The 65,129-nt window shown below is 50.3% G+C and overlaps 1 protein-coding gene across 2 annotated transcripts; it reads right to left on the bottom strand.

Annotated features, from left to right (window-relative positions):
- Positions 1-11,300: 11,300 nt before the first annotated feature.
- On the bottom strand, positions 11,301-57,331 carry PAXIP1 (PAX interacting protein 1). 2 transcript variants are annotated; one of them, XM_079149260.1, is made up of 21 exons: positions 57,155-57,330; positions 54,178-54,312; positions 50,046-50,089; positions 47,839-47,902; positions 40,813-40,926; positions 36,253-36,891; positions 30,562-31,264; positions 29,810-29,904; positions 26,499-26,594; positions 25,429-25,566; positions 24,557-24,678; positions 23,966-24,150; positions 23,057-23,100; positions 21,270-21,340; positions 20,232-20,334; positions 18,535-18,703; positions 14,700-14,800; positions 13,243-13,377; positions 13,093-13,168; positions 12,954-13,013; positions 11,301-11,765 (listed from the first exon to the last, which is right to left on the bottom strand). In XM_079149260.1, exons 1-21 carry the CDS (start codon positions 57,233-57,235, stop codon positions 11,749-11,751), a joined length of 3,192 nt encoding a protein of 1,063 aa, XP_079005386.1. In that variant the 5' UTR covers positions 57,236-57,330; the 3' UTR covers positions 11,301-11,748. The 2 variants fall into 2 exon arrangements, with proteins under 2 accessions (XP_079005386.1, XP_079005385.1); XM_079149259.1 differs by lacking the exon at positions 11,301-11,765 and adding an exon at positions 11,772-12,555 and having other exon boundaries at positions 12,934-13,013; positions 57,155-57,331.
- Positions 57,332-65,129: the final 7,798 nt, after the last annotated feature.

The following is a 65,129-nucleotide window of genomic DNA, read 5'->3' as shown; positions in this document are numbered from 1 at the left end:
CCCTGGCCTTTGGAAGCAGGGACATGTCACTGTGGCTTCCCTCAGCACAAGACACACAGTAGGTCCCTGCACCAGGTAAATCAGCAGGGAAGCGGGCACAAATCCCAGGGAGTTGGAATGTCACACATTCTATTTCCGAGGACACTGGAGACCCCTCCTTTGAACTTGTCGGCTGGTTCAGATCATTTTTGGAGGAAAAACAGGACAAACTCCAACAGTCATGGAAACAGTCTCCAACCAGCAGGACGAGACAGAGAAGGTCGGGCAACAGACTCGGTTCTGAGCACTGCGGGTTCCTGGGGTGCTCTTCCTTCCTGGGCTGTGCCAATCCCTCCAGGAAAGCCTGTCTTAGTGACCCCTGCCCACCAGGGGGCATCGAGTCAGGGGAGGGAGGCCAACAAGTGCTATAAGGGAGGCACGCTGGGCAGGGGTGCGGGGCTCCACCAGCCCTATGCCTGGTCCCTGCCATGTGTCCAAGTGACCCTGGGTCATGCTTCTCTCAGGAAAGCAAGGTAATGCCACCTGCCTGGATGGTTGCAGGTGAACCTGGTGTGAAGGCTCAAGGAAAGTAATGCCTGGGAACCTCGGAAGGTCCCAGGCTGTGTGGGGAAGAGTGGAGACAGGAGACTCCAGAGACACCGCCTCGGAACCAGGAAACCGGCCAGCTCCCTCCTCCTTCCCTGGCCACTTGTGCCCTCCTCGCAAAGGACCTGACACCGGGAAGCCCTCAGCTCCCACCCAGACCAGCTCCTCCACATTCAGCTTCCTGTCTCCCAGATTCCCCAGGTGGGGGTGACAGTCACCAGAACAGCATGTTCCCAAGTTGCCAACCTGCTTTCCTCCCGCTTTCCCTGGGTTGCAGACGCAACCCCTCTTCATGCAGAGCAGCAGAAAACACTCCCAGACCAGGGAAGGGTGCTGCTGGTGACCTGGGAATCCCAGGGCTGGGCCACACAGCTGCCAGTACGACTGTAGGTCAGGGAGTCACACGCGACTCTGCCTGATCTGCATTCTGGTTTACCAAAAGCCGCTCTTCATCAGACACCTGAGCCCACACACCTGCCTTGGTTGATGGTGATGAACACCTAATACGTAAGCTCAGCACTGTTTCTCACGGCCTCAGGGCTATGCTCTGTAAAGCTGTGTTTGGGATGCCCGGCTGGTTGGGGTATTTGCCAGCACTGTTCATTTGGAGCAGGTAGAAGGCAGAAGTTTCCATGACTGATAGATGCAGATGGCTGTGAACTGACTATCTATGCCAAAGTCCTACATAGTCGGCAGCCCCACATCCAGTCAGCAGGTGTGTAGAGGCCAGCCCGTGGCCAGGCAGGGCAGGACTTGCTTTGGTGCTGCGTGCAGTTCAATGCCTCTCCCGAAGCCCATGTGCCTGCCTCTGCTTGGACCTTGGTCTGGTCTGGCTTGGGACCTGGAAACCTGGGCACAGGTGAGGCTCAGTGACTTCTGGGGCCCTGGACATGGGAGGAGAAAATCAGTCTGACCTTTACCGTCTTGAGTCACAGGTGGCCAAGAGGCAGGAACCCCCAGGTGGGTCTCCAGTGGGGCTCTGCTGAAGTGTGCTGCTGCCAGCCGCCCACTTCCCTGGAGCTGGTCAGGAGGGCGGTGCCTGGGGAGCTGTCCAGCGTAGGTGCAGGAAAGCCCTTCCAGCCTGCTATTTGAGAGTCACCAGCAGGTGGCAGCAAAGGCTGTGCTCTGGCCCAGGGGCTCAAGCAGCCCACTCAGCACTGTGAGCAGGGCAGGCTGGGTGGCAGAGCAAGGAGGGCAGCAGCCTGCAGGAGCCCACAGGAGCCCTCCCGAGGGACAGCAGAAAGCCATGAGGAGCCCCCAGGAGAACACACGGTAGGAGCCAGGAGAGATAGGGTAGGGGGATCAGGCCAGAGGGCGCTGGGACAGGCTTTGGAGGACAGGCCTGCCCTCCAGGGAGCCCTAAGCAGCGCCTCTGCGGGAGGTGGGTGCAGTGCTGGGGACTGGGGTGCCTTCCTGAGGCCTGTGCTCCCCACCTTCCCACCTCGCTCTGCAGAACCAGCAGGGCAGCAACTTGCTGTTTTGTCACCGTTAACTTCCCAGGCGCTTGAGCATTCCATAACGACCCTGGTGCACAGAGGATCATGTCCCACACACCCAGGTGAAAGGCGAGTCCGCTCACAGCTGTGGCGATGGTCCAGGGTGCCTACCTGGCACCAGAGGTGAAACCATGGCAGGGAACCCAGGAGACAGAGCACAAGGCCTCATGGGGCCCAGGGACCTGCAGGACACCATGAGCCAAAGGGCCTGATGGGCAGCAGCTGGGTCAATGAGGCCACTGTCTTGTTGTGGCCACAGCAGAGCCACACCTGGGGCTGGCATCACAGAATCTGCTCCTAGTCCTGCAGGTGGGAGTCCAAGGTCAAGGCATGGCTGCTCCTGAGCCCACTCTTGTTGACGGCAGTTGCTGTCTTCCCTGTGCCCACATGGTCATTCCTGTGGGCCTCTGTGTCCTGACCTCCTCCTGAAAGGATGCCAGTCAGGCTGGCTCTGGGCCCTCCACGCGACCACCTTTACCTTAGTTACTTCAAGATGCCCTGAAAAGCCACAAGGTGGGGTGCTGGGGGGTGGTTAACGGATCCGGGACACAGTCTCTCCTTCGCAGACCCCAGGATTTGCTCGAGCACAGCTGGCTGACCTCTAGCTGCCCACAACCTGTGCAGTGGTGACCTAGCAGGCAGGCAGAGCCAGAGTCCAGGGACAAGGGGCCTGGGACAGCACGGGCACCGCTGAGAGCTGGAGACTGCTGAGTGGCTGGCCAGGTGGGCGCAGAGCCCCGGGGCCTGACCTGAGTCTGGGGGTGTCGACGTGCATTGAACCCCTCCCCAGGCTCCTTAGGACCAGGAAGAAGATTCAGGGATCAGGCTGTGCCCATGTCCTCCGGACCTTACCATAGGCCTGTTAGGGGCCCAGAAAACAGCCACAGAGGGTGAAGACTGTCCAGAGGACACGAGCAGCGAACTTACCGGTAAAACCAACGCTCTTCTCGGAGCCTCGCTCATCAGTGCACTCCATTCCACTTCTAGGCCCAAGGTCCCAGGGCGCCTGGGCATTTCCAGAGGCAGGCCAGTCTTGGGTGGCAGGGACTCCTGGCACCACACAGCCTCCAAGCACTAACTGCCCAGGCAGGTGCATCTACCAGGGCTGCCCACCTCCAGCTGGAGCAGGCCCCCCAGTCTTCCACCGTGCCTGGTAGTAACGCGTTTGCTGCTGGGTGAGGTCGAGGGTTTGGGGGCAGTGGCTGCACTGAGGGGAGCCCAGGGCAGTGGCTGCCACGAGTCTGCCAGTGGACAGGGTCCATGGAGGCCTGGGCCACAGCTAGAGGAGAGGGAAGCCACGGGGCAGCTGTCTCTTCACCTCCACCCTTTTCACCGGGGAGGGAGCGCTTGCCAGCCGACCAACGGCCTCCGCTGGACCCTTCCCGTGTCCTCGTGGTACAACGAGTCCTGCCATTGCTGTATGTAGCCAACGGCCAGGAACATCAAGTGCCTTGATTCAGGAATTTCGTCTGCAAGGTACTTCCTGTGCCAGCAAGTACAGCTGGGAGGCAGGCCAGCAGGGCCTGGGGACAGATGGGCAGAGGACAGGGCTGGCATGGAGGCCCTGATATAAGGGAAGGCTGTTGGGGCAGACTGGAGGACCTGCAGGGAGGCTGGGAAGGCATCACCCCTCACTTTCTGCTCAGTCCCTTTCCACAGGTCAAAGCTCGGGGAGGCCCTGCTCACCTGCCACAGATACGATGGCTCTGGCACTTGTCTGCAGCCCTCCCTGTGACTGTGCTGTGATGTCCTCTCTGTAGAACCTACCTTAAGCTGTCACTGGGGGCACACAGCAGGGCACGTGAGGCCTGGGCTCGGCCCAGGAGCCCACAGTGCCCGTGCTTGCTGTGACGGTGGGCTCTGGGTCCTTACTGTTACTACTTGCCTCCTGGGCGAGTGGCGAGGAGGCTGGAGCAGGGACGAGCTCCTGTGCGACGACAGGCAACTCATCCAAACTCAGTGTCTTACCTGGAATCCGTGCTTCGGAGACTCCACCCCCACTGGAGCACCTGTGTGCTAACTAGTCTCTAGATGGCACCTGCACCACTGTGTGTCTAGTATCACGCCCCATGCTGAGCAGGGCTGACCTGTGCTGCCTGAGCACCTTGCCCCATGCCCAAACCCCTCTGCCTGCAGAGGCCCAGCAGGCTCAGGGGCCGGACCCTGCAGAGCTGTGACTGCAGCATGACCGCATTTCAAACTTCATCTGATTTTAACTCATTCGAATGTAAACAGCTGCACGGCCACTGCCTAGCACAGGGCGGGCAGCAGAACTTGAAGCCCGGGAGCACCACCTCTGAGAGGGCCGCCCGCCGGCTGCAGGTCGCTCTGTGCTCCTCTCCAGTGCTCTTCTCCAGGACAGGCAACCCGTGCCTCTCGTCAGGGATCCTACCTGGGGCTTTTCCACCTGCGGGGAGACTCCAGGACACAACCACCTGGGATGCGCACGCACACCACCACCGTCTCCCAACCCCACCTCCGTTATTCCAAGAACGCCGCCCTTGTCTCTGAAGCAAGTGCGCTGGTTTTTACAGGCTGTCAAAGGAAAAGTCGTACAACTGAGAGTCACTGGGGTTCAGCTAGGAACGGTGCCATCCTGTAACCGGTTCTTAAGCTCAGAACTCTTGTGTCAAACTCAGATAACTCCATTTCTTACTACATACAGGCAGACTGTCAAGTTCAGATGCTTTTCTGTGCACAGAGGTGACAGAGGAATGAACACACCATGGCTCTAGACAGTGGTCCAGGGATGTGAGCATCTCTGCACTGGAGCACCCGGAGTCCCAGACGGTGACAGCCGATGACGATGAGGACGGCGATCACCCACGAGCTCTCTGAGGAAGCAGCGAGGACAGGAGCAAGCCGAAATAGAACTGAAGTACTCCACACGCCAACACAGTTCAGGCTGGCACTGCAGAGCACTGGCCTGGCATGTGGGGGCCCAGGTTCCACCCCAGAACAAAGTTCACCGATGACAGGGAAACTGCAAGAGAAGAGCATTCAGACCACCGGGACTATTGGGAAATGCAGGGCAGGGAGGACTGAGTGCTGCCACCTCAATGTGCGGGGCCTGTAGAACGGCTCACGTGTACGGTCAGAGCAGTGTGGCGGGCCCTTCCAAACCAGGGAGGGAACCGCCACAAGACCCGCTACCCACTCCCTGCGTCGACCTAAAATCGGCACGCTACGCACCACAGCCACCTCCGTGCTCACAGAGGCACGATTCACAATAGCCGAGTCACGGAGCGACCTAGGTGCCCGTCAATACATGGACGATTAAGGAATTGTGGTGTAGGTACACAATGGAGTTCGACTCAGCCGTGAAAAGGAATGAAATCATGGCATTTGCTGGTCAAGGGATGTAAATGGAGAACATCGTGCTAAATAAAATAAATCGAACTCAGAAACTCAAAGGGCAAATGTCTTCTCTTATATGTGGAAGCTAGAGTAAAAAAAATAAAAGGGGAGAGAAGGAGAGGGTAACAAAGATAGAGGGAAGCCCAGTGATGCGGAAGGAGACTGAGAGGCAGAGTGGAGAGGAGGCGATGCAGAGTGAATTCTCAGGAAACCATGTTCTGTGCATATATAACCCACAGGGAACTCACCTTTATGCACAGGTAGAGAGCACCCATCAAATATCAATAAATAGATGAGTGAAAGGAAGCCTGGCAGAGTGGGGGGGGGGGGAGGACAGGAGGGAACACTGACACTGGGCTCCTTGCAGTATGAGTGGGTTAGTATGAACCAACTACTACGTACATAAAGCACTAACAAAAAGTATTATCACTCCTCTTTCCTCCATCCTAGTCCTGAAACAGGCTCTTAGTATAAACAGGGCAGAGAGAGAGGGGAGGATGGTGTGAATTTGAAAACATAAAATAAAGCAAACCTGCAAAATCCCTAACTTTATTATTCTCAATATATAGATTGGGCCAGTATCAGTAATTCTGAAGTTGGTTTTCTGACATGGAAACAAAATCTGTAAATCATAACTGTTAAATTTTCATTTCTTCTTTTCAACCAAAACATACCCCACTATTTTTCCTTGGAGAAAACACTTGCATTTTGAACAAACTGGTCGGCTCTGTGCTGCTGACCCCGTGTGTCCAGCCCTGCACCCAGCTTGCAGGCCCTGTGGCCATCTTAGGGCATCAGGAACAAGGCATTGCCAAGCCCAGCGCCTCAGAAGCCAGGCCGGGCTGACCCTGGGAACGCATGGCTCCGGCTGCAGGAGTGGAGAGCCGAGTCTCCAGGACCTGGAAGGGGACAGGAACGCCCACTCGAGTGCTCGCCTCTGCCTGCAGCTCTGAAGGGCCACCCCCTCTGCACTCTGCGACCCAGGGCACATCTGTCTAGCGCACTGCCAGACGGCGGCCCAATGCCCCCCCGCCGCCCAGGCCTGCTCCCCAAACAGCCAGCCAGGGCTGTTTCCACATCCTCAATTGAAACTGCTGGTGAAAACAAAAAGGATCGGCCTTAGAGCTTGAGAACGGAGGTCTGGAGTACCGGTTTACAGAATGGGAGCAGGGCTGAGCAAAGAACAGCTGCAGTTCCTGTAAGGGGCCAGAGGCCAGGGGCCGTCACCGCGTCCTGAAGGCACGCTGCTGCCTGGAAGGGTCGGAACTTCCCGGAGCCCACAAGGACATCTCCCTCTGAGACCCTTCAAGTTTCACTGACCACAGCTCATCTGTCCTGGGTGGCGTCCCCTGCTAGGTGGCAGTGGTGTGAAGCGGCCACCTCCTCCACCCGTGACCTGGGGCTGGGAGGTGTGAGGCGGTCACCTCCTCCACCTGTGACTGGGGCCAGGACTCCCCTCACTGGAGGACAGTTATGGAGCTGGCGGCCAGGGCAGTGACAGTTCTCTGGGAATAAGGCTTCTGGGGACCTCCCAACTGTCCTGCCCCGCACGTGTCCATGGGGCTCCCGGGGCATGGCTACTGCTGTTCCAGGGATGCTGTGGTGCAGCTCACGGGCCGCAGGACTGCAGACGCTTTCCTTGAGCAGGAGCCTTCGGGGGGTCGGCGCAAGCCCCGCAAGGCTTGCTTGCTGGTGCTCATCATACCCGCCTCCGTGTGGCCTTCTCTGCGGTCAGTGCCAGGCTCCCGGTCAGCCTGGAGCGGAGTGCTGTGGGCCCGAGGCAGGCAGCGCCAGCATGCTGCCACCCCAGGCCTGTGGCCCTTTGGATTCGCCTGGGGAAGCGCTGTCCCTTCTCTGAGCAGACCTGAGCTCCGCCCTCCTCCAGTGATGCTGCGCAACGCACCTGCTCTCAGGGGCCTGGTGCGTGCCCAGCCCTTGGCCGGGTGCCGGCCTCGTTAGCTCAGAGTTCACCCACCTCTACTCACACTGGATTTCAGCACTCTGCGCTTTCTGGAGGCAGGCAGCCATGATACCTGTCCGCCATTTGCTGAGGATGCGAGCCTTTCCCTGGGCCGGCAGCTCTGTCCCACCCCTCTAGCCCGTCCACTGGTGTCTCCCATCATCTGCTTAAAGGTACCCAGGGCCGATGCGACAGCTCCTGCAGGATGGACTTAGCATAAGCACCTGTCACCACCAAGTTCTCCACTGCAGTTACCAAGCTGTGTTGCCATCAGCACCGCGGCTCTGGCTCCCCCAAGGGCACAACAAGGGTTCTTCCCCAGTCACAAGGTGACTAACGTGAGGCTCACCTCCCTGCCTTCCCCCCTCCCCCGTCTGCTTCCAAATGAGTCTCTCCCCAGACTCGCAACGGCTCATTGTGCCATGACTGTAGCTCGACACACTGAGCAGACGTGTACCGGTGCCACACTCTGCTTTCTCCTGCTGCTGGAACAAACTGCCAGATTGGGGCCTGGATTCAAACAGCGTAGACCCATCACCTGACAGCTCTGCGCTCAGGAGCCGGGCGGGGGTCTCTGCGGACGGGAACCAGGGTGACCACTGGCTGCATCCTTTCTGGAGGCCCCAGGGGAGAACACTCTTTCTGCTCAGGCAGCAGGCAGAAGCTGGTCACTTGCATTTGAAGGGAGAAGACTGCACTTCCTGGCTGGCTGGACCCAGGGCTGACCCCACTCCTGGAGGTGGGGCACCTTCCCGGGCAGCGTCCTCTCACACCTCTCCACCTCACTTCTCTACCCTCCCTGTTCACTTTTAAGGACTCCTATGATTGGCCTGGGTGCCCCCCGAATAATCCAGGCCAAAGTCCCCATCTTGGGGTCCTTAACCCTAATCCCACCTGCAGAGGTAACAGCAGCCACAGGTTCTGTGGAGGGGCACAGACACCTCAGGGGCTTTATTCTGCCTACCTACCACAGATAGAGAGGTGAGGAGGGTCTGATTCTGCTTCCGGGGCTTCATCAACGCAGGGAAGGAACAGACTGAAAACAAACGAGCACACTGTATCAGAGAGGGCACAGGACAGGCGGAACGGGAATGTTTCAAAGCTCAGGGAAGGTCTCACAAGGGCTAGCGCACAGGCATGCCTGCCAGGGAGGAGCGGAGGTCTCCGCAGAGGACCAGCAGGTGAGGTCGGGCGGTCGTGATGTGTCTGGTGAGCTTCGGCAGCAGCAAGTGATTCCAAGTGAGTGGCGGGAAAATTTGGGTTCTCTTCTTTTTATCAGGCCTGTGACAAGCAGAATCTTGTCAGGAAAACTGCTCTGTAACAGTACAGAGGCAACTCGGCAGGGAGACCATCAACCTGGCTAAAACCAAGGAGGACAGGAGCCCAGTCGGAGACGGTGGGAAGGCAGCCCCAGGTCGCTCTGCAGCTGGGACGAGCAGAAGAGCAGAAGGAGGAAGCAGCAAGGATGGTCCTACCTACAGCACGGAGACGGACCTGCCATGGGAAGAGACAGAGGTGTGGGGGGTGGGGCAGGAAGAGCAGGGTCAGGCTGAGGCTCAGGTTCGGTGGGAGCACACTTCCTACAAACTCAGATCTTGGTCCACACTTCTCTTTGACATTGCAAAAGACGTGAGAGCTTCCTGGGAACTGGGCAGCACCCGAGCTCAGAGCAGAGGATCAACCGTCTTTCCCCAACCTCCGTCCTCTTCTGATGGGACAGCGAGAGGAAATCCAGACTTCTGCAAGCTACTGCAACTCAAATGCTTCTCGGGTTGCCAACACCTGCAGGATCAAGACAGGTGTGTCCGACGTTTCCTGATGAGCCTGTGGTCTCCCAGAGCGGGGATGCTGGTCCTTCCGCACGATACCAGCACCCACGGGGCGGGCGCACCTTTTGCGACCTAGCATGCCACAGGGGAAGTCAACCCTTGCACACAAAGCAGCATCCTGGGAAGGCTCTGGGTGGAGCGTCTCCTTCAGCAGCCCTCCGTACCCCTCTACCCTGAATTGCAACTAACAGGTAAGTCAGAGTAACAGCCCAGTTAGATATCCGCTCCAACACGACCAGCTACGTCTGTTCACTGGACACGAGACACCTGCCTGGTGCAAGTGAGAAATTTTAAATTTTATTTAATACTGATATTAATTTAAAACGGACATTAATTCCATTGTTGAAAAACTTGGTTGTATAATTCTACCTTTCCAACTGTAAATGGTATGAAATCTAAATATACATCAAGTATTTCCAGTGAGAATTAAACAATTAAGATGTATTCTAAGCATAAAATACAACCTGGATTTTAAAGTCTTGGAATTCAAAGTGTAAAAATATCTCAATAGTTTTAAAAAAATACCGATTACTTATAGTTTAAAGAATATTTTGGGGGGCTGGGGAGATAGCTCAGTTGGTAGAGTGCTTGCCTTGCAAGCACAAGGCCCTGGGTTCGATCCCCAGCACCCCCCCCCCCAAAAAAAAGAATATTTTGGATATGCTGGTTAATCATTTTAAAATCATAAACTACTGTGGCTACCAAAATTTAATTTCATATGTGGCTCACATTATCTATTAGATGATATTGAGCCAAGTGTAATAGCAAGGTGAAACGAAAGGCTTCCTTATACTTTTTCTAACCTAATCCATCTTCCTAGCAAGTGTGTACTGGAAAGCCCTTATCCTGGGAGTCCTTGTGTAACTCCTTCCAACCAACAGTGCTGACAGTTGTGTAGGACAGGCGGCTGACTGCAGGCGGCCCTGGAGCTCTAGAACACAGAGGGCTGACCAGCCAGACACGCTCGTGAGCTGGTCAACAGACGCCGTCACCTCCGCAGATGCCAGAAGCACGGGCTCCGCCCAGAGGGCCTGCAAGCCCAGGCACACCCAGCTTCTTCCGGTGTCTAAGCCATAGGACACACACACGCAGACTATGTCACGAACGGGAACAATCTCCGTCTACGAAACTCCCCTGCACTGCCAGGGTTCTACAGACTCTAAAGTGTGCCACAGCAGTGGACTCCGCCTGAGGGACAGGAGGGGCCAGCTCTGGATAAGCAGCTCCAGGTGCTTGGACACCACGTAGGCGCTCGGAGTAGACACCAGGTACACGCCAGCAGGCTGCTGCAAGGACACACAAACTGCTCGGGTGACACCTCTGCTGACGGCAACACACATCAGTCATACTTAATAAGACCTGGAGGTACCCCACGTGGATCAGGCCACCACAAACCCACCACAATTCAAGGGTCAGTGGGAAGCTGGCACCTGACGTCAATGTCGCTCCTTACTTGAGAATTGAAACTGAGCTGTCTCCTTCCATCTGCAGAAATGATTGCACACAGCCCGCAGGGGCCCAGGCTGGAGCCCTGGGCAGGGCTGGAGCTCATTCTGCGTTAACACTTTTTAAATAAGAGTGTGCTCCCTCTGAACCGTGTCGTTGAATTAAACTGGAGAGACTGTGTGGTTGGAGAATAACCCTCGAGCAGATCACGAATCCTGGGGACTGTCACGGAAGCCAGCTCAGGGTTTCAGGAGCACATCTGGTGAGCAAGTGCAGGAGAGCAGTTCTGCACATCTGGACAGGAGCGCCACCGTGACCTGAGCGCCATGCCACTGCTCCATCCTACCCTCCACCACACCCAGTCGGGCAGGTGCTGCAGTGTGGTCCGAACAGAGGCAGAACCGTGTGGCTCTGAGCACAGAGCTGTGCCTGGTGACAGCTGGAGGGTGGCAGGGGCCCAACACTCACCACCTGGTGAAGAAGCGCAGCCTACCAGAGATAACTTCTCGGGGAGAAAACTTGCTAGTCAACATTTTACCTTGAAATTACTCCAAATGCATCCAGTGGGATGCAACTTGCGTAAGTTACACAAAAATGTGGAACAACAAAGGGTCACTGGATTCTAAGTGAAGTTCAAAAGTACATTTATTTAAAATGTTGGCAAGATATCAATATAAAAGAAAAGAGTATAAGAAATAAAAATAATCGCAGTACAAAACATTTCAAATCTTTAACATCCATAATTTAGATAGTAAGGTCTTTATTTACATCACTTTATTTTTGTAGCTGAAGTTCCATATGGTTTTGTGAAAACATTTAAAAACCTGGTAAATGAATCATAAAACCTAATGTGGGCTCATAAAGTCATATAGTACAAAACATAATTTATGTTTCCTCAGAATAAAATCACACATCTTAAAAAGATGCAGCATATGCAATACACTTGTTTTCCGGCTTCTTCGTCTTGTTCCTAAGGAAGCAGCTGGAAAACAAGCACATCTGAAGGAAGCCCTGCTGGGCGCCACGCCGGCAGCCGGCCCGGGCCCTGGGCTCCGGTTTGCAGCAGGCCAGGTCATCAGTTAAATTTATACGTGGGCTCGTTGAGGAAAACAACTTTCAGAGACAAGCAAAAGAGTGATAATAAACAGAGACCTTCGACGCGAGTCAAGCAGCGCTAGGTGCCTGTAAGAATGCTAAGGCACTTTCCTTACCCACTCAAACCAGCTGGCCTTGCTGCATGTCCCAGCCACAGGGACCGTAGGCCCTGACACACAGGCACGGGGTTCACTCGGCCAGATAGGTGGGCTCTGGCTGAAGCCAGCACTGGAGCTTGCTCAGCCTGCCCACGGATGCCAACCTGGCTCAGTAGCAGCTGGAGTCTCCTTTTAACTAAAATAACCCGTGTGTGTCCCTAAGGGGCCCACGTTTCCCACGCCTGACCCCAAACCTGATTCACCTGTGTTCCCGAGTGCCTGCAGTCCTGAATACACACTGTGGCAACATTTCTCAGGCAACATTCAGGCTCTAGGTATCCAAAAGGCCCTGAGATAACACCCACAAATCACTCATTTACGTTTTTAAAAAGACACAAGAGGACATTCATAACAGCTCAATGCTCACAGCATGTCTACAGAGTGAACAGGTCTCTCACGGCCCTCAGGAACTCCCGCTGTGCCTTCCAGAAGACAGCGTGCACCTCACCTGTGCTAATGAGGAGGGGCTCTCTGAGCCAAGCGGCACTCCAACCAACAGGCTGCACGGCACCCCGCACTGGCTTCTGGAGCCGAGGCAAAATCCCTCTTAAAGTGCCTTTCTCCCGACAGCGCCCACAGGGGCTGCAGTGTTATGACCTTAAAGTTCTATGATACTATATTCCTACGATCTGTCAGGGCAACAGCAAATGTGCGATCAGTGCAATCAGTGGACAAAGGAGGGGCACAGGAAGGACTTGGGACGGGCCTCATCCTGGCCTCCATGGCTTAAGGACTCCCGTCTGAAACAAATCCCACGTGAGGATGGCCCGTCAACGCTGGCGCACCACTGCACTCAGAGAGTCACTAAAAAAAAAAACACACCTAAGAGACTGTATTTCTGCAGTTATTTCTATTTTGTCCACTGCCAGATACTCGAACCCTACCCAAACCAGACAGCACAGTCCTTTCTGGTTCGCAGGGCCTGGCCTGAAAATGACCTCGGTGATCCGCAAAGCAGGCACCCCAACGGCAGCGAAAGCCAGGTGCAGGCGCCCGTGCCCACACACCTCTCTTTCAAAAGGATATGACTCATAGTCCAGGGTCTGCGTGAGCACTCCGGTGAGGACGAACTCGGCGTTGTGCACCTCTGCGGAAGCAGAACCAAGGTTAGGGTCAGCGCACGCCCCGAACCCGGCCAACACCACCCAGCAGAACAGAAGGCCTACCTATTCCACGGGCGAAGTACTCCCCACACAAGTGAAGGTCATTTTCACAGGATATCAAGATGATCTCTGACAGGCTCTGCGGAAGGAGGCGCAGCTCGTCAGAGGACAGCGCCCACCACGACAGCCTCGGTCGGCAGCCCCCGCACTCACCTTGTTCTGCTTGTGCTCCATGAGCTTCCGGAAGGACGGCTGCTTAGACAGGACTTTTCCTCCAGCACATTCCACAATTGCTTTCATAGTTGAAAGGCTTGGGCAGATTCCAGGTGTGATATAAAAATATTTTGCCTTAAAGTAAAAAGAAAATATACATACCATTTTTTTGAATGCTTTCAATTTTTGGAGTATATAATTTTTCATAGACTCTACTCTATGAAAAATGAGATTTTGACAAAACATGGAATTTCCTGAAATTAAATTATACTGCCCCAATAAACAGGGGCACTACAAAAACCCAGGTATGTCAGTTTGAGAACAATTATGCACTTTTCCATGTGAAATATGACCTATAATAATCAAAAGTTCCTAAAAGAAAGGGAGGGCTTAAGTTCCTAAAAGAAAGGGAGGGCTCGGTGAATGGCAAGACTATTGTAAGTATGTTTCACAACACACTGGGGACTGACTGAACCCAGGGGTGCACCACCTCCAACCTACATCCCAGCTCTTTTTACTTTTTGAGACAGGATCTCATTAAGTCGCCTGGGATGGGCTTGAACTTGCATCCTCCTGCCTCAGCCTCCCAAGGAGCTGGGGAGACAGGAGGCACCACCACACCACCGTACCTGGCTCACAATTTCTATGAAATCCCAAACCACATCCCCTGTAACCTGCCGAGCAACAGACTGGCAGCAGCACTTCGGGCCTGCAATCTTCTCCTTGTCTTTATTTTCTCTTTATTATTTGGACTCAACTACAGTCAGAAATAATATTGATGCCTGACTTAATTTTCTAGCAAGCTTATTGTATGTATACCACAAAATACTATTTTGTTTTCAACTGCTCTTAGGAAAAAAAGCCAAACAAACGTGTAGAAAAAGTGGACTACTTTAAGTATAAAGCATGGATGCATCCTAACTCCATATTCCAAACCATTTCTAATTCCTAAGCTGGCTCCTTAAGAAGTTCAAAGAGCAGATTATCTTCATTGATTTACTTAGCTCTTTGATTAAAAAAAATTTCCCAACTGTTTTAAGTCTCCTATCTAACAAATATTTAAAAATCTTTAGTTCTGAATTATTTATGCAACTTTCAATTAATCCTTTCAGGCACTTTCTCCAGCTGAATACACATTTATTGAGAAGGATATAAGCGATGTCCTCCAAAGATTTGTTAAAAGCAGAAAAATGAACTTAAATATCTGTTACCACCTGAATTATTTATGAACACGTCCTCAGAACATGGCATCTCTAATAAACCCACCAAGTAGATTTGGTACCAGTTTTTAAGAGGCCATGGTGAGGAGCAGTTCCTCAGGGGCATCCTGCATGTCCCCGGAGGGCTGACCCGGCACGGCAGCGTCCTGGGGAGGCCCCGGGCGGGCAGCCAGGAGAGGCCCGCCCGCACGTCAGCTGCAGGCGGCCAGTGTGCAGTGTGCGCTCCTCCCAGTGTACCTTAAAGAGCGGGGAGACGTGCGCTCGTTTTAGGGACTCCTCCAAACTGAAAGAGAAAAGGACTTCGGCCTCAGCATCTCGAAGGATGTAGTTCTGTTCATCTGGAAAACAGAAGTGCATGCACCTGAGCAGTCAGGGGCTGCGGCGCGGCGGGGCCGGGTCCCCGGCGGGGTAGTCGTCACTGGTACCCCTCGGCCCCTACGGACACTGGGCACCGCGCCTCCTCATTACCTTCCCCAAAAACAGCCGGACAGAAAAGAGCAGATGGTCTTTCTCTGAATAAGCAGCTGTGTCAACTCCTTTGAAGAAAACTGCCCAACACAGGGACCCTCTGAGGGCTGGCCGCCTGCCTCGCCCTCCGCTGCAGTCACACCCGGTTCTGGGGGCTGGACCCCTCTCCCAGCCCAGACCCGTGGTGGAGAGTCGCCGCCTAGAGGGCCAGCCTCAGTGACCACCACGTCCAACTGTGCACACTGCCAACACAGAAAGGCCTTGCAGAACATCAGGGGCCATCAGCCGATCATCAATTAGGTGGGCGTATCACACTGTACTGGCTTGCCAAAACATGCCCTTTAAGGATGTGAAAGTGTAAAGCACACAGTCCTCAGTGTATGCGTGCATGCTTGCACACACACGCACACACAAAATGGGCAGCCATCAACTTTGAAAACTTCTGAGGCTTTTAATAGCCTGGCTTTCAGTTATTATTTTAACACCTTCCCAATGTGCCAAAGTTAAAGTACACACAATGTCCAGTCTTCTTATGACTGTGTCCTGTATTCAGAAAAGCTTTCTCCTGCACTGCCTACCCACCACAGCGCGTGATGGACAGCTCGACTTGAGCAAACATTCACCAAAGGCAAGAGATGAGGCTGAGCAAACTGGCGTTGGCCAGATGACACACGTTTTAGGATCTGTGGGCCCTGTGTTATTTCTGGTGCATCTTCTCTTTTCTTAAATACTGCCAGTCATGCAGGATGGTGCATGCCTGTAATCCCAGAGAGGCTGAGGAAGGAGGACGGCAAGTCTGAGGCCAGCTTTAGCAATTCAGCAAGACCCTACCTCAAAAATAAAAAATAAAAAGGGCTGGGGATGCAGCTCAGTGGTAAGGCATCCCTGGGTTCAATCCCCAGTTTAGAAAAAAAGAAAAAAAAACCAATGTTTCACAAATGTAAAAAGTATTCCCTACTCATGGACCGTCTGCTGATCCTGAGGTGTTCCACCACTGCACAACCAATAGCCAGTGCAAGAAAGTGAGTCTGGACACAGACCTCACACCCTGTGAAAATCCACGCCAGGCAGACAGTCTAGGAGAAAACGTAGATGACCTTGGGTTCAACAAAGACTTTCTGATACTACACCAAAGGCATGATCCACGGAAGCAGAGTTCACAAGCTGGACTTCACTACAATTAAACACATCTATTCTGCAAAATGCATTGTCAAGACGATGAGACGAAAAGCCACAGAGTGGGAGAAAATGTCTGTAAAAGACCTACCTGACAGAGGACTGTTGCTAAAACACGTAATTTTTTAGATTAATTTTTTATTTGTTCTAACTAATTGTACGTGACAGTAGAAATTTATACATTTTGATAGATCATACATAATCTCTCATTTTTCTGATGGTACATTTGCAAGATCACATCGGCCATGCAGTCATACATGCACATGAGGTTATAATGTCTGTTTCACTCTACCATCATTCCTACCCCATACCCTTTCCCCTCCCTTCACCCCCCTCTACCTAAAATAACTCTATTCTTCCCTATCCCTCTTATTATGAATTAGCTTCCACATATCAGAGAAACATTTGGCCTTTGGTTTTTTGGGTTTGGTTTATTTCATTTAGCATGATATTCTCTAACTCCATCCATTTACCAGCAAAGGCCAGAATTTCATTTTTCTTTAAAGCTGAGTAATATTCTATCGTGTGTGTGTGTGTGTGTGTGTGTGTGTATCACATTTTCTTTATCCATTCATCTGTTGAAGGGCACCTAGGTTGGTTCCATATTTTAGCTATTGTGAGTTGAGCTACTACAAACATTGATGTGTGTCACTGTAGTATGCTGATTTTAAGTCCTTTGGGTATAGGCCAAGGAGTGGGACAGCTGGGTCAAATGATGGTTCCATTCCAAGCTTTCTGAGGAATCTCCATACAGCTTTCCAGAGTGGCTGCACTAGTTTGCAACCCCACCAGCAATGTATGAGTGCACCTTTTCCCCCACGTCCTTGCCAACATGTATTGTTGCTTGTATTCTTGATAATTGCCATTCTGATTGGAGTGAGATGAAATCTTAGAGTAGTTCTGATTTGCATTTCTCTAATTGGGAGAGGATCATCATTTTATCATATATTTGTTAACTGACTATATGTCTTCTGTGAAGTGTCTGTTTAGTTCCTTAGCTGCCCATTTATTGACTGGGTTATTTGGTTTTTTTGGTGTTAAGTTTTTTGAGTTCTTTATATATCCTGGAGATTAGTGCTCTATCTGAGGTGCATGTGGTATAGATTTTCTCCCAAACTGTAGGCTCTCTCTTTATGTTATCGATTGTTTAGAACTCAATGAGAAAATGGGCAAAAGATCTGGAGACTTCATTGAGGAAGACAGAGAGATGACAAATGGGTGCATGAAAGCACACTCAGCATCAGAAGTCAATCGAGTCATGCCAACACACACCTGTGAGAACAGCCAGAATCCAGAACACTGACTGAAAAGCAGGGGAGCCACTGGGAACCCAGCCATTGCCAGAGGGACTATGAGATGGTACAGCGGGAAGCAGCTTGGCAAAGCCTTACAAAACGGAACCGCTTTCACCAAGTGATCCAGCGACTGAGCTCTGGAGGTTTACCCAAATGAGACAAAAGCATGTCCGCACAGAAGCCTGCAGAGATGTGTGCAGCAGCTTCAGTGATACACGCCGACACTGAGAAGCAGCCACATCCTCCTCCACAGGTGAAGGGACAGCAAGAGGAACTGCACTCAGTGCTGGAGAAGCAGCTCTCAAGCCACGAGCAGATGCGGAGGAAGCTCACGCACACGTTGCTCAGTGAAAGAAGCCCGTCTGAAGAGACACAAGCTACAAAACTGCAACTACAAGATCTTCTGGAGGAGGCAGCACCACCGAGACAGTCATAAAAAGCTCAGCGGTGCCAGGAGCTGGTCGGCACACAGGACACTGTTCTGCAAGATCTGTAACTCGGCTGCACGTCACCACACACCTGTCAAAGCCCAGTGGATGTGCAATGCCCGCAGAACGTGCGGGGACGTTATGAGTCGCAGGTGACACGCAGGTTCACTGGCTGACAAACAGCCACCCTGGCTGTGCACGCGTGCGTGCAGGGAATCTCTGCCTTTTCTGTGATCTTACTGGGAATCTAAACTGCACTAAAAAGCAGTTCATTTTAAACAGTCATTACTAAGTTGGAAAAATTCTCTTTGGAACTCTGGCATTTAGAGGGCACAATAAGAATCCTAATATTAAATGCTTATATAACTAAACTACTTCATAAGTCTCAGAGAGCAACACCACCAACACCTATTCACAATACAATGAAGAATAAAAGTCAACCAAAATCGCCCACCACATTGAAGTGTGCACTTTATAAGCCGATGAGAGTCCGTTCAGACTGGCAACCTTCAAGTACGTGACCTGGAAACTAATTTGCCACACAGGTCACCCGCAAACTGACAGGCGGCCCCCAGGCAGCTCTGGGAGTGCAGAGACCCCGCGGCTGGGCTGCAGCGCTGCACTGGGGACAGAGCAGTACAGCCACTCCCCCGCCCAGCAGACCTGCAGGCCCCCGCTGCCCCTGGGCGCCACGCGGCTACTCACCGATGAACTTCTGGCACCTGAAGCACTCCTCCAGCCACTCTGGAGTCACGATGTGCTTCACCACAGAGATGGCCGTGAGGAACTTCACCGTGCGGGTCACCTTGCTGGCGATGAGGTGGGTGCACTTCTGCGCGGACTCGGCAACCTCCCCACCCAGGATGTAGAGCTTCTGGAGCCAGCAACAGACAGGAAAGGAAGTGCAGGTGAGTGCGCCAGGGCACCTGCCGGGGCGGGGGCGGGGATCGGGACGCCCACCTGGCCCAGAAGCCCCTGGGCTGGGAGCAGTCGCAAAGCAAGGCTGGGCTGCGGCATGGAGGGCCCCTGTGCAGCCACCTCTGCACACGGTGGCCTCTTGGCAGCAGCAGCCTCTCTCTCATGACTAAGAGGCCCAGGAATGGCAGCTCACTTCCAAAGTGAACGTGCCCAGGCTTCCCAAGTGAAGACCGGCCACTGACGCACACTACCACCCTGTTTCCACTTTTTAAAAGTGACGGTATAAAAATGGACCAAGACAGGGGCATGTAAGAAAACCTTAACAGCTACTCTCACACCTGAAAAATAGATTAAACCAAATTTATAATAGAATTTATAATTTATTTTCCTTAAAAAACAGGAGTATATGTACGACTCCAGCCCTGCATAAGACTTAACTACTTCTCATTAAGGCTTTATCAGTACATAACAACTACACAGAATAGGGGGTTTCACCGTGGCATGTGCACACAGGCACGTAACTGGATCAACTTCATTCCCCAGCAGACTCCTCGTGACTACCCTCCCCACCAAAACCAGACAAAAACATCCCTTGCACTGTTATTTCAAAAACTATATTTATACTTCTTTTCCCACTTATTTAAAATATACAACCTCCCCCATATCCTGAGTTAGTCTCATTCTTCCCCAGAAAACTAATCTTGGATGAACTGTTTCAATCAAAGAACTTGGAAGAGGAGAGGGCCCCTTTGAAGCCAGAGACTTTATGAAAATGACACTTGAGTGGTATACACACACACACACACACACACACACACACACAAAATGGAATATTACTCAGCCATAAAGAAGAATGAAATTATGACATTTGCTGGTAAATGGATGGAACTGGAGACTATCATGCTGAGTGAAATAGGTCAATCCCAAAAAATCAAAGGTCAAATATTCTCTCTGATTTGAGGATGCTAAAACACAAGGCAGGGGAATAGAAGTTAATTGGATTAGACAAAGGGGAATAAAGGGAAGGGAGAGGGATGAGAATAAGAAAGACAGTAGAATGAACTGGACATCACCTTCCTATGTGCACATGACCAGTCTAACTCACACCATGTACAATCACAAGCATGTGTGGAGGATACATCAAAATACACTCCACTGTCATGTGTAACTAAAAAGAATCAATTTAAAAAAATGACATTCCAGTAAGCGTAAACGCCACGCAATGATAAAAACAGCTCCTGGGTCACACGTCTGAATCTGATTTTCACACAAATAAGAAACCAAGCCCTGAAGTGTGAAGCTGGCCTGTGAAGTAACAGCACGGAATAAGGCAGGAGTGCTCCGCGATCGGAGATCGCCAGAAAGACTCCCCCGACACCGTGACCACCAGGCACCCCATCACGCGGCTTCGCGGCCGCTCGCCGGAGACACACACAGAGGGCAGCGCTGCCGAGCATGCGCGACGGCGCGGAAGGCAGGATCACCTTGATGTACTGCTGAACCTGGGCAGGCTCGAATCCCGTGAAGAGCACAAAAGGGGTCAGCTCTGGAGTCAGCGTTCTAGTGGGCGGAGGTAACTCTTCAACCCTGCAAGACAAAGACGCCAGTGACGACCCTCGGTTCCCACGGTTCCCAGAGGCCCGGGAAGGAGGAGTCGTCACTCTAGCAGCTGTGGCGTGCAGCTTTTGTCTTCAAAGGACGGTGCAGGGGCCACTGTCCTCCCTTCCCCGTTGACGTCAGCACCCACAAGACTCCACGTGGAAGCCTCCAGGGGAGGCGCCCAGCTAGCTGCTGGGGACCATCGACACCGAGGTCGACGCAGGTGGGGCAGTCTTCAGGCGAGGCCGGCTCAGCCTCACCACTCTGCGCTCTCCGCTTTCTACGAATTTTGAAATGACCTCGTGAGACTGGCACAGGCATGCAGGCTGCAGCTGGCCAAGAGGGTGCCCGGCGCTCTGCGGCCCCAACGCCAGCCCTGGCTGCTCCACCGCAGCTCCTCAGGCCTCCCGAGCTGCCACACGGGCGGATGCTTCTCCGAATCTCATCTCTCAGTCTATGCTTAAGGAGCTGGCCAAGGCGAATCTGAAGTTCTTCTGTGGCTTCAAAGCCTATTCCACAACTGGGATGTCATCCAGCCTGTGAGCGGGGCGTGGAAGGCAGGACAACAGTGGCAGCAGGGAAGAGGCGAGGAGGCAGAGCGGCAAGACCGCTCTGGCTGCACTTCACCGGCAAGCACGGCTTCTCTAGAATGGAGAAGAGGCTGGCTCGGCGTCTGCCATGCCCTGCTCGCTGACCGGCACTGGCCGGCCCTGTGTCCACGAGACGAGTCTAAGAGGGTGTGCCTGTAACTGCCACGCAGGCCAATCTAGCAAGCCGTGTGAAGCATGCATGTCACTCCAACGGCCTCGCAGGTCCTCCTTCCTGTCTTAATGTTGGGGCTGGGGTAAACGTTTATTTAAAGAAGAGCTTTTTTCTTTTTCTTTTTTAAGTAAAAAAAAAAAAAAAATACACATCGTTCATACCTGGCCCGCTTGGAAGAAGGCTGGACGCTGGCCACTTCGTTCTGCTTCAGTTTGGGAGGTAGTCTCACACCCTGAAAGGGAAGCACTGTCCATCAGATCAGTCTCCACGCAACACAGAAGCCTCCAAGACGTGTGTCGAGTGACCCACCCACTACTGGCAGGCCAGAACCCCACTCGCCACCCCCTCAGGACAGAGCTCACCTGGGGGACCTGGCACAGCAGGCCAGAGTGGAGGCCACGCTCCGGAGGACCCAAGGCACGTCTGACTTTCACCCGGCTACCCACCAAGCCCTCCAGCTCCTGAGAAAGCCTCTGCCGCTTCTCTCCTCACTCACGTCACATATGCTGTCCTCAACCCTGAACTTCTTAGAACTGTTTCTATTTCAGGTACGTTATCCTGGGTCCTAACTTGGAATGTGAAAGACGTAATCCCTGCAATGACCCCTCCCTAAAGAGACTATTCCTAAAACAGAAACTTCACCCACAGTGTCACAAAAGACACATGGCCATCAGATCGACAGTGCCACCAAAGGCAAGACAAGGTGCTGAATTTCCTGACTGCATCTCAGGAAGGTGCCCAGGTCCCCCAGAATCAGTAAAAGACTCTGACCTGAGGCAGAAGAGAGCCAGGCAAGACAGAAGAGGAACAAGCCACTCCCTGTGGGGTCCCTGACAGTCAGCGTCTCAATTCCGCCCTATCCTTGTCTACTCCTTCTCCACATTTTGAACTCGGAGGTTCTTCCAAAGAGAACTTGCCTGTGTCTCACCATGTGAACTACGCACACCTTCTCAACTACCTCTAGACCACGTCAATCACCTCCACGACGAGTCCCAGGTCCCAGGTGTGCACATCTGCAGTGCACCGGAGACCCACCCAGCCTCTGGCCCGCAGGACCAGCCCTGCAGTGATCTGCAGAGGGCACGCAGCACCATGTTTCCAGCCTGCCGGGAGCTGCTGGGTTCAAGCCAGCCTCCTGCCTGGGCCTCTCCAGCAGCAGGACCACAGGTGTGCACCAGGGCACCCAGGCGTCTGCATTTTAAAGACACAGGTCGACCCGTACGTGACACCCGTATGTGGTCCTAGGCTTTCCGGCCCCACTAGCACTGACCACGGTGAGAACACTGCAGTTCTCAGTGCCGACATGCCTCAGGCAACAAGCGGCAACAGAGGGTCCCAGTGAAATGACCGAAAGAGTCTGTGTAACCGGACGGACGTTCACAGGAGAACCAGAGTTCCACCTACTAGACCTCACAGAGCAGAGTGGGAAGCCCTTCTCGTGCCCACAGCCCACACCGCCTGGAGGTAACCAGGGAAGCGCTGGAACTTCCCTAAGGCACCCTCCTGAAAAGACTCACATCAGAAGCCTCAATCGGTATGATGGGAGTCCGCCTGGCCTCCCAGGAGGCTTCTGGCCCAGCTGCCTCTGGCCTCCCTCCGCTCTGGACTGTAGTGGGTCCCACACCTACTCTTCCAATGGCTCTCCACGTTCTGGCCTCTCTCTAACCCATGGAAAGCAAGAGTGGCCCCCCATTTTCACTCTGTTCTCCAGTTCCAGACACAATCCACAGCTCTTCGAGGCAACAACACTCCTCACCACACGTGAAGGACTGACAGCCATCACCAGCCATCAGATCAACAGGCCTGGGGCACGAGAGGACATGGCCTTCACCCGTGATCATGTTGACATGCGATAAGGAAGTTCTGACTTACAAATACAAACTTGCAGACACACCCCACCACTTTGTAATTCGCAGCAATAGCCAGGGAGAAGTTTCATGTGACATACCATCAACAACTCCGCTGACACTTTCAGTGGGACTCTCCAAGCATCTAAAGAGAGAGAGAAGTTATCTTCCACAATGACACACTGTTCCTGTGAAGGCCTCTCCTGGGGCTGCTCAGCCTGGACCCACAGGGGAAGAAGCTCGCAGCAACTGACAGGGAACACGAAGCACTACCCCAAGTTCCCAAGAGCCTCCAGGACGAGATGGAGGAGCTAGCTGTGACAGCACTGAGGCTCCCAGGTGCTGCGTGTCACCCACGTGAAATGTGCTCAAAACTGGCGGCAAATGCAGCGACCAAGCTGAAGGCACTTGCTGTCCCTGCTGTGTGCCGTGTGGCTGGACACTTCTACAGGAGGGAGTCCGGGTCTGGGTGTCAGCCAGGCCACTCGAACACACGAGTGACGAGAGACGGCTCCCAGCAGGGACACACCAGATAGGGAGGGGTTGGCCATGGGATCAGCATGCTCACACTGTGGGCAAGAGGGGACATGAGGCCCAGACCCCTGCAGAGTGGCTCTGAGCTGAGATCAGACCAGCAGGGGCGTTCCAGGAACATAGGACAGAGCTCAGGTCCAGAGGAGCGGATAAAAGCCATCCTAGTAAGATCAGAACGGGCTTCCTGGGGAGAAGGTCAGAGCACATCCTACGGCCTTCTGAATAATGTACGACTCTGCAAACGAGGAGTGAAAACCCAGGGGCACACTGTCTGCCGTGGGGCAGTCCTCCCTAAGGAGCTAAAAGGAGCCCCTGAAGCCTGTCAGGTCTCGTCTCTCAGGCTAACAAAATCCTGGACAGCAGGCAGAAAGGTGTAGGAAAGAAACAGGAATGATAAGAACTGGCTGGAGGGCCACAGCCACCGGGTGTGCAGGCCGCGCCCCCGTGAACTCGAGCCACGCGGGCGGCTCACTCACCCAGAAGGTTCAGAACCAAGTGCGGGGTCGGTGCGAAGGGGTCCTGCAAGTTGAAGGCTGTGTACCGGCTGTACTGGATCTGGCGCAGGGCCTCAAAGTTCCCCAGCAGGATGTCCCCCAGCCACTGGGCGTTCACGCACGGAATCCTCCACTCTTTGGCTTTTTCATATTTTAAACCATTTGGTCTTTGTTTTGGAAAGAAAGCACATTTATTAAATGTTAGCACTGTCTACTATAAACTGACATCTTTGACAGTGAACAAGACACTTCCCTAAGCAGAAGTGGCTGGCGTATCTTAGCAGTCCCTGGCTGGATCACAAGTCCACCTACTAGTCCTCTTCCTCACCTACTCCTTCACCTGAATTTGCAAATCCAGATTTCATTAATTCATTTCAATTCATTAGTCCAAATGACCTGCAGGTGTTTCTGGTAACACACTGATGAATATCACTGCCATTCTTTTAACAAACTTGGGCTTCTACACTCAAATTTCTACCACAAAATTACAACACATTAAAAAACAGAGTTGTTAAACAGAAGTGCTATCATGCATAAAATCAGGACTAAAAACGGTTTTCAAACTTGGCTTACTCTTTACAGATGAGCACCGTGTTGCTACGGCACAGGTACCCTGTGTATTTGGCACCTGCCAAGTACGCCATTAACTTCAGGTCATCTCTGTCACTATCAACAAATCCAGTCACAGAGATAATCTACGGAGAAAAAGAAAAAGGTTAGACCCGAAAACACAGGACAACCCCTTCGACTTTCTGGTTGTTTTCTTTCTTTTGCATTTGGGACAGTTGGTAAAGTCAGTCTTAAGAGGAGAGGGTCACCACCACTGTGAGCGCAGCAGAGGACCCCGGGAGGCCACAACGGTCTGCAAGCAGGCACCCCAGGCTGACGCGTTCACACAAATCTGCCGCGCGGCAGTTGTGAGCAACACTGTGGCAACTGTCCCAACAACACAGCGTGGAACACCCAATCACGATGGACCTCTCCACAGACAGGCAAAGGGCCGGGGTGTGTGTGGGCCAAGCGGGCAGCCACACGCGGCTCCATCCTGCCTGTGCAGGCTCACACAGGGCACGCACGTGAACGCGCCCAGGAAGAAGTCTGTGTGCGGACATGACGGGCTCGACAGGCTGATGCAGCACGGAGGATGGTGCGTTAGAATGCCCATGAGTCAGTGCTGTCTCCACTCCCTACTGAGCCCGACTTTGATATCTTCAACTGGGAGAACCAGCTGACGATGTTCTCCGACTGCTGCTGGGCCGTGGGCCTGATGCGTCTCGGGACTTTAACAGGGTCAGAGACTGCATTCCATTAAGTATCCACTACACGCAAAGTGAGTGTGGTGCAAACGGCAGGAAGCAGAGGGCCTGACTGGTCACTTCCCAGCAGGGCGGGCACATGGAAGAGCCTCCCAGAGAGCGGCTGGAAACACAAACAGAGCCCCTTACGTGCTGCGAGCAGGGCTTCCCCCCTGGCGGGAACGCCACCGGGAAGTGAAGGGCCCGGTGGGGCGGCACCATCCTCTTCCTCTTCAGCACCGTGTTCAGCCAGTGCGCAGTGACACACCGCTTTCTTTCTCTGATCGCCTATCAGACACAAAACCACAGGTTTGTCGTTTGGGAGTTTTTGCTACAACAGGACTGAACACAAGATGGTTGGAAAGACTGTATGAGTACCATGTCCCATAACCAAAGGACTTCATGACGCTCAGCACACGACTTAACTAAACCAACAAACAAGGGTGCGGCTGGTCACTCTCAATACAACCCGAAAACGTTACTATGAGTGAGAGCCTGTACTGAGGGAGAAGGGCAGCAAGTTTTATGACAACCTGTAAAAGCAGCTAATCACGAACGACACTGACGACCATCACGATTAAATGCCCCATAAGAACACAAAGGGCCCCCGTAACACAAGGTGTGAAAATGGGACCATCCATCTAGAACTGACCAGGAAAAAGCCCATAAGTGTCTCTCCATTTTTAAGGGCAAAGTAGATCCAGGAAAGGGCTACCTCCCCAGGAGGGCTTTTTCCTTCCTTGTGTGCGGGGTGGGAACCCAGGCCTTGTACCAAGACCATCCTTGTACCAAGACCATCCTTGGCTGTCTGTCAGGGACACATTAACATCAGTCTACAGGTCAGAACACAAGGAGAGAAGCAGGAGCGAGAGGGCGCATCAGGGCTGGGAAAGGGAGGCAGCACTGAGCAGGGAGCTGCTGCCCCTGCTGGCAAGCCCCATGGTCCCAAACCCTCTCCTCAGGGGGCTCTGACAGCCACTGGAGGGAGGCCAACCCCTGTCCTATGCTACCTGCAAATTTCCCTTCCTTTCTCCAATGCTCAAAGAAAAGGGTGTCCACAAAAGTCTCTAGGCTACCAAAACGCCATCAACATTAATAAGAAGCAACTTCCCTATTTGTAGAGGTAGAAAAAAAGTTATTTTCCAAAGTCCCCCTCACTAGAATCTGAAGGCCGCGCCCGGAAATGGCAGCTGGCACCCAGGCCCGGGGGCTTTCCTCACCTGCGCATACATGCTGCTGACTTGGCTCTCACAGAGGAGGTGCGTGCAGCGACTGGTGAACGTGGGGTCCACAGTGCCACCGTGTGCCTGGATTATCTGCACAAAAGAGCCAAAGCTGTCATGAACCATCAGGAGAAGTGTAAGTCCAAACACGACGGCCATTAGGAGAACCCCCCATACCCTCAGAGCCCACTCCCACAGCGCACAAGGAAAGCTGACTCAGGCCTTCTGCACCCAGCACCAGAAAGTGAAATGACACCAGAGCTCACCCCGTCCCTTTCCAGGGAGGACACACCCTAACATCATCACAAAGCTATGGAGCCCGACTCGCTCGGGTTCAATCCCCAACACTCCCTGACCCACTCCCCTCCACCCACCTCTACTCCATTTACGGTTTATTTTTTATTTTAGTAGTGCTTTCCTTTTAAAGCAGGGCTTCTCCATCTTGGCACCACTGACATTTTGCGTTTTGGACCAGTGAATTCTGGTGCTGGGGCCGCTCTGAGCAGCAGTGTGTCCGGCAGCCTCCCTGACCTCACGCTATCCTCCAGCAGCGCCTCCCCTGGCTGAGAGCTACATGCCTACAGGCACCGCCAACCATCCCAAGAACCAGTGCTCCAAAAGGAAAGACAGACAGCGAATCAGAATGAAATGGGCCAATACCAAATGCTGGCTTTGAATGGACTGTCTTAGGGGTGAAGGGCCGTTCTACACCTTGACAGTAGTGAGCACGTGGCAGTGGGCCTCTGTCGAAGCTCAGAACACTGCCCCATCAACGAGGGACCTGCCCTGCACGTGAAAGAGAGGCCCACACCACTGCCCAGCGAGCCACTGGCCTCGCTCACTAGCGGCAAGCTGGAGGTGTTTCTCTGCGACTGCTCGCGAGGTCTCTCGAGGCACGAGGCAAAGGCAGAACTCCTGCCTCCGCCAGCAGCTGTGACCGGCTCTTCCTTTGCCGTCTGTGCCCAGCTCACGCCCGGGGCTGTTTCTTCCTACCCTGGGGGTTGTCTGTGGCCTGCTCCTCCTGTGAAGGCCACCCTCCCATGGACGCGAGCCTGCCACCTCCCACTCAGGTCAGCCACGTGGTTCGATGCCGCTTGCATCTTTACTTCCTTAGGCAGCAGCTGCCCTGACCCCTGCGCTCTTCACTTCTCTGTGCAACTCTCACCCTTTCCTGCCTTTACGGCTGAATGTCACATAAATCTGTGTGCGGTGGGTTTAAAGTATGTCCACAAATGACCCGGTACTCAAGAGCTGGAGCTCCACTCCTGCAGCCTGGAACCAGCCGGCTGCCTGCTTCCAGTCTCAGTCACACTCGTGGGGAGGAGTCAGTGGCCATTCTGCAGCTGTCCAAGTAGCCAGGAGAGCCCTGGGTGGTGAGGAACTGGGCCTACAGCCACACCATCTGAGTGGACCCTCAGAAGCTCCAACAGCCACACAAGACAGCCTGCGTCACAGTCACCCTAAGCCACTTTAGGATTCCTGACCCAAGAGGAAACTGAGATAATACATGCGTGTTGTCTCAAGCGCTGGGCTTGGGGCTAATTTGTTCCACAGCAATAGAAAGCCAACGGCGCGTCTCGCTCCTTGTCTATCAGTCCCCTGACTCGCTCTAGGTCCTACTTCACACCTTCCCCATTCAGGTCGGAGCCCACTCCTTGCCTCCCCTCTCCCCTGCTGCTGGAGTGGCTTCCTGAGAAGAGGTGAGTGCTCTGACTGCAGAGGCCTTAACACATGCCCCCTCCAGTCCCACTGGCCAGCAGGCTGTACAGGACTCTATATTGGAAATTGCTGTCTCTCAAGAGTTTTGGAGATGCTCGTGGATCCGGCTCCACGTGCTGCGTTCCAGGGGCCAGACCCCATCCAGATCCTCAGCTTTTAACATGCTCCCTCCACTGAGCGTTTCACTCTTCCTTCAAGGGCTGAACATCCAGAGCTGCCTTGACACTGTTCTCCGGGCTCCTTCTGCTCTGGAGAAACGCAGCATTAAGTTGCAAGCTGTTTTCTTTAATGCTTTTCCTCCCTTCATTTTCTCTGTTCCCAAAATCCTAATAATGATGGAGGACTTTAACTTAAAACAAAATGAAATAAAACGAAGAAAAAACTTTATTCTTTCATACCTGAGTTTTGCTCTATTTTGTAGGAAGGTTTACGAATGTCACCTTCTAACTTCTGGCCCTTTTTCACATTCCTACTGCTCTAACTCTCAGAAATGCCTCCTGTTCCTCCCTGCCTGGCTCAGCTCTCACCCTCAGCTGGCCAGGGGTCACCCTCCTGGCTGGTTGCAAAGTCAGTGGTTTAACATGTAACATGGACTGCTGACTACTTTGCTCACCCTTTTCTATCAAAGTTCCGAGGAGGAGAATCCAAATCCACTGTAACACAGCACATAAACAAGGTCTTAGAAGACAAGGCAGCCTTTGCCCCCGCCTTACTCCGGCTCGGGAGACCCAGGCTGGAGCCTGGACCTTCCATCCACTTTTGCCTGTGGTTTCTGCAGACTCCTGCCTTGGCCTAAGCTGCCCCAGCTGGACAGTCCTCCTACTTATCCTCTAAGATTAAGCCCAGGAATCACCTCTTCCAGAGCTCTTAGCACCCAGCACCCCAAGAAGTTAACGTCCTCTTCCAGAACACCCTGTGCCATCCATCTCTGCCCTAGCCCCCAGACTGCCTGCTCTTTACCTGTGGACGTGTCAGTCTGCCTGGGCTGTTTATTAAGCACTGCCCAGGTCCTGTAGCAGGCTTGGCACATGTCACGTTTAAACACCAAGAATGTTTAGTCAAGGTGTGCTTGAAACTCACACTCAGTTTTGATTTGTGGCAAAGCAAGGAAAAGTGTTTACTTTTTCTTATCTTTAAAGGCCACTGTGCAAAACAATAAACTGACAGACTGCCCTTCCAGTTACACTAGGAACCTTGAGGTCCCTCTGAACCTGAAGAGTCTGGGGTTCTCTAACACTTGCCTTTGGAGAAACAAAATGTTTAAGACACGTACACCTTGGTGGTCCTTGTCTTAGGTCATCAAACACCTGATCTTGTCCCACATTCCCAATTATAGACAAAAAAACCAGTTCCCCTTACAATCTCAGAGCCTAAATAGTGTAAGAATGATCAAGCCCAACATCCTCACCTAATAGGTGGAAAACTGAAGTCTGGGAAAGACTTCACAAAGAATGTTAACAATAAAAAACTAGACTGTGCTCGAAGCACACACAAATGCGTCTCAGAGAAAGTAGCTGAATGAACAGGAAGTCTACATTCAAAAGGCTCAGCTTGAAATTCAAAGCTGACTTCCTTCCAGTGCAGCTCACCCTTTTCCAGGTAGCCAGCAGCTGCTTATCGGACATCTGCTCTGGATAATCCGCAATTGCAAACACACATCCCAGTAAGAAGCCTTCTTCTGGAACTAGAACAGAATTATACAAAAAAAAGATATGACTTCATGAATACGCATGCACAAAAGTTAAAGCCGCCTTTTGCCAGGTTCACGTGAACTTATTACGCTAACAAGGCTTAACCATGAGGCATATACCAGTAATCTGAATACATCTGGAACATCATCACAAATATTCTAATTAGATAATCCATGTAAAATGATCATTAAAACCTAAAATTAATCAGGCGTGGTGGCACATGCCTGTAATCCCAGCAACTTGGGAAACTGAGGCAGGAGTATCCCAAGTTGGAAGCCAATCTCAGCAACTTAGTGAAAGGGCCGGGGATGTGGCTCAGCGGTACAGCACCCCTGGGTTCAATCCCTGGTACCAAAAAGAACAACAACAACAAAAACTAACATATTTTATGCATGACCACTAAACATTCTTGAGTTAGTCCTTGTGGCAGCTTGGATGCCCTACGGGACCACTCTCTTCAGTAGTTGATGGGCGACCCACAGAACAGAAGAGAGCCTAAGATCCATGCTGACTGTCGGGCATGAGATTTGCCTTCTCCGTCTTGTGGCGACTGCTCGGTGTGAATCCTTACCCACCCCCTCCAACACTGGCCAAGCATCTACGCAAGCACGAGGCCTGCAGCACAAAGGAAGAAAAGCCCCATTACTAACTCTCCACTGCTGGGTCGTGTCCAAAGAGCTGCTGCTGCTGGGGTGGGGGCTGCGGGGGCTGCAGGGGCTGCTGGGGTGGAACCTGATGCTGGAGCGCCTGGGAGGCCTGACTCAAGTGTTGTGCGGTCTGATTCTGCATCTGCTGCTGCTGCTGCTGCTGTTGCAGGCGCTGCAGTTGTTGCTGCTGCAGCAGGCTGTGCTGCTGCTGCTGCAGTTGTGCTAACTGCTGCTGCTGCAGTTGGTGCTGCTGCAGTTGGTGTAACTGCTGCTGCAGGGCATGCTGTTGCTGAAACGGCTGCAGCTGCTGCTGAGGGCGATGCAGCTGCTGCTGTGGATGCAACTGTTGCTGTGGAAATGGCAGCTGCTGCTGAGAAAACTGATGCTGATGCACTTGCTGCTGCTGCTGGGAGAACGGGTGCGACTGCTGCTGGGGGTAGGGCTGCTGGGAAATCTGCTGCTGCTGCTGCTGCTGCTGCTGCTGGAGCTGCATGATCTGCTGGGGCTGGAGGTGCAGGACTGGATGCGGCGGCTGCGGTGGGGGCTGCTGCTGGGGCGGATGGTGCTGCTGTAGCATGTGTGCCTCTGAAGCGCCTTTCACCTGGCTGAAGAGCACAGCGCTGGCGCTGGCGCTGGCATGTCCCGGCTGGCTGTGATTCACCTGCTGTTCTAGACCCTTCGTGGGTGCTGAAAGGGACTGTAAGATCTAGAAAACAGAAGTAGGTCCGAGTCATTACAGACAGTTCCTGAAAGGTGCTAGTCATCTCTCCATAAAGAGCAATAGAACATTCTGTAATAGAAGCATCAAATTATTGGAAACTTCAAAAGCAATGTCACATTTTTCTCATGTATTGATTTTTATCACCAACATGAATAAAGCAAGTAAACAAATTCGCATTTTGAGAACACCAAAATTTTAAACTACAAAATGGAATAATCAAAGTTGACAAACATGAAGACTCGTGGCTGCTGTGTCTCAGAGAGCAGAGTGAGACAGAGACAAACGCAGTGCTGTCCTGTCCCTGTGGGTCCTTGGCAGCTGAGCCCAGCGGGACCCTTGCGTGATTGGCGGCACCCCTCCGTGGCCTTCCGGGTCGAAGGCTCTTTGCGGAATGACAGGTGATGAAGGGTCTGATAGCCAGACTCAGCCTCACCCAGATCTTTTTTCCACAGCAGCCATTTTCCACTTCCCCTGCCCTGTGGTCCTCAGTCCAGTGAGAACCCACAAAGCCACCTTCCAGATAAGAGCAGGGTGTTCCAATGGCAGCAGGGGCTCAAGCATAACACCAGGAACAGCCTGGATAGCAGTGAAGCTCAGCATGGCCCCTCTCTCCCCCACGGTGCGCTGTGTGAAGTGTGTGTGACCAACAAGAGGGACAAGGTCCCAACAGACTAAGATACCATCACCACAGATGGCCAATAATCCTTCCTTAAAAAAGACTCTGAGCTCTTTAGATGGGACAAAAATTTCAAGCTACAGAAAACTATTCCATCCAGACTATTTCCCTCCTAGTTCATTCCACTTCACAAGAAGCAAGCTGAGCGTTGGGTCCATGCTGTGGGGTGGGAGGGGGAAGGACAGGGATCAGTCACCAAGCAGAGAATCACACTCCAAGGCTTCTTCCTCTTCACCGCACAGAATAAATCAAGACCAAGGCAACGTGTTATGGCATGAGTTGTGTTCAATATGCTCACATGACGAGTCTAACCCACTTCTTGAGGCCATAAAGCAGCATGAGAACGGTGCCTTCTCCAGTTAAAGACTTCAAAACACCCAGTCAAGGCAAGGGGGAATCAGCCCCATCGCCGGCCACCCCACGGGCTGAGCAGCTGTGGTGTGCGCAGGCCCGCAGACGGCAGCTGGAGACACCTGCTCACACACACAGCACAGCATGAGCCTACAGCCAGTAGAGATGCCCTAGGGGGACGGGGAGCCGGGCTAGGAGGGAGTGTTGTGCTTGCTCTCGTGGGGTGCCCTTGGGGGTTCATTTTGCACGTGTATTATTTTCAGGTAGAGCAGAAAACATACATGGGAACTTCATGGAGCCCAAGAGGTAATGCTGCTGGCCACAACGAGCGGGCTGACCCGGCCGTCCGCCACCTGCTGCCGAGAAGGAAGACCCCACATAAACGTGGCAACAGACTCCAGGACCAGGGCACGGGAAGGTTGGAGGCCAAGGCGGCCCTCGGAGCACTCCTGTATCTCTCAGCGTGGCCACAAGAACTCAACTGGCTTTGGTGAGTGCATGGGTAGGTCATGGTCTGAAGGGCTGAGGAGGCCAGGGGTGACAGGAGGCAGTAGGGCTCAGGTTCTGGAAGCAAAGGTCACAAGAGGCCCCTGACCCGACCATGTGAAGACGGGAGCGGATGGAGATCCGGACAAGGCACCAGCTAAGCACAGAGAGCGCCACTGGCTCTGGGAACAGGCCTGGCTGGGAGGGGCCCTCTACGGTCAGCCATCCAGACACCTGCTGAACACCTACCACGTGCGTCAGAGCACCTTTTCGGCCCTCTGATCTGCCTCTGGCTGAAAACCTGTCAGTCCTGAGGAATGCAAGGCAAAGCGAGGTCCTGATGCTGATCGCGGCTCCGCTCTGCAGGGCACGTCTGAACAGACCTCCGCATCACAACGCCACGGCCCTGCCCCATCACGTGACCTGAGGCACTACTACAACACGCGGCGTCTGAATGTGACTAAGCCTGCCTCACGCATCCTGTTCTATTCGACCTCACTTCACTCACGCCCAGCGGAAGCTCCCACGCGCAGCTCGCAGCCCTCCCGTGGGCTCCAGTGCCCTGCACGGCCACGTGTGGCAGCCATCCCGGATACCTTCCCTGCAGCCCTCTCCTGAGGACAGTTTCAAAAACATCCACTTATTTCCATTTCAAACAAGAGTCACTCACATCTGCACCCAAACGCTCACTGGGGATCTCCGGAATTCACCTGCGCCCGCTATATCTGATCACGGCAGAGCACAGGAGGGATGAGCAGACTGGCCGTTGCTTTCCACACTGAAGCAGGCGAGGAACCGCGCACCTTCCTTTCGATTTTAAATGAATGACGACCGTCCACGATCTCAACTCAAGAAAAGGAGAAGGTGAGACTGCCAGCTGCAGGCTGTTCTCCTGGTGATGTTCCCCCAGCCGAGAGCCTGCAGTCCACACTCACGCTCCAGCTGCACCTGGAACAAGCCACATGCACCCCTGGCCTTCTCAGGGTCCTACCACTCTGCTCATCTCTCTGATCAAACCTGTAGAACCCCCTTGGCCTCTAGCCTGCCCTGTGTCATACCACTTACACCTGCGTGAAGTCCCCTGGCTTTCCAAGGTACACCCTGACACTGTGTCCTGCTGCTGTGACTGAGGCTACTGCGCCTGGTGAGGAACAGGTGGGCCTTTCCTTCAGTCCATCTCTCCCCTTCCTTAGGCAACTCCAGAGCACAGCAGGCATCTGCCTGGACAAGCCCTGGCCCGGCAGTTCTGTGACCACCTCACTGCCCTGTCTTCTCATTCTCTTGACCACTCACTGCCCATCACTCCGTAGGCCTGTGATCAGTCACAGGCATGTGACATAAAGTGGAGGGGACAAAGGGAATCAAACAAGGAGTTGTGGGCCCTGAAGCTCAGTCAAAAGACTGCATGGTGGGGCAGCAGGTGCTCAGTCTCCGCCATTCAGGACACTGGAAAGGCTGGCTTGGCATTTCATAAGGATCAGCCACCTCTCAAGACAGGCCCGAACCAAGGACTGCGAGTCCACATAGCCCATACTCCGACCAGCCTGGGTGCCCTTCTGCTGCCAGGGGAACAACTGTATCAGCCCCAGGGAAGCCTTAGTCCATGACTCATGTTCTCATTCCTGTCTTCACAGGAACCCCAAGCTCATCCCTCCTCCAACTGTCCCTCTAAGGCAAGTAGTGAACATCTGGAGCTGGGGTCACAACCTCCACTGGCCCCTGACCACGTCCAGCAATGCTGTCTTCCCTGTCCTTGAGTCAACTACTTCCAAGTCCTCTGTTCTCCAACCCCCGGTGACCGCCTCTCTGTGCCATCCTTGCCACAAACCCTCCTGGTACCTAAAGAGGGTCTGACTGTGGACACCATCCCCACCATGGCCTCAAGAGCCATGGACACTCAGCGTTCACTGCTCAAGCTGAGGGAGGAAGAAGAACTGAGCATATCCCACCAACGGATCTTTAAACCACATCATTATCACACCAGCAAATGAGCAATGACTCTGGATGCCACTTCACACCAAGGCCATCTGTGGGCCTGGCCTGGATGCTCCTCTGTCTCCTTCACACCTCACCCACATCCACAGCTTCGACAGGCATCTGTACCTCTGGTTCCATCTCCAGCCAAGGCCTTGAATAGGAGAGTAAGACCTGCACAACCCACTGCCAATCAGACGCCTTCCCAGGACCCGTGTGAGGCCTCCCGACAGGCCTGGAAGGATCTTCCACTCTTTAAACCCGCAGCCCTTCCGATGCCCCCGTCTCTGAAATGGCATGGTCCTCACGTCCTTGCTTACCAGAAAGCAGGGTCCCACTCTCCTTCCACCTCCCGCTGATACCCACGGTCTCCCTGGGCATTCCTGCCTCTGCCACACCTCCCGCACACCACAACTGGCAGCTCTCCTCTCCCCACCATGGCCTCAGGACCAGGCCTCCCACGCCCCTCCAGCTGCCGCCTCGCTGAGCTCACATCCCATCACCTTCTCTTCTCACAGCACAACAAATTCTTGCCCACTTTCGGTTCCTTGAAGTTGCTGCTCCTTTCACCTGGCATTCTGCCCTCAGCCCTCCCTGAGGGCCCTCCCTCCCGCCACTGAACCCTGAATGACGTCACTTCGGTCACAAGGCCCTCCCAGACCACCTAATCCAAAACAGCGTCCTCCTCCTGCTGTGATGTGCCGCTACTTTCTTCACAACACCTAAGTCACCGAAGGTGTGCCCCCTGGCGGGCTGCTGACTGTTTTCTCCACCTAGGTGAGGGCAGGGCGCGCGTCCTCACTGGCCATTGTATCTCCAGTGCTCAATCAGAGCCAGTGGTGGCCAGAATACCACCTTGGCCAACCCACCTGAAACTCAGTATCAAGCAGCTCAGGTCACAAACTAAACTGAAGTCAAGGCTTCTGCAGTGAATGAGTTCAGTTTATACTATCCATTTGCCATGAAGTTCCTGGCCGGTCAGTCAGGGACAGCTTTGCTGCCATTGCTCATTTTAACCATGTGAAAGTGGACCCTTCTCTAGGGGAGAGCCCTCCACCCTGCATCCTGACTCTGCTCAGCCACGCCGGCTCCGCACCTAAGTACACACCGTTACCCTCTCACAACAGTTTAGAACCCTAAAAGACATAGGCGGATGCTGCTAACCAGCAGGGACACATTCTGAGAAATGCGTCCTGAGGCGACTTCATTGCTGTAGGAACATCACAGGTGCACTTACACAAATCAAGACGGCACGACACCACTAGGTGACATGACCTCATGGACCACCATTGCACTGGTCAACTGTCAGCCCCGATGGTGTCACTGGGCACATGGCTGTATCTGTGCTTACACAATCGCAAAGAAGTTCTCACACACATACAGCTTGACCTGGTCTGAAGTAGCAGAAACAACAAACTATACTGAAAGAGACATGACATCTGATTCTTAAATCCAATATTTAAATTTCTTTTAAATAGAGACTTACATGTGCTACATTTGATGGCCGGTTAACCTGCTGAATGTCAGCATTATTAGTAATATTTCTCAATGTCCGCACAGCTGGACTCCAAGTAGCTATCATTTCTGATCTTTCAGAACTTTGGAGATTCTGTCCAGAAGCCATTAAGTTACCCCGGACATCAGGAGGCAGAATGTTACCTGGGACAGGCGGGACATTGGCACACAAGTTAATGAGCCCAGGTTCCTTTCCCTGAGGCAGCCTGCGCTTCGCTGCAGCCAGCTGTGGGACCTCCGCCGGGGTCCAGTTTAAGTTCCGCTCTTGCTTTTCAGGTGATGAATCTGAAGAGTCATCAAACATCAGTTCCCCTTTGGACGCCTCGGTGCTGGGTTTGGGTGAAAACTGCTGGTCCCCGGAAGGAGACCCTTCCTGAGAGCTGGCCGGGCTGGACTTCTCCGTGCTGCCCTCGTTCTGCGAGTCCTGCTCCTCGTTCTCCACCTCCTCCTCCTCCTCCTCCTCCTCCTCCTCCTCCTCTTCCTCATAGATGATCAGGCGAGGGTGGTAGAAGGCCTCGTCCTTGCGGGTCTTCTCCGCGACGCAGTCCAGGACCCAGTCAGGAGTCACGACCTTGATGGCCGCCCGCTTCACGGCACACGCGTACTTCTCCTGTGAGCAAAGCACAAACACCGCACAGCTGTCAGCGCTGCCGAGCTCAGGCCACCTTCCTAAGGCAGCTGTCCCGTTAGGCGACTGTCCTGCCACTCCTACAGAGCGCCAGAGGATGGAAGCCAGCTCAGGATGGGCCACACGTCCCTGCCACAGGAAGGTCTCCCGCCTGCAACAGCAGTCTTAAGATTTTGTTTAAACTGTTGTTTCTCTAAGCAGAATGCTGGAAGTGTCGAGTGCTGTTTTTTTAAATCGGTGCATTATAATCATACATAAAAGTGGGATGCGTTATGCCAGATTCAGACTGGCACATGATTTGTTCAATCTCCTTCCCCAGTATTAACTTTTAAATTGATATTTTAAATACACTGAGCTAGCAATGAACTTCTTCATCTGGTGGAAGAAAATTCTAGGCAGCACAGTATTCAGGCAGTTGCACGGGTATGACTGGCGCTTTAACCAAGTTTACTGTGATAATCAGGAACAGAAAACCAAGCGCAAACATCTGAAAAAAAACCTGCAGTTGAACCAGAAAACTGCAAGCAAAACTGGGTCTAAGGAAGGTGCAGATGTGGAAGGGGTTACAAACACTAAGGAAATGCTAATTACTTCACCCAGAACAATAGGGAGTTGCTTGAGGCCATCTCAGGAATTTTCAAAACCACACCCATCTCAGGTCCAAGGCCGGAAAAGCAAAAATTCCTAAAAGCAGAGACCAGTTGACCACCCTGATTGCAGGGAGAAGGGGAGTGAGGAAGTTGTTTCATAGAGCTCACCCTCCCAGGCACTTAGAGGCTGCTGCAGCCAGGGTCCCAAGAAACTAGGCTACTGCTCAAGATGGCGGCAGACCTTGGCGTCAGCCATATGGTGCTGGTGTTGCAGGAATTAGGGGTTCATGGAGGCTTCCACCACAACCAGCAAGATCACAGGTCACTAGGGGCAGTTACACCAGCCCTTTGGAGAGAATCTCATGATGCCCTGTGGCCCAGGTGCTGGACATGGAGCTATAGAACTTGTTTGCCCAGTTGGACTTCCATCTCTTGCTTTGGTCCCATCCCTTCTTTCCATACTCCTATTTCTCCCTTGTGGGAATGGAAACGTTTATTCTGTGCCTTTACACAATTGATATATGTGACTTGCTTTAGATTTGTATGGACTCATGATGACAGTTGCCTTGAGTCTCAAGACTTTGGACTTGGATTTTTGGGTAATTCTGAAATATTGAGACCATGAGTACTCTTCTTGAAAATGGACTGAATGCATTTTGTGTTGTGAAATGGGTCTGAGGCTTTAGGGGCCAGGGGTGGAATGTTATGGTTTAGACATGAGGTTTTCCCCCAAAAGGTCATCGGTGACACAGTGCAAGAAAGTTTAGAGGTGAAATGACTGGGTATGAGCCAGCCTTAACCTAATCAGTAAATTACTCCTCTGATAGGGATTAACTGGGTGGTAATTGTAGGGTATGGCTGGAGGAGATGGATTACGTGCCACTGGAATTTATATTTTGCCCCTGATGAGAGCTCTCTCTCCCTTTCTCTGCTTCTTGGTGACCATGTCCTGATCTGCTTGTCTCACCACACTCTCCGGCCATGATGTCCTGCCTCATCTTGTGTACACAGCAATGGAGCTAGCTGTCTATGGACTGAGATTTCTGAAACTACGAGCACCAAATAAACTTTTTCGCCTCTAAAACTGTTTTTGTCAGGTCTTTTGGTCACAACAGTGAAAAAGATGACTAAAACATACTGCTTTCTCTTTGTTTCTGTGTTGTATATGTGAGCCTTATGGTTTCTTAAAATTATTATTGGCGCAATAAAATCTGTACAGAAGTGCTATTTGTTACAAAGAGGGCCAGCAGGTACCGGTGCCTATTTTCCTCAAGGCGACTAAAGGACATCTGCCTGGTATGCTGTGAACACTACTGCTGATTACTGTTATTTTTATTATTGGCAAACATAAAATCTGCTTTTAACAACATTTACTACTGCAGAGGAAATGCAGTAAACACCAAAATAATAGCTCCATTTCTCCAAGGACTAAATTAGTCCTTTTAAAACTGGGAAATGAAAATCAGAAAGGTAAAAAAGACATCTTTCTTTTCCCATTTGTAGATAAAAATCAAGGATGAAGAGTAAATAAATTGCATGAAACAATATTATAATTCCATTAGAGACTTTAATAAAATAATCCCTAGATACATGCAAAGTGCATGTTTACATATAATATCTTAGGTATTATCAATCCTTTAAAATACAGAGTATTTGCTTTCTCTAAAAATATTTATGGTAGCACATTTGTTGTTTCATCCACAAGCACAGTTTAGTCAAATAAAAAGATTTGTTTAAAGTGCCTCTTTGCTAAGATAACTAAAACCCCCTACTACACACACATACATACACATAAAATCTTAGATATGGCTTTCCTTCAAATAAAATTTTTTTAAGTTTTCACTTTAGTTATAGTTTAAAAAAAATAATAATAAAAGCCAATAAGTACTTTATATATTACATCCAGGGCTGGGGTGTAGCTCAGTGGTAGAGTGTTTGCCTAGCATGCACTATGACTTGGGTTCAATCCCCAGTACTATAAAAAAATACATAAAAAATTATTAATTAAAAATATGTATTACATCTGGAAACTCAAGGAGTTAATAAGGATTTACAACTATACATTTTCAAAACATTCTGGAAAGAAAAACAAGGAGTAAGGGCTCTAGAATTAAAAGTCAAACTGCAAACAGCTTTGACAAGCCTACTCTTCATACATTTCCTCTTACATTCTAACTGACTCCTCAGAAGTATTCATTCAGTTACAGAAGTTATAAATAGGGTATTTCTCCTCCAAACTATGTAAAATCAAGTGATTTTTTATAAGTGGACATCAATATTGATATAAAAAGAACATCTACAATCATTTCAACAAAGCACATTATCCGATTATTATACAAAATGTGAATTTTGACTTAAATAAACCTTAAGAATCCCGCCCTGGGTTTTCAGAGAGGGTTTCTTCTTGGTTAGAGGCTTCCTAACAAAGCTGAGCTCCAACTAGCCTCGCCAGCTCAAGGTCACCTGCGTTGGGAAGCTGGCAGGATGCACAGCACACACCTACGACTCCTGGGCTCGCTTTCACAGGTTCTGTGGCGGGGTGTGTGGCAGGACCGGGCCTCACCTCAGCCCTCTGCCACATGTGGCACGCTCCTCTCTACACTGAGGACTCTGCACACACAGATGAAGAGTATGACGACAGTGTCAACGCACCCTGAAAGCATTTAAGAATGTGAAGCCAGTGACTGATGTGTGGAAGCCTTAACTAGCCAGAAGACTAGGGAACTACTAGACTTAACTCGACTCTCAAAGCTATAAGGAACCCTCCTGGGGAGAGGAATCGCTTGCCCAGGGCACTGGCTCACCTCAGCACCCCCAGTGTTTATTCATGCACTGACCCCTGGGACTGAGTGTCTGGGAAGGGGCGGGACCGCCTGCATTTCTGACCCCAGGGACCCCACCTGAGGACCCCAATCACCCTGCCAGATAGTGCTTAAGTGTGTGACTAGCATGCCTGGGCCCTGGATTTAAACTCCCAGCACCAAAAAAATTAAAAATTAAAAAATTGTGAGGGGGGGGTCTAAAATTGTTTTTCATGAAAATGAACTGAAATCTTACGAACTTGGAAAGGAATTTCTTCAGATCAGATCAGAAAAACTATTTTCCCTATAAAATAACCCCAAATTCCTTTATAATAAAAAGTCATATTTGGCTTAGATCTTCTGTGGAATGAATCTGGATGTGGATAATATAAACCAATAAAATCGGCTTTTGTAAATGGTATGTAGTAATGTTAGAGAAGCTCAAAAAAGACACATGGTTACTGCAAGTACTTCAATGGCACCTAAAAGGACCATGCACGTGAAATGCTTACCCCCTTTGGCTCTGGCACAATCAAGTGTGTGCATTTCTTATTGAGGTTCAGCTGGCAACTCCCCCCATGGAACGTAAGCAACGCCCATAGGGTGCTTCTGTCTTCTGATGACACCTGGCAAAGTTAGAAAGGAGGCTTTAACCAGACATTCAATCCAATTATGTTCATATTTACTTTATTAAGAGAATGTGTGTTGCCATAATAATTTTACCTATGTTTTGCCTTATTAAATGAAACTTAACCTAAGGATATTAATGCAAAAAATAAGAGAAGCATTTAACTTCCCTATCACAATAGTTACATGGATCTAAATCACTTTTTGCCTTGTCACCAAATCTAAAAACACATTATCTTAGTCTGTAACAAACATGCTGCAGGAAGAACGAGTCCAGCACTCCAACTTCCACCTGTGCCGTTTCTGAAAACCTTTACATGCGGTTTCAACATCAAAACCACATTTGCAAGGAACTCCTTGAAACTAATGAGTAACAAATACTAATTATGACTTGGAAAAAAATCAAAAGATGAAAACTCAGGGAAAACATAAATATCATTTAACACAAAAAAGAAATAAGGCAAGCATTGGAGCAGTCAGGAACGTCGGACTCGGGCACAATGGCTGTGCTGTGAATGGGCCTTCGCCAGGACAGGTAGGACAGCTACCATTCACTGCCTGCTTACTACGTGCCAGGAACTGTGCCAAGTGCTCTCCACACCCACTGGCCCTGAGCACTCCCCCCCTGGTGACGGCAAGGAAAGCAGCCACACCCCGCTGCGCAGCTGGAGAAGCTGGCTCCTGAAACCAAGGTCCAGCTCGCTTACTGCTCCACTGCTCCATGTGCTTCTCACTGAGCAGTTACTTCTGGGAAAGCCAAAAGCAACGCCTAAAATTATAAACTTTAGAGTCTGAAAAGGGAAGGAAACGTTTAAGAAGAAAAAGGTATGGTCATTAATTCTCAGGTAATCATATAAGCAGGTAAATTTGGGGGGGTATGAATTTATTATAAGTTGAGGGATTATGGGTACTGAAGATTCCTGAACTTGTCTAAGTTGATTTTTTAAAAAATACTGATAAATAGCGCATTAATTTATTTTTAATTGCTGCTGCATGGCTGGCCACTTATCTAGTATTCTACATCTACTCTCATCCGTTTATAATTATTTCTTGGAAGTTATTTTGTATTCTTACACTATTCTGTGCATAACAAAAACACACTAACTTTCTAAAGTCACTTTTAAAGTCATTCCTTTCTATCTCTTTAATGGAGTAATTCAATGTTGCATTTCAGAAGAGGGGACCAGGTTCCCTTTGGGAGAGGCTTTCACAGAAACATTTCTTTCCTGCAGCATTCAGGGTTAAGAATTAATAACAGGAGAAGACAGACTAATCTGATGAGTTATCACGGAATCTCCTAAATGAAATTTGAAAGTGCCCTAGGTAAGCCTTCCTTGCCGAGGCTTAGCCGCGCTGTGTTCACTGATACTCCAGCCCCCTATGGACAGCATGTGGCCTGCACCCCAGGCATGCCCCTCACCAGGGTGCCCTGCACTGCTGTGGAAAGAACACCAGACAGGGAAGGACGGGACGCTGGAGCGTCCACAGTGGCTCCAGTAACCAGCTCCCACCAGCGTGGAAACTTCCATGACCCAGGCTCTCCATCAACGCACGTCTGCATTAAATAACTTACAATGTCCACACCAACTCATTTCCTGCCTCCGCCTAGCACAGTTAGGAATGCTCTTTCCATACCAAAACATCAAGAACAGTTACCTAGTGCGACAGGATTATGGGGAGAGTTTTAGTTTATTTTAATCTTCATACTTTTCTGTATTTTCCAAATTTTCAAAAGCTTTAATTTTATAACTAGGGAAAAGTTATTATTTTCATTGTCTAAGCCATTTTCCTCAAGCACCTCTCTTGCTGTGCTAGTTCTCAGGTTCTGCTGTCTCCTAGATGTGTTTGGCTAATACCCGAGTACTACAACCTGGTGTCAAGGCCCTCCTGGTCTATTTGGCTCCTGCCAGGTAGTGCTATTCCCACATGCACCTTAAACGCCAACTGCATTTCAAGAATATCCTCAACACGTAAGGCTTCCCTGTGTCCAGGCTTCCACCAGGCCCTGGCTCCTCCTCCTCCTCCCAGATCCAGCTCAGATGTCACTCCACTGTACTCCAGCAAGCTGTGTGGAAATCTGAACTCTCCACAATCTCCAAGGGTCTGTGGTTTTGTCCCCCACTCCTACCCTGCACTAAGCATCAAGGGGCAGAGAACCAGAACTTAATCTGTTTCCCAGGAATAAATGCTTCCCTGTAACTAATCACAAGCCCACTCCCTCCTACTTCAGGTCTCACGATCCCACAAAGGACAGTCCAGTCCCAAAGATGAGCTACAACCCTACTTACTAAAGACCAGGGTCTTACCTAAGATTCTGTCCTACACCCTTTGAACTTAGTACAGTATGAGGCACACGGGTAGGCAATCAAGAAATACTGAAATACAGAATGCAGAGGACTTTGATTTTTACACTTCCAGTTTCAAGTCATGACCTGGCCAGGCTCTCCTTAGATTCTGAACCTATTCCCCAAAACCTACCCTGCAATTACAACAGAGGCCTCAGCCTGCATCAACACTGGCTCAAAAGAAGGCAGATGATCTCTGTGCTTCCCGACTTCTGCTGGCACAAGCTCCCTTCCCTACCTCCCCGAGAGAGCTCTGGAAGACTCCAACAAAGAGCTCCAGCTTGTATCAACACCCTGATGGGAAACGACAGAAGGTCACTGAGAACCACCAAAGCAAACAGTCCTTTGGTAAGGTGGGTCTTGCCTGGAGTGTGCACGTGTGTGCACGGTGCGCTGGGGCACCAAGGGGATGCATATCCCTTGGCAGTCTTCAACCGGCGCAGAAACTGACCATCGCAACAGCCCCCTCCTGCTGCTTCCGTAGCTGGTGCCCACCTGCTTTCTGTGCACCTGTTGGTGAGTCTGGCCCCGTCTAGACTGCAGTTAACATGGGCCGCTCTGCTCTCTACCTGCTGCACAGGAGGCGCTCTTCGGGGATGTGTTGGGCCCAAGCCCTCACTGCACATTGCACGTCTGCTCAGGTATCTTAGGACCAAATTAACATTTTTTAGCAACCACAAAATATTTGTGCTTCCAGGGTACTTTTCTTAAACTAAAACCTCCAGGGCTTCTTCACATGAGTATATCAGAGTCTTCCCAATGCGTACCTGAACCACCTTTCTAACTCAAGTGCTTTTTATTCTACCTCATGACATACCAGGAATTTCAGTTTAGCACAATAAGTGACAAATTACGCTAAGTACAGGAAGGGGTCCATGAAGATCAGACTGATACTGAATTCTGACTTCTCACCTAATGAATCTGCTGAAAGGGTGCAGAATACCAAAGACCTTGCTAAGTTCCCCTCTCTGCCTTTCATCCGAAAGCTGTGAGCGGAGCTCTGCTCGGCTGACCAAGGAAGGCCCTCTCCTGCACCACCCCTCTGGATCAGACAGTCAGCCCACCAGCCACAGCTGCCTCGCCTTGCTGTTCCTGCATGGGTATCCAACTCTGAGCCTCAGCTGACTATGCTGGTGTCCCTCAGCCTAGAAGCCACGATCCAGCAGGCCCCAAGATGAGCGGTGCTGGGGGAGCCAACCAATACGCCTGCTTCACTCTCCTACACCCTTTCCCTCTTCTCCTGGGCCACAAACGGGACTGAGGGAACACACAAGCCATGTGCAATTGTCTTCTACAGATCCACACTCTAAATCCTCATCTGGCACACACTGCTATCTCCGAGCAATAAAAATGATCAAGTCTGACATCATTCTTGACTTCTGAAAACAATATGGTATTCCTCCAATGTCATCTTGTATTCATTTCCCAAGTTCTTTCTAAGAGAACACCTCCTTTCTGTGCTTGATACCAGAGGTTCTCCCCTGGGCACCTGCCCCTCTCTGTACTACACTGTGGGAATCTCCTTCACGCCATGCCATCCCCAAGTTCCTAGGTCTGGATAGCTCATCGACTCCCAACGTCTACCTTTCAAACCAACATAATCATCCTCTCTCACAAATCAGGCTCCTCTCTCTACCATCGGAGATGCTACCTAATCTGAAATCACAACAGAGCTCTAGCTCCTAATTTCCATGGGAAGGTACCCACCATCTTAAGTCCTGGCTTCTGTCTTTGCCCCACAGGATTCCCAACTCGCTGGGACCTGCCAAGACCCCTCTGTTGAGAGGTTCCATGTTGTGTGTGCTGATAAAGATCCAAATCTTCATCTTAAGTCTGAAAGACTTTCTACCCAGTCAAATCTAATCTTCACCTGGATGTCTACGTCATACAGTTCTCAGACCAGTTTCACCTACAATGATCACCAATGATTTAATCTGGGGGGTTGTTTTTTGTTTGTGTCCTAAATTTTGTAATGTAAACATTTATAATTCAACATTAAATATATGAGAAAAAAAAGTAAAGAAGCATCCTACTGGTTTCTTTACCAATTCCAAATACACACACCTGGGTTTGAGGTTCTCCAGTCTCCACCCACCAGCCTGCCCAACCACACACCCTCCCTCTACACCACCCATATCACCACTGTTATGACCTCCTCCTCCCAGCCAGCCTGGGGCAAGGGGGTGCTTTCACCTTTGACCTTGCTCTCTTCGGAGAGCCTTCCCCCTCTGCACTCCAGTTCTACCCAGATCACACTTCCTGTCAAGGCCTGCTGACAAGTTCCTTTCTAAACACAGGCACTCACTCTGAGCCACCTGATTTAGCTCAGTATACGAAGTGTCATGTACACTGTAACCCCACTTATGTGTGAATACCAGACTAAAAATGTTCTGCAGTGCCATTCTCACAGTTACTATTTAATAAGGTCCAATTACCTAATTTAAAATGCTGTAATCCTCATGCTTTGGTTTTCTTATTTCCCCACACACTCTGCTGAACCCCAAGTCACTGACCTCCACCTGTGAAAAAGGTGCACAAGGCTCCTGCCCCTCCTACTGAATCCAATACTTTCTGGAGAGTGGACCCTGAGGCTCTGAACCCAGAAATTCAACTGGCACAAGTATAATCAAATGAAAGTATACACTGAAGCCCAAATACACCCTGTTTATGCAAAAATATTAATAAAATGTTTTTGTTCTTAATTTTTTCTAATATGCTGATTATAAATTTGGAACATACAGAGAAAGTATAAGAAAAACAATAAAAAACATATAACCATAGGACCCAGCACTAAAAGGTTTCATTTTAGTCAACTTTAAAGCTCATTTGCATGTAAATATGTATATACACCAGATATGAAAAAAAAAAAACACTGAAAAATACAAATTCCCATTCAGAGAAAAAAAAAAGGCAATTTTGTTGTAAGGATCTGCATCAAATCAATGCAGCAAAAAATGAGAGAATTTTGCAATTTTAAAGAACTCCAGAATTGATAAGAAACAAAAAAGAACAGAAGAACATATTAACCACAGTTAAACTGTACCTACTCATTGCTTGGGCAATAGAGGGAACAAATTCAAATTGGTAACACCCCTCATGTGCGGTGAGCTGGCCAACAACCTAACAAGAGTGACCCAATGCTCCCTGCCCCCTGACCTCCCTCATGAAGGCACAGGAGAAGACTGCCGCCAGACTCCTTCCTTCCCTTGCAGCCCTCAGCTGCCCTTCCTGGAGCGCAAGCAGGAACCAGCAACAGGTGCCCCTGAGAGCATCATGTGGCCAGCAGGGGCTGCTGAGGCCGGTGACATGGGAACGCTTCCACTGCACCCTCTCCTGGATGACGACCATGGATTCTAAACAAATTGTTCCATGGCGTTTTAAAGTAAGTTTGAGTAATACCCGCTTGATTTTAAGAAAAATCTGTAGGTGTTGATGGACCTTTATTTATTTTATTTATACACAGAATCAAACCCAGTGCCTCACACATGCGAGGCGAGGGCTCTACCGCTGAGTCACACCCCAGCCCCAACAATTTTCTTTACAATAGCTTTTATTATAGTTTAAGGTTCTTCACAGTTGAGAATCAGGAGGACAAATATAATAAAGAAGCACAAATATCCAATTCTCTTGCTATCCAGCACTAACGACTAAGAACATTTTCATTCCTCCTTCAAGGTATTTATTTCGTCTCGATTTCACTTGGTTGGTGTCTGTACATACCTATGTTACCTGTTACTTTTTTTCCACTTAAAACAATTTTCCATATCTTCTAATGTTTTCATAAGATACAATTCAAAAAATCACTAAATATCTGAACTACTGTGTAAGTACCGTATAACAGGTTTTTAATCACTTCCAAACTGATCTGAGTGTTCCCAATCTTACCATCTTATAAGTAAGGCTGTGATCACATTCATGTATGATCTGTCCAGACCTCCAGACTGCTAAAGGAAGAGACAGCAGAGGGAAGGGGAGAGATGCCTCCAAGCTCGGGACACCACCAGGCCTCTCCAGACAGTGCCACTGGGATCCACATCCTGCCAGCAGCGAGCCACAGAATCTGTCCTCAGCGGCCCACCAGCCCCGAGCACACTGTTACAAACCTGATAAGCAAACATTCCTATCTCACTGCTATGAACATGCTCATGTCTTTATGTGAAACTGTCAAGTTTTTCACTATTACTTGTAATTCCTCTCTATATGTTGTATATTCACTTTCTCTGACTCATCTACTAAATCTTGTTTTTTTCTTCTTGTCTATGAAAATTCTTCAACTATAGTCCTGGCTGAATTTTCCTTGTCATCTTTTAATTTCATTTTAAATATTTTTCATATTCATATTTTAAATCTTTGTAATTTCTTTAAATTGGAAAGATGTTACTCAATTTTAACTTTAAATCTTAAAAGAAGGCAGGACATTTAAACAATTACAGTGTGTCTGAAACTTATATTGACAGTTTAATACAAGGGTTCTCTAAAACTGATTAACAAGTCATAAATCTAATCATATAAACATTCAGAACTGCCATATGTAAATGATGCAAGATGAACTGTAACCAAGCTTACCTGAGAAAGGCAGGCAGTGATTCCAAAAAAAATCTGACATGACTCTGGAGAAAAACCGTTTACTCTGTTGTGCAGTTATTAAGATTACAATGAAGTAGAAGGAGTGCAGCCTGCACCTCCCTAGCACACGCCCCTCCTGCAACTCCGGTCACCCACCTCCCCGCTCCACACCTGCCACTCAGAAGAGACAGGCTGAGATGACCACAGGAGAGTGCAGACAGACTGCAATAAGCACAAGTAGGTAAAACACAAGGAAGTGAGCCATTTTCAGTACAGAACATTTTAAAATCCAATCTCTCCACTTACATCATCAGTAAAATGGGCACAACACATTCATGGGGAAAACACTGTGCCCTCCAACAGCAGTTAACTATACACACGAGTACACACACACACAGACATAAATACACACGAGGCATTGCAATTATTTCAAAAGCGAAGTAAAATGCCCTAACTCTCTTTAGGAATGAAACGGTGATGTGAATGCTCCCATGCACGGTAGAAATTGCCTTCCTAGGAGAGCCCACACTTCACCACCACCACCTCTGTGAACTCTGGCAGGACAGCTGAGGCCCCTTTCTCAGGAGAACTCTGGAATCTCCCAGACCCTTCCTAGTTCTACAGCTGATTTTAAAATTCCTTTGACTTAACTACCGGCATTACTATTCACCCAACCCCAAGATCAGGGCTACACATAAGCTACACGTGACTCTCAGATCCTTCGCTTTACAGATACTTGAAGCACACACAGAACTGTTTCTGAACACTGGAGAGACCAGGATTTGAAATGGCTAATGAAGTACTTCTCCTTCCCCAAGGAGCAAAGATCCCCTATTGAGAGCGGAGAATCGAGAGCGAGGACTGAAACCTGCACTGACTTTCTGACGTCTCCTGCTCGGGTACGCAGTGTGTGGGCACATTTCACGGTGCTGAGCCTTCCAAGATTGTCACAGACATGGAGCAGCCCCACCACCACTGTCTGCGTCAACCCTGGCCTCAGCTCAGGGACCTTCTACTTCCAAAGCCCAGGGAATCGCTAAGGAATCTCAGAGTGCACCATCCACCAGAGTCCAGGGCCCCTTCTCCAGTCCCTCAGGTTTCTTAAGGATAGGCAAGAGCTCAAGCGAGGTGTGGAGGGTGTCCACAGACTCAGGGTGTGCAGAGTAAACAACCTCAATAGGGAAAATGGCTGACCTTCAAAAACTCCTGCCCCGACCGGCAATTTTTTTTTTAAACCTGTGCTTTAAAAGAAAACAAAAACCAAACACACACACACACACACACACACACACACCAAAAAAAGGGGGTGGGGGGTGGGGGAAGAACCCTAAGAACTCATTTCCTTCAACTCTAAACTATGGGTGAAAACTCTTGGAAGAAGAACTGCTTTTAAAGGGATATTTTCTGTTTATTTCAGGCCCTCTCTAAATGCCTCATTGTACGATACCTTCTGCGTGCACTGATTCACTAGGTAACAAGTGCACTCACAGGAACTCCCTGACACAGCTGCAAAGTGAAACAGGGTAGACGGCCACCTCCTGCCCAGGCCCACTCTCAACACTGCAGCAGTCTGAGATCAGGCCTTCTTAGAAGCAGACAGGCTTCCATGATAGGCTCTGCTTGGAGTCAACCTCCAGGGATGCTTCCTGCTTTCAGGCATGGGAGAGAAACAAGCAGACGCCCCATTCCCGACACCTGACGGTGCCTGGGGCAGCTGCACACAGGAGCTGCTGCAGGGAGCACTAGCGCAAGGGCGCCGCAGGCGAGGGGGTGCACCCCTCCTCCCAGCAGCCAACACCACCATGCGGACGTGCAAGGAGTTAGCAACCTGTCCCCAGGATTAGAGACAAGGCCGCCTGCTCTAAAACCAGAACCTGCCTCTCCTGCTGTCCTCCCAAGCACTCCGAACCACTCGTGGCGTGGTTTCCGTAGACTGGGATTCTAGAAATACTCCACCTAGCCTCTACAAAAGTGGAAGAGAACTCGGGCTCCTGCTTCCTGGTCCTACCTAGAGCTGCGTGCCACAGCTGGTCCCCTTTTGACATGGATGATGACAAGGATCAAGTACATAACATTTGATACAGGATGGAAAACAGCAGGGATAGAGTGCAGATGAAACAGCTGCCCCCAAGAAAGGAGTCCACTTTCACTCAGTAACTGTCATTACAGTCTTATACCCAGAGCAATCATAGCCCAAAAAAGGATACGGCAGAAGAGCTCCACACTGTACGGACAAAATCACCCAAGAAGGCTGAAAAAGAAAAGATTAAATCAAAAACCGTTTTCAACATGTAGTCAAAATAATATCATTTCACCAGAAGTTAAAAGACTATTGTGACCAATTACTAAACATCCAGAAATAACCACGAGCACTCAAGAGACTAAGCAACCTCACAAAGATTACACCCAAACCCACACCCCAAATCCTGAATGAAGCACCACCATAATTAAGTATGATGCAAAGACATTTAAATTTTAGGTCCACAAACTTATGACCACTGACTTAAGAAGCAGAGGGACAGGGTTGCTACCCATCCCACTCACCGCCTCAGCCTCATCCAGGGTACGGTGGTCAGGTCCTCATACACCCCTTCTTGAATCTGGGCTCAATCAAGTCCAAATTCACATTTTTATTTTAAGTTAAGCCAAGAAGATATAATGTTTGTAAACCATAAAAACTATTTCTAACTACATGGTAATCTTATGAGTTCCAAAACAGATACTAATCATAAAACAGATAAATAGTACCTTTCTAGGTATTTTACATTCTTGGAAAATTATCTCATCTCGTATTTCTATATTTAATTTTTAAAATTACACTAATCATTATCCTCATAACTCTATTTTAAAGAATTGCAAGCTAAAAATATATTAATGCCCCCATTTAGGCAGATGACTTCCAGAAACTTCGGCCGAGTGGAATATACTTACAGACTCATTACTCATCCATCAGTGGGGTCATCAAATATTTATTTCATATCTATTTTGTGCTGAGGTGGTGCAAGGCACTGAGGGTGTAACAACGAACAAGAAAAATACAGTCTCTGCCTCATTCACATAACTTGTACTTCAAGCTAATGATCTTCAAATTATTATTATTATTTTTTTTTTCTTTTTGATACCAGGGATTGAACCTAGGGATGCTCTACTACTGAGCTATGTCCCCAGTCCTTTTTACTTTCTATTTTGAGATGGGTCACTCTAAGTTGCCCAGGCTTGTCTTGAACTTGTAATCCTCGTGCCTCAGTCTCCCAGGTGGCTGGGATTACAGGTCTGTGCCACCATGCCTAGCTCTTCAAACTACTTTTATCAAGTAAATCTTAATGAGTTTCAGACAACAGAGAGCCTCCACAGCATTTTTTAGGTGACATCTACAATTCTTCAAGTTTAAGCCTATTTTCTGTGAGAGGACAAAAATATTGAACTTCATAAAATAAAGACTGGTTGTACTTGTGATATTATTTCACAATGATTTGATAATCTCACTAAAGGTTTTGACTTATTGGGTAAAATGTACCATATCTGAAAGAAAGTCCCTAATGTTTCTATTCATGTGCTTTATCTAAAAAAATCTTTCCTACTTTGATAATCCTAGGAATGTCCAGTTGAAATCAAGTGCTGGGCTGGCATCTACAGCCTGCATTCAAAACACCTGACTGTGGTAGGCTTCATACCCTGCAGGGACACCCAGAAGCCCCTGGGGCTAGGAGCCACGATTAAGCCCCACAGGAGGGTTCCCTGGATCCACACTGCCAGCAGTCCTTGTCTGGCCTCCAGGTTTCCAGAGCCTGGAACAAGGCACTGTGTGAAGGTTAGGATGAGTGGAGGGAGATCCCTCCTGTGAAGGGGACAGGAGCTCTGTGACCACAGGCGTGCTCTCAGGTGGCTCCAGGAAGACCAGTGTGGAAACATACCCACTTCTGTCCATTCCTGCATCACACACCCTGGAATGCCTCCCCGGGGAACAGGGCAGGCTTTCACAGTGTGGTGAAGACTGCTGGTGTAGCTAGCACGAAGTCTAGTCCAGGCAGACTACCTGGGGCCTGCAGTCCGGTGTATCTCCATAGAATAATGCATGCAAAGTTAAGAAGCAGGACACTATGTTACAGCAGAAATGGAGAACTGCAAAAGCAAAGTAATAAGGAGCAATTTATCCCAAGGGCAAATAACAATATATTAAAATAAGCCCAATACAAGTCAGCATAGTCAACATTCCCCGTGAAGTTCCAATGCCACTGGGAAAAAAGTTGCTATTTAAAAATCATTTTAAAAGTTCTTGTGCTCAAAATAGTGAACTTTAAACATCCACAAAATTCAATAATGATGGATAAACTGTTACTGTGCACAAGGATACTGTAGTTGTAAAGTGTACCATCTAAATGAATATCCAGGTAAAGGCCAAGGACATGCCCCTTAAAAGTCAGGCGTATCTTTGGCAGCTGAATTCAGACTCAACCATCAGGAGCAGAATCCACTAGCAGACCTGGTTCAGACTAGGAGCCCGAGGCCTACCACAACTGCCCTGGAGGGCACCGCTGCTAGACCCACCCTAAAGAGCCCTCTCAGGGTGAAGCGCAGCATGACTCCCTGGACAGTGTGGGTGCTGCCACAGGCTACCCGTGGGCTGGAAGGCTAAGCAGGTGCAGATGGAAGGACTACGGCCGAAGGGCAGAGGAGGGCAGACACAGGGCACACTGCACGGGCAGATGGCAGTAACTGGAGGAGCCCAGGGAGCACAGTGGAGGTCCTGGGTGTTTTACGCAGTCTCATGATCTACTGCCTTGCCCAGAAACACAATACTGCATAGAATGGAAGCAGGCTGCTTGGCTTAGACTGTATCTTCACCAAGGACTGATCACAACTCTGAAATGCCACCTCACAGCTGGCAATTCGGCTTGCAGGCCAGGAGGCTCTTTCTGTATGGGCAGTCACACACGGGGATCCTGCAGACAGCAGATCTAACAGCTTCATTCCATCCTCTCTCACACGGTTGTGCACAAGTATTTACACACTGAAATGCATGCCTGTTATTCATTCTCCTTTGACTTTTCCTTCACATTCCAGCTTGTGTGTTTTATATGCTTGGTTTTGGTGCTGGGACTACACACGGGGCCCCATGTCCACTGCTCACAGCTCTACCACTGAGATGTACCTCAGCCATGTGATATCATCCTACATATAAACTTCATTTCTGGATACTAAAGGTGGGGGACAAAGTGGCATCAGGTGAACAGACCAGGAAACCTGCTGACAATCAATCTTCACAGAGCAGGCCAAGTGGGCATGCTAAGACACCCATGTTAGTGTGAATATGACCACTGTGTTTACCACTGCAAATCCACAGTCGCTCTGACGTAGCAGTTCGACAGTCTGGTTCACGAACACCTCTTCTTGAGACGGACCCACTTTGGGGTTTATTTTCACAAGTCAAGCCTTTGTTCCGCACAGCAGTTGCAGACCCTGGATACTGGTGGTGTCGCCACTTCCCAGCAGCCAGACGGCATCTCTGGGGCCATCTTCTCTAACTCCTAACTCTAGTACTATTAAACCACAGTAACTTTAATACTGACTCTGGTTTTTTAAAGCAACACAGTTAAGTGCATGCAGAGGAAAAACATGACAGTACCGAACTATTTTAAACAAATGTAATAGAGAAGACTAGAAATAAAACTAAGCATTATGAAATTATCAAATTTTAAGAACACATCTAATTGCAGTCACTTGTTGGCTAAAGCAGAGCAACACAGTACGTAGAGCAACAGAATCCAAACGACTTATCCACCAAAGCCCCACTTTTTATACTAAACTACCCAGAGGTCAAGTTGAGAGCAGTCCAGACGGCCACCGGGTAGACAGAATGACTAATGATTATTGTGATCGTTGTCAGACCAGTTCAATGGTACAGCTAATAGGTCAGTTGGAAATCAGGACCATTTGCTGCCCCAAGGAAGGAGAGCAACCCTGTCCCAGGCTGCCTCATCACAGGCTTAGCCTGCTTTGGGAATCAAACACTTTCCTACACTGATACAAATACCCACCTGATGCCTGACAACAGACCCAATTGTTAGGACAGATTTCTCTGGCTGTCAGCACCCAGGCAGTGATAGCACAGGAGCTGTGACAGACCTAGACTCACTCATACAGAACCTTGCTATATCATCAGCGAACTGAAAGGCCCGGAACTAAGGCAGGTTACTGAGATGCTAAAGGCTCTACTCATCTGGCGACTTTCCATCTTAAGCAGAACTTGAGCAAACCCTGCAAAGAGCTACAATGAAATGTCAACCTACTGCTTTCAAATCACATGAGGAAAAGACATAAAGCCAGATTTCTACTTACCTTTACGACAGGTAAGTCAAAGACTTCTCGAGCTTCTCCAACCTCAGGATTGTCCCCATCCTCTGAAATTATGTGTGAGGCTAGGGCATTGTAAGAGACCTCCTTGGCTTTTCCAGCCTTAAGAAGCTGAATAACCTAGCAAAACAAAAACAAAAACAAAAATTAAAAATGGAAAACAGTATATGTATTTCTGATTTGTGTAAATAATTACTGGAAATTTTTAATAAAAGCATACTATATCCTACATAGAACTAGTAGCCTTGTACTCAAATATGCAAGTGAAATGTTTGGGGCACTGACCGACACAAGATTTTGTGAGCCAGCTACTAGGCTCACCTGTCTTCAGAGAGGACACAGCAGTCACTGCTGAGATGGGGCCATGCAGAACACTCCCCCCAGGCCTCCAACCTAGAAGCCTGGGGATGGGCACTTGTGCCACAATTAGGAATGTGTCTAGAGGAGACCCAGAGACTCCTTATGAATTTACAGGTGCCAGCCAGGCAAACATACACGCTGGGAAGGGCACCATGTTCAAGGCACTGGTCAGGAGAACTCAGATCAGACCTTAAAGAGTCTCTTATTAAGTGTTATGCACAGTATGTCCTTCATTCACTGGAGGATTTCAAGCAGGGAAGCAGCACACTCAGAATTTAAGATGAACATCAGCCCGAGAAGGGACTGGGATGGCTGGGTAACCAGACAGGAATCCAGTTAAGACACAACTGCACTAAGCCAGGTGAGGAGGCAGGTGACGAGATTAAAGGATGCCATCAGCAACAGGAAGCAGGAAGATTTGAGAGAATTACACAGACAGTGACTGGAAGGGCAGCAAGCATAAGGGAAAGGCAAGACAGAAATGCTGGGGACTGTCGGCACCACTCCCTGAGGAATGCGTCAGAAACACAGGAGGTAAGGAGGCACAGCATGGCCTTCAGTTTGGGGCACACTGTTCTTTGGTGCCAAGCATGATACCTGGCAAGATGCTCCCAGTTACATCTAGAAAGGGACTTGAAGTCCTAGGACAGAGTTACAGCATGTTACACGCATGGCAGTCAAAGCTCGGAGAATGAGGTCCCCCAGAGTGCACGGTGTGGGCAATGAACTGGAGGTCAAATGCTGGTGACACTTCAGGACAGATGGCAGGAGGGAGCAGTATCAAAGGAGAGCAGTTATCAACAGAGCCAGGAATGGTGAGGGTCAGGGAGATGCACGAACTGAGAGCATGCACCAAATATGAAATGACAAGGTATCCGCACAGCTAAACTGACCCACAGGTGGAACTTCCTTAGAACGGTTTACGGACCACCAACAGATCTTTAACACCACATCCCCTGCACCTGCCACACTCACATGAAATGCTCATGCCGGCAGCAGACCCCTCTCTGGCCCCTTCTCTGCTTCTTTTTCTTGAAAAATGTCCTGTGTTCACTTCTCACCTCCTATTCATTCTTCAACTCCCTGCAGACCTGGCACTTCTACCAAAACTATACTGAAAACACTCTTCTCATGAGCTTTTTGGACACCAAATCCAATAGCTTCTTTCCAGTATCCATACTACCCATCTCCATATGACAAGAATTCTTTTGTCACTCCTCTCTAGACAGTGACCATCCTGATGTACTCCATATACATAAATGCCTTCAATTCCTAGCATTTACATTTCACATGAAAATCATCTCTCGCCCTCTTCCACTTATCTCAAGATTCTATTTAGCCACATTTCAGCGGAGACATGTGTTCACCTTTCAGTTTGTGCTTCACTGCCCTCAGGCACGTTCCTCCCCACCGTGATCCTAACTGATCCCTCTTACCTAGTCCAATGCACAGCCTACAGATGCTCATCACTTACTCACTTTTTGAATCCATGTTTACAACATTCAGAGAATGGATGTTGGGCTCTAAACTTTTTAAAAAACGTACTATTAAAGAGGTTTGCGGAAGACATTTTTAAGTACTTAGACTTTATTCATGGAGAACACATACTGCAGTTCAGCTTGTTCTTGGCTTCAAGAAACATTTGGGTCAAGCCCCCTGTAAGAGCCAAAGTCCTGAAATGAAGAGCAGGAAGGAGAGCAAAGAACAGTGGAGAGTGAAGGGGAAAAATGGGGAAATTGTCAATACTAGAAGTAAAAGGGACCCTGTTCCAAGCACTCACTCACTTTGACCACTCTAAGTTCAGAACCTGTTTAACTTTTTAAATCCAAAACTGTAAGTCTCTGCACCCTGAAGTCACAATGGAAGAGAGTCGTTACTAAGATACAAGTCTCTGGAAGGCCAAGATCAATCAGCCTCCTAGAATTGCTTCTCCAACACCCAAGTTTATCTGTTAGAGGTCAGTGTCCACTCTCCGTGCCTGTGCTCTGATCGCTGGGCATCCCCATCCTTCAAGCTCAGAGCTGTAATGAGACACCCAAGGCAGCACAACTGTACGGTTGTAGGAAAGGAAATGTTCTGAAGACTGACCTGAAGAAGATTCCAAACTAGGGTGCATTCCTACCACGGATGGTGATGAAACAGACGCACCGCCTAGGAAAACCCACAACATCCCTAGGCGTGGGAAAATTAAATGCTTACTGTGCTGTTACCAGGGCATTTCCCAGGTTCACTGCGAATTCACCCAGTTAGGAAAATCGGGGAACAGGAAGGCCAGCCCTGCAGGGAGCGCTCCCAGCCCGCGCAGGACCCGCGGCCACCCGGAGGCGGCCTGTGCCCGCGGCGCCCGGGCCCGCGCGAGCCGCCGGCAGGGCTCCGGGGCCCCGTGCCTCCCCGGCGCGCAAGCCGGCTCTCCGCCGCCCCGCCGGCCGGGCTGCGCGTGCGAGGGGAGGCGGGCGGGGGCGGGGCCGGACGGGACGGTGGCGGCGCAGCCCGCGCGCCCTCCCGCGCGGCCCGGCACCGGCGGCTGCCCCTGCGTCCGGGCGCGCGCCCGCCAGGGAGCGAGACCCGCCGGGCCGCGGCGCAGCCGGCGGCGGGGCGGTACCTGCGGGTCGATGTCGCCCACCGCGTAGTACTTGACCTCGCGGAACATCTCCTCGGGAACTTCGGGCGCCCGGTCCGACATGGTGGCGGCGGCGCGGACGGCTGCGGCGGCGCCCGCCCCGCCCTCGGCCCCCGCCCACCGCCCGGCCCGCGCGGCCCTGGCCCGGCCCGGCCCGGCCCGGCGCTGCGAATCGGGGCCCGCTCCCCCGCCCGCTGCGCCCCCGCCCGCGCCGAGCGCCCGAAGCGCGGGAGCCGCGCGCGCCTGTGGGACGCACCACCGCTCCCGCCGCCGAGGGGGAGCGTCTGGGAGCGGCCCGGAGGCCCGCGGTGCCGGCACCTTCGCTGCGGCCCCGCGACGCCAGAGGTGCTGGGGCAGGCCCACCCGCTCCGCACGCCGGTGGCTTGAGCCCACCGCCGTCCCGCGAGGCGCCCCGGAGACGCGGGACAGCACGCCACCCCCCGCGGGGCCGCAGTGAGCCGGTCCGGGCAGCGGCGCGGCCCCTCCCGTCACCCCGCGCGGCCGCGGGCGGCGCATGCGTGAGGCGGGGCCTCCCGGGGGCGGGGCCTCGGGGGCGGCGGCCATGGTGACCCACCCGGCGCGTCGCTCCGGGCCGAGGCTGCGGGGTCTGGACGGGCGCGCGTCCGGGGAATTCCAGGGTCCTCGGCCGGCCGGCCCGCGCGGCGGCGCTCGGGGGACGGGCCTGCCCGGGCCTAGCGGGGCGGGAAGGCCCGCGAGCAGCGCGCCCGGCACAGGCGGTGAGACGACGGCGCGCGGGCGGGTGGGCCGGGGCGGACGGAGAGCACGTAGCGCGGCCGCGTGGGCCGGGCGCTCCGTCGTCGCCGCGTCGCCGACTTTGTTGTCTCACGTTCGTCCCCCGCGGAGTCCGAAGCCACTAGATAGGCCTGGCAGACCTTTAGCGTCGCTGGGAACGGCGCCCGCCGGAATGGCGACTGCAGGTCGCCCGACCCGGGATTTCCGTGGCCTGCGCGGCAGCCCGAGCTGCGGGGCCCGGGGAGGTGCTGAGTGCGAAGAAAGCGCCGGAGCGCGGGTGCGGGTCCTCGCTCGCTGCGTGCCCGCGTCGGCCCGCGGGGAGGGTCGCTCGCCTCGCCTGTCCGTACTCGGCTGAACTGTCGGCGGCTGTCGCAGGCTGAGGGCTTGGAGCGGCGCTCGGCCGGGGTTTCAGGTGAAGCAGCCTGTAACCTGCAGGACCGGGTCACCCGACGGCGGCTCGGGTGTCCGAAGGCCGGTTTGGGGAGTAGGACATTTAAGATCCCATCAGCCTGGGGGAAGTTGCAGACATTCCCGTGGAACTGTGAGGCCCGGGTGTACACGGGGGTCCTGGGCATCAGGAAGACCTGGAGGCCGAGTCGGCACTCGGAACATTCGTGGCTCTGGGTCTCACGCTTCCCACGAGTAATAAAGAATAAAACTGTTCCTTGAAATAATTTCATTTGGATAACGTATACTCTTAAAGAACTGACATCCTGAAGTCATGAAGATAAACAGTAAAGGTCACTAAAAAAAGTATCTTGAGAGTCCACACCTATAATATAGAATGTCCAAATGCAAAGTTACAGAAGAAATACCAGATGGAGTCTTGCATTTTTATATTCTGTTCTTATTACTGATTTTTGTAACTCTTAAAAGATGACCTACTTTAGGGTAGTATTTCATTAATGGAAGCTTTGTGTCTTTTGTGATTTGGAGGCATATGCCACCCCAATATAATAACCCCAGTGTAGGTGTATTTTGAGTTTTCCCAAGAAAATTCAAAGCATGATCATTTTGCTTGATAACCTTAAGTGAATAAGCAGCCTGCTTAGTGCTGATACTAATTTGGTAAATATAGTAGTATGTTTCTCATTTTCTCTTAGGAAATTAGAAAAGCTTAGGAAAAGCCAAAGCAGGGTTGAGAATATTTAAAATAGTACCTACTGAGAGGAATCTGAGACCATTTAGACAAGTATTTCCAAATGGCTTTTTAAAAATGCATTTTTATATTATACACCACAGTCTCTTAGTTTCATGGTCTGTTCAGTTTAGCTAGACGCAGACCCCTAAAGTTAACTTAATGTTTAGTAAGTCTTTTTAACCTGGGTTTATAGACCACCACACTTAGTCTTTTATGGGAAGGACAGAATACTTGGGTTAGAGACATAGGCCAGAGTTTTCATCCCAGGAGAAGCTGGTAACCCAAAAGGCATTGTTTGTGGGAAGGATTCAACGAATTGACCCAGAGAACTTAGCCGCCACCACTAGTTGTGCAGCTACTCAGTGTAGGAAAATTGAAAAGCACTAGATACTCAATTCCTGTTGAGATCTTCTAGACTGTCCCATATAAATATTTTCCTTTAAAAAAAAAAAAATCATACCCCATGCATCTTTTGCTACTTCAAAAGAAAAAAATGTCAAGAATGGCCTTCCATGTCAGTAAATAATAGATCAATATCACTTAATAAATACGTGGTACTCCATTGTTTGATTTGCTGATGAAAAATAACAATGCTGCTTTGAGGAAATAAGAATAATTGGTTTATTCTGAGCTAAATATGAGTGACCATGTCCTTGGAACTCAAACTTCAGTTACCTGGAAAGACATAGCTCCTCAAGGAGAGGACACAAGCTCTTACAGATCAAAAAGAAGTAGGTGGGGTCATCAGTAAGCAGACTGCCACTGGGCAGGGAAGCCTGCAAGATTTGGATGTTTTTAAGCAAACTTGGGAATTGTCTCCTATCCCCCCATCCTTAAGGTTGGGAGAGGCCAGAGGTCCATCAAGCTTAGTATACATTCTCCAGTGGCTACAAAGATGCTAAGTCAGACGCCAAGGCGGACAAAAAGTCTGTTAAAAGGGATCAAAGGTAGTCCAGTACAACCTTGGCTTCCCAATGAATACCTCCATGCTCCTGGAAGCTCCCAAATGAAAAGGCAGGCCCTGTGGAGGACTTCACTTCACAGACTAACAGGATTTAATTCTGTGTTGCACGTTCACTGTTTCCAGTTTAGCAGTTACAGACCATGCTGTGATGAAGCAATCACCTCAAGACAGGAATGCATGTGTAATGCATTAAAAATGATTTTTTAAAAAATTCTTCATTATGCAATGGATGTTTATTGAATTTGAGGTTATTTGCTTTATGCGACAAAGACTAATAATGTTGTACCATCTCGTGCTTTCAGATCAGGAACTCCCATTGCATCACTGCGCAGGGTGCCTGAGTTCAGACTGTTAGGAGGATTTGGATCAGTGATTCTGCACCATGGGCACTTTGCAAGCCCTGAAAGGTGACACATTTCCACTTCCATCTACTTGAACTGGCCAGAACCTGGTCTCAAGACACCAACCTCAACTGCCAGGGAGCCGGGGCTGCTTGTGTGTCTGAGAAAGCAAATGGCACTGATGGTGCATGGCCAGTTTCTGTCCTCTGGTTTTTAAAGAAAAATTCTACAAAGTAAGATTTGAGAATACAAAATAAAACAAAGGGTTCTTAAAGATAACTTTTAAAAATCCATAATTACTCAATAGATATTTATTAAATTGGGGTTATTTGCTTTATATGACAAAGATTCATAATCTTTTTACAAAGCAAACCTTGACTTGATGCATTTTGCAATCAGTATTTATCACAGGCCTTTAACCAGTGTTGGATATCTTCCGTTTGCCCACCCTCAGCTCTAAACTGTCCTTTACCTGGTCTCTACCCTAGTAGCTGACTCAACTAGATTATATAAATGGTCTCCCTGACACTCTGGCTTCAGTTGAATCCGGTCCATGGGGACCCCCAGCAGAAACTTGTGAAGTGAGGGGTGGGAGGAAGGTCATAGTGTTTATCTCCCAGGTTCCTTGGTGGTCCCCTTGAACTGGCAAAGGAACCTGTTCTACACGGCCCTGCTTCCACGTCTGTACCGCTCTTCCTCTCTTCCCTTTGGACCTAAGGGTGATGAAGACTCCTTGGTTCTCTGTCCAGTTCTTTCCCTGTCCATATACCCTGCCTACCCCTTTGTAAGTAGTCCCTTTATAAACTTTCTCAGTAATCCTGAGTGCAGGTATCCTAATTGTGGCCCTGGTATAGTAGACATTAAACCTCATGGGATAGCAAGGTGTTTTTATGTTTTTGTTTGTTTGTTTAGTATTATCTGTCCCAGAAAAACTACCAAATATGTGGACACATGAACCAAACCTGATGGATTAATCATGCGTGCAGCAGAGATTCAGAGGAGAGGCCCCTGTGTGCTGAGGAAACTTGGATGGGTGGGCAGAGAAGTTCTTGAGGGCAGAAAGGGGTCACTGATAAGAAGAGGAGGCCAGAATGTTAGTATTGATGAATAAAATGTTGCATGTTAGATTTGATGTAACGTTAAAAATAGGAAATAATGAAAGAATAGATTGTGTCCTGTGTGTGAAGATCTTGAAGTCCTACCACCAGAGGAGGTCGTTGCAGTGAGACATAATGATCCCCATAGTTTACTGTTCATTTGAAGTTGAGACTTATGACAGCCTGGCTGTAGGACTGACTGCTTATTCTTGAGGGTTGAACTGTGTTTTCCCAAAAGATTTATTAAGGCTTAACTAAGATTCCACACCTGCCTGTGAATGTGGACTTATTTGGAAATAAGGTCTTTGCACATAAAATCAAGTTAAGACAAGGTCATACCAGATTAGGGTGGGCCTTAAATACAATCACTGGTGTCCTTATAAGAAGCATTAAATTTGAATAAGGAAGATGCCAAGCAAGGACAGATGGGTAGGAGTGATCCTTCCCTCAAACCTAGAGAGCAGGGCCCTGCCATTTCCTTCATTTCTCACCTCCAGAACTGAGAATAAATTTCTCGTTTCAAGCTACCCAGTGTGTAATCTTTGCTAAAGCAGCCCTAAGAAACTACCCCTGGGCATCCGTGAAGGACAGTCACTGGGCTATAAGAGTATGCATGTAAGCATTCCATTTGCCCACGACTTTCAGATGATACCAGCTGGGAAGAGTGAGAGATACCTGAAAAACACATTTTGTGTGATGAGAGGGGTACAAGTCAAGATGAAGCTAAAAGATTGATTGGAATTGATTTAAACCTAATTACTTACTAAAATCAATACTATCAAAGTCTAAGAGTGACCACAGGACTTGTAACTATTGGGTCCTAAGAACTGCAGGATGATTCTGCAAAGACAGTTACTTCATTTCTTTATTTTGTATGACTTGCTTACTGTTCCTTTTTTTCATATCAGCATCACACAAGTCCAGTGGTCATCTGGACCTGGGTACGTCATCTGTCAGCTTCACTGGGCTGTGCAGTGGGCAACTCCCAGGTTTCAGTGGCTCCCTGCAAAGGTCACTTGCCACTTTTTATTTGTTGACTGCAAGATGAGCATGGGTCTACCTCTGGGTCTTCCTCAGTGCTCAGCAGAGGTGTACAGTCTTAGCAGCTGAGGAAGAAGGACAACGGAAGAGTCGTGGAATAGTTCTACACCGTCTCTTCGGAACTCACTCGCTTTCAGTTTGCCTGTCCTCATTGCCAGGGCTGATGTCAGTGTGGAAACCACTCGATTACTCCCTCTGGGAGGCACTGCAAGTCATGAAGCAGTGAGCAGGAGAGGGACTTTCTGGGTGACAGCAAGTAACTGAGGGCAGTGATGCAATCTGCTAATAGTCCTCCTTTAGTCACAAGAGTCAACTTGAGTTCACTCTACTCAGTCAACATAGGCTTAGTCCCTCCCCAGAGAAGGCAATCATAACCTTGGGGCTGATGATTCAGAAACTGGACCTCTACAGCAACCCCCAGTGTGGCTCCTCTTGGTCTTAGCTGAGCCCTCTGTCCTCCCAGCACACCAGTGGAGCTGGGCAGGATAACTGCCATGGGTGCCCCATGCAGATGGGGAGAAATGTGATGCACACAGTTTCTGGACCAGAGCATCAGGGAAAGACCTTGGGGCAGGACTCCCTCCCTGGGGCTTGAGGACTGTTCCTCTGTTCAGCTTTGGTCACCAGCCAACTTCTGAATTATGTACTAGCAGCACACGATCCTGAGTCCTTGCTTGGCCTCCGGTGCAAGGTGAAGGCAGGAGGTGCTGGTCACCCAACTCTTAGGCAGAATGCCCGGGTGGAAGCTCTCCTTCCTGCTGCTGCCTCGGAGACGCCTTTCGCCGAGAGCTTGCAAGGCCTGCTGGACTGAGCACCACGGCCCATCGTGTGGCCTGTGTGGTCATGTCCTCCCACCCTGATGCAGCTACTGGACTGTATTCCTGTCCCCTGGTTCACTTCCCAGTGATATTCACATGCAGGCTTGTCTCAGGCCCTGCTCTCAGTGGGAGAGTTGGGGAACCCAGAGACAGATACATCCACAGGCCGAAGCAAGTCACAGCCAAGGCCAAAGACAACAGGCAAGAACTGTAATCCCATAGGAAAGGCAAACAGTGACTGACTGCGGGGGGGGGGGGGGGGGGGGTTGTCTTTCAGGTCATTGCTTTGGGTTGTAGTCAAAGGCACAAATCACACTGCAGGCAGGCATAGGAGTCAGGATAATGCCAGAGTCCCCAGTACATCTCTACAGACTTTTTTACTATTCAAAACTATTTAATATGCCAGTGTGTTACCCTCCAGGAACTGTTTCCAGAATACTTTCACCAACAGATGGTTCTTCAAAGGTTAAGGTAAGTTCCACGCATCGCCATTTCTCCTGTGGCTACACAGTTACCCAGTGCTGACTTGGCTCAGGTAACAGCGGCAGCAGCGTTAAGGGGAAGGCCGGAAGCTGACTTGTCCACTGTGGAAGCAGCAGGGGAGCACGGGAGAAGCAACACAACTCATCCTGCACCGTCACCAAGAAGAGCATCCACAGAGGAACTGCTTCTTTTATAAGATGGTTTACTTAGACCTAAGAGGCTTTTTTATTTAGATTTGTAACGTTGGCACAGAAAGGCCAACAACTAAAGACAAAATGCACACCTAGGAAATGACAAAATGTATTCCAAGTCAGAAGTGGCTGGACTCTAGGGTGATTAAAAACACCTACTGCTGCATTTATGGCCTTTGAAGTGAATGAAAATAACACTGTGGCCTTGGATTATTTTGATCATTTAATTAAAAGCACTCAACAGCATCAACTTGCCAAATGAACACATTTGTTTACAGTAATTACAACGAATGAGTTAGGTATTCAAATTTGGGGCAAAAAATTATGCCTGTTTTGTAATTATAACCTTGATCAGATTGGCTACTCTTAATTCTTATGGGTGTTCATGGGTGCTGTACCAGAGTACATTTGGAAGTAAGGGAGCCCTGTGCTGGGGGTTCTGAGAGAGCTGGACTACTCAGTACTCCCTGTAGGCAAGCTAGTGTCTGTGCAAGGTCTCTGCTGTCCAAAGGTTTTGGGGGTAGCTTTTGGGAATCCATATTTGCTCCCCTGCTCAGGGTGCTGTGTGCCTGAGCTTGAGGTGAGAAGCAGAGAGCCCTGGTCCTGCAGGGTGCCTTCCTTGCCATAAGAAATACCATCTTCAGTGCCATCTTCGGTGGCAATGCACAGAGCACCTTCATTGTTAATTTGCTCTGAGACTCTCCCCAGAGATTAGAAATTTATATAAAAAATAATTTTCACAGCATGACAAGTTGGGGTTGAAGAAAGAGAATGCAAAATGCACCCTTTTAGGTTCACCAGCCAGTCAGTGAAAATCCCAAGCCACCACCTGCCTGTCATCCTGGACCACACCAACAAAGATGTTGACAACTTCCTCAACTCAAAACTCTGGTCTGCTACTCCCATTTGAGCCTATTCCCTTCTCCAAGATGGTGGGCATCAATCTCACTTCTTTTCTAGAACACTCTAAGGGTATGTGAGGAAGGTAAGGCCCATAGAACTTAAGGGGCTTGCTCATGGCCACAGTTGCTGAATTTAAGCTAAACCCATCCATCTTTTTTGGACTTATTCATTCTTTTAAAAATTTTAAGAGTTTTAATTGCACATATAATAAAAGTAGAAAAAACT

Source organism: Sciurus vulgaris (genome assembly GCF_902686455.1).
Source record: "Sciurus vulgaris genome assembly, chromosome: 8".
Taxonomy (NCBI): Eukaryota; Metazoa; Chordata; class Mammalia; order Rodentia; family Sciuridae; genus Sciurus; species Sciurus vulgaris.
This window is presented reverse-complemented; position numbering and strand designations above follow the sequence as displayed.

Excerpts from the sequence above, each read along its gene's own strand:
- PAXIP1 (XM_079149259.1), bottom strand. The coding sequence starts at position 57,235 with ATGTCGGACCGGGCGCCCGAAGTTCCCGAGGAGATGTTCCGCGAGGTC. Across the intron at positions 47,903-50,045 it reads CAGTGTGGAGCTCTTCTGCC|AGTAAACGGTTTTTCTCCAG; the intron begins GTATCCTTTTTT and ends ACTGCACAACAG. Across the intron at positions 26,595-29,809 it reads TGCTGGCTACCTGGAAAAGG|ATAATCCAGGCACACGGTGG; the intron begins GTGAGCTGCACT and ends TCTTTTGTGCAG.